At 47.0% G+C, this 72,089-nt stretch overlaps 1 protein-coding gene across 2 annotated transcripts; it reads right to left on the bottom strand.

Moving 5' to 3' along the window:
• Window positions 1-16,631: 16,631 nt before the first annotated feature.
• KCNJ3 (potassium inwardly rectifying channel subfamily J member 3) lies at window positions 16,632-71,797 on the bottom strand. 2 transcript variants are annotated; one of them, XM_005432670.3, is made up of 3 exons: window positions 70,999-71,797; window positions 64,759-64,975; window positions 16,632-21,022 (listed from the first exon to the last, which is right to left on the bottom strand). In XM_005432670.3, exons 1-3 carry the CDS (start codon window positions 71,674-71,676, stop codon window positions 20,439-20,441), a joined length of 1,479 nt encoding a protein of 492 aa, XP_005432727.2. In that variant the 5' UTR covers window positions 71,677-71,797; the 3' UTR covers window positions 16,632-20,438. The 2 variants fall into 2 exon arrangements, with proteins under 2 accessions (XP_005432727.2, XP_055575255.1); XM_055719280.1 differs by lacking the exon at window positions 16,632-21,022 and adding an exon at window positions 55,484-56,164.
• Between the last annotated feature and the right edge of the window lie 292 nt (window positions 71,798-72,089).

Below are 72,089 nucleotides of genomic sequence, written 5' to 3'. Positions count from 1 at the left end.
GACCTCCTGGGTTTATACTGGGGGATTCTTTTTGATCATGTTATATCATATATATATATATATATATATATGAAAACCCATAAGTATATCTATATATAACTATGTAGATCTATTTTTTATATATGTACAAATAGATATTTTCTAGATATATTTAAAGGCTTGCTAATCTACATGTGCCTCACACCATTTTATTCCTTTGCATAGGAGGTTATATTTTTGTTTATGTATCTTGCCCTGTGATATTCACTGACACTATTTCAGCTAATGAAAAGATCGTTAAGCATAAGGTTATTGCACTTCAGAAGCTTGAGGAATTCAGCTGCTATCAGTGCTACAGTGATAATTCAAATTGTGAACAAATCCCTTTATGTAGGCTTATTATTACTCCAATTAATATTATTTTGCAGGGGAGTTTGTTTCTAATAAATAAAAATGTGATTAAAAATACTATGTCAGGAGGGTGTAGCGAGGTTTAGTGAAAAATCCATCTCTCCAGGTGTACACGTTTATGGATGCCTGGACTGACAGCTGCTCCTCCCTGACACTGTTTAGTTATTCTGGTGGCTTCACTGCAGACAGTCAAAGCCTGAGATATTTTAATGTAAGTACCTGAAGTCTTTTCACTATTAACTCCTGCCACGAGTAGGGTTTCTGCAGCTAACCACCTGTGAAATGTGGACCCACGGTGCCTGCAGCTCCCTGGGACATGCTGAAGGCCCCCTGGGGCTCCACAGTGCTACTGGAAAGCCGGAGGAGCGTGCACTAACTGGGAGTGAGTTATTCCCAGCTACTCTCTGGGTGGGAAGGATGCATTCCTTTGCGTTCCTAGCACAGATATTTCATCTTACTGTGCTCAGCCCTGACCTCTGCCAGCTCAGAAGCTGGTGCTGCACAGGTCGCCTTTCCCTGTTGGGGCTGGCTGCGAGCTGCTGCTGGGAGAACTGGGTGAAACAGGCGGGTGCTGGAGGCTGGGGGCTCGGCCGCCCTCTGCACCGTGCCAGGGCCACGTGAGCACCCTCCCTGCAAAGAGACTAACACAAAACCAAACAGCACAGGTGCTTGTGAATGAAAAAGGGAGAGCGATGAAGGGAGACGTGGCACTTAACGTGAACAGTAACTAGAAATCCCATTTGAGATTATTGCCTTTCTCCACTTGAATCCATAGCTACATACCTGCGGCAGGTGCATAGCTTTTGACATGATTTTAGGATACAAAACTGGAGGCACTGCTTCTTCATAAGATCTCATAGGAATTGTTGTCATGCCTAAAAAAAACATTTTGCTTGCTGGAATCTTTCTGGAATATAGCATTTGCCTGTTTATAATGTACTGACTTCTAAACTGGTGACAAAAAGAGAATTTCACAGATTATGGTCTGATTGGTGATTGACCCCAGTAAGCTTCAGGCAGAATTACTTTTTCTTTGTTTTTTTATTGCTCAGTGTCCAAATTTTCCTGTGGCTGAAGTGAACTTACAGCCAAAGCAAACAGATGGAGGTGCTGTGTCCCCCACTGCTGAGGCCTGATTCAGCAGAAATCTGGATGAACCCAGCACCAAAACTTTTGCTGCTGCAGTCACCTTGGGTCCATTGATTTTTTTTTATTTTTTTTTTTTTATTTTTTTTTTTTACAATTTTCAGCTATTCCGTTATTAAACCTGAGTCCTCAACGCCAGGCCAGCAGGCTGTGGCCTGGGCTGTGCCAGGCTGGGGGTGCTGTCTACGCTCTGATGTCCCTGTACGCACATCCTTGGAAGGGTCAACATCTTGTGAGTGACACAACATTCACAGCCCAGTCCCAATGAAACCAGGGATGGTGCTCTTCCAATTAACATTTAAAATTTAGAATAACGAATAAACCTTGAGAAATTGTTTTTTCAGCTCTCCTATCTCCATCGTTATTTTGCATAGCAAAGAGTAACAGCCAGGGAACCTGGGAAGATAATTAATGATGTTATTTTTTCCCCTTTCTCCCATAGGAAAGGAAATTTCCTGTACTGTGCGTAGGACTGTTCTTTGGCTGAATCAGTGTGAATGTAGTCTCAGTGAGGCTATATATAATCCATTCCTATGCTAACTTCAAGCTCTAAAAGATGGGAATGACATTTAAAAGGGAGCAATAACAGCAGCTGCTGCCGTGTGGGGCATTACCCCTCCTCAGCCTGGTGTGTTGCATGGGGCTTCGAGAGCGATGCTGGCTGGGGAGAACCTGCTGCGCCAGGGAGGCTGGGCAGAGGGGGGGTCCCTTGGCAGGGTGAGGGGCCACCAGCCCACTCAAAGCATTGCACCCGCCTGCTCTGCTAGGCTGTGTGTTTGCTCTTTTCTCAGGGTTTCCTTTTGTGGTTTCTCCAAGGTCAGTTGTAATGCAAAATCTACCATAAAGCTTTTTTCTTAAATATAATTGTAGATGCATGTAATATATGTTTTTGAAATAGCAGTACTGATGGTTTTTTGCTCTCTTTCTATGCACATACCCATGAATATAGACTGACATGTTCACAGATGCCCATTTAGTATGTGCAGATACAATATAAATGCACATAAATATATTCCAAAACTTCTGTGGTTCTTCCTAAGGAAATGTAACCCACCTTTAAGATGTAGAGCTTTGTGTTCTTTAAATTTGTATAGCTGCTTTTTAAAATTTTAATTAACAGATTAGAAAGTAAGGTGAATAATAATGCCAAAGTAAAATAGCTGTAGATTAACACAGGGCATTTTAAGTGTGCTATTTTTGAATCTTTAAAAAGTCTGTCTTACAAAGCAATTAACATTGTTTTCATGTACGTGTTACAATTATGCAGGCTTTCCCTGATTGTATAATATGTGTTTCTTGATAGGATTCACAGCCAGGGTTTGTAAGAGCAGGGTTCCCTAGAATGTCCAGTGTGTTATTTATGAATGTACAAAACCATCCTTGCTTCTAGGGTGAGTTTGCACAATGGCAAATTAGAATCACAGGACGGTTTGGGTTGGAAGTGACCTTAAAGCCCACCCAGTTCCCAGCCCTGCCCCGGGCAGGGACCCCCCCAGCCCAGGCTGCTCCCAGCCCCATCCAGCCTGGCCTGGAGCACTGCCAGGGATGGGGCATCTCCATCCAACCAGTCTTCGGATTTTTTGTTTTCTTTTGATTCAGCAAAACTCTGTCCTCACCGTTTCTGGTTCAAGGTGCAGTGAGGTGCAATAACGCGTGTTGAGACTGGCCTTGATTGTCTGCACGCCAAGGCTGAGTGTGAGCTGGGTGTTGGGGGACAGCATGCATGGTGGGACAGACAGAGCAACTGGTGGGTTTCCACTAGGTGCTCTCCTGGCCTTTTGGGGTGCAACAAGACAGGGGTCCTTTGTAGTCTGCCAAGACCAGGCTTGGTCCTGCTGGAAGTCCTCTGGGAGGGCTGGGGGACTGGAAAGCTGCAGAAAGGTGTGCTGATGCATCCCTGTACTGGTCCTCTCACCACTTCAGAGGACAAACAGAGATCTTGGGGAAGCCCAGCAGCTTTATCTGTCATGTTTAAGAGAAGGGAAAGGGTTCTAGGCCACAAAGAGCCTCAAAAACAGCTCCCTCACACTAGCTAAGAGCAAAGATTTCAGTGTAGCCAGGTCTGGTTTATGCAACTAAATATAAAACTAAACTACAAAATAACTAGCACATTATTTCCCCATGGAAAGCCCAAGTCTTCTTGGCTTAAGTGTTTGTCCAGTGCCCTCAGGATATTTCCCCTTTGCTCTCTTCCCCATGGTGTTCCCCCATGCAGTCCAGATTGCCAGGTCCCTTCCAGGAGCTGCTCATGGGGCTGAAGACTAAAAAGTGACAATCCCAGTGACAATTCGTTGTCTAGTGGTAAAAAAATTGAGGTATGACATTTTATTATTATTAAATACCCCAAAGTCTCAACAGCATTACCTCTTCAGGGCTGGGGGTAGTGAGGAGTGGGGATGCTCACATCCCCAAGGGGCAGCCGGGGGCTTGTTCCCTAGCTGAGCTCAGTTTACTCTTAAAACAATTCTATGTCCAAAATGTTTGCTAAAGCAGCCATTACTTAAAAGTTGCATATTTTGCCAAAAAGGATGATTTTAGGTAAAACATTTATCAGAAATATTTTCAAACGCTTATCAAATTGGTTCTGAACACACGGGTGAACTGAAAAACTGTTAAGATTTTGGTAAAGGAATGTTGGTTATAAGATGGTTTGTGGTAACAGTTTTGACAGACACATCGGTAGAAACACAAAATGAATACTGAAAGATCATCCAAGTTGCAAACTTACAAACCAGCAACATGGTTGAAATTTTCCAGTCATTTAAAAAATAAAATTTAAAAAAATCAATGGAATACTCTGTGGGCTGCTGAGCTGCTGGACTGGAGGCCACACTCACCCTCCCCAAGGCACTGCGCATCCCCTGAGGATGCCCCAGGCAAATGCCTGGGACAGGGGGACTCTGTGGCTGCTGCCACCTCTTCCATCTCCGCTGCAGTGCTCTGGGTGCAGGGCACTGGTGGCAGCATCTCGGGGCTGCTTGTTGAAGCTGCTGGCTGAAGCCTTGGCTGGTCGTCAAATTTGATGAGCTGCAGTGGGGTTTATTATGATTGCTGTTTCTTTCAGTTCTCCACATTAAGTCTTTTAAGGACTGCATACACTTCTCAAAAGCCCACATTTTATACAATTTCATCTTTTGATACTTCTCAAAAGATATACACTATATACACCTTATATCTTGTAGGGTCCAAATTGTTTCAGTAAATAGGTTTGACATGACTTTCATGCTGCCACCCCCCAAAACAGTTTTTAAAAGGCTGGCTTGCCATTTTCAAGGATGGGTCAAGGAATGGAAAAATGAAAGAATAAAGAAAAGCCAGCAAAGCCCCTCACCCCAAGCCTCCCACCAAACCAACGCTTAATGCTGTTTACACATCCCAGCAGTCAAGCTGGTGCTCTGGCAGGCTCAGCAGCGATAGGTAGGGTTTCTAATGATAATGTAAATGAACAAAATCTCCAGTGAGATGGTGAGGTGCAAGTCAGAGCAGCCACACCACAGCAATGCTGCTCTTGCTGCAGCAGGATCCTTATGGGCACCCCTGGGACCTGGAAATCCAAGCCCCAGATGAACTCAGCCATGATTCAGGGGTGCTTGGGTGTGCCAATAAAACAAATACACTTTGGTGATTTTTTACAGCAGTAGCAAATCCTTAATAAGATGTGTGATGTTATAAAATTCTCTGGATTTACAGGGAAGTGGGGATGATTAGTGTGCTCAGAGTGCACCCCCAACCACTGTTTTGGAAGAATGGTTACAGAAAAACCATTCCTTAATCCTGGTCTCCCCTGGAAACCCCGGGAAGCTTTTTATTCACGGATACCTGCGGGACCAGGGCGGGTAATCTCCTTTTTGTTACTGCTCTGCGCTGAATAATTAATCTCTAAACGCAAAATGGAAAACACTGGGGATAAAAAGGGGAGCTGTTACCATGGCACCACAGGATGGGCTGGCTCCATCCTTTCCCACGCAGCCGCCAGCACCCGGGCGGCTTGTCTCAGCAGTGGCTCAAGGCCGGAGGCAGCTCCAGGTTCCAGGTGGCAGAGTCTCTGCCTGCCCGCTGCCGGGGGCTCCCGAGCCCCCTGTGCCCCCTGCATGGCTGTACGGCTGGCCAGCACCCCCAGACCTGCTGGGGTACCCGAGCGTGGCGGGGTTGGTGCTGGGGGCATGCAGCCCTGGCCGGTGCCTTGCAGCGAGCAGGAGCTGGGATGCAGTCGGCAGCCCTCTCCTGGTTACACAGCTGGAAAAAAAATTGGAAATTAAGCCTTAAAAGCCGCTGCGAGGTCTGACATTTGAATTTCTCTTCTTCCCCTTCTGCTTTGGACCAGTTGAAGGTTTGTGCCTAATTGCTGCGCTTCATGCTGTCAAAGGCAGGGTGCCAGTGCTGTGAGAGGATAAATTCGCATCCATAAATAAGGGATGTGTGCTAAAATTCTCTACTATTAATAAAGTACATTACACCAGTCTCTTAGATGCTGTAGTGCGTAGGTCGTACATACATAGCTAACGAATTGTACTCCTACTTTTCCATAAGCACATGTACTGTGCTTATTGCTTATTGCTCCTGCACTATGCCTTTAAAAAAATCCATCTGGTATATTAGCATTTCTTCTAATTAATGTCAGCTCTAATCACAGCCACCTACATAGAAACACAAAATACTGGGAAAAGCTCTTTTACAAATAGTGACAACATTTCAAATTGGCCTGGCTGCACATAGCAATGCACCCAACAATTTTATTGAGAGCATAAAAAACTAAAGTACGTGTAATGTTTCATCAAATGTGAAATAGTTGCTACCCCTTTCCCAGCACACAGGCAAGGATGAAAATAAGAAAACTGTACACAGGTTTTAGGAAGGCTAATAAGGATTCATTAGTGTTTATTACATATTGATTACTTTTACCAGACGTGTTCTGAATACTTGATTTGTAAATGATAATATTAACTTAAAAGGTCTTAACAAAACAGTTGTTGGAAGTATCTACGTATGACTGAAAAATATACGTCTATAGGTTTGGGGCCTGGAAAGGATCTCAGAGATCAGGTGCCGAGCACGTGCCGAAAATGCTGCCCCGATCTCTGCACTGAGCCTAGACCTGCTTCTATTAAGAAGAGATGAGCCTGAATTTAAATACCTGGGGTCAGACTGATGCTGTGCCTAGCAATGCTTTTTCTCTACTGGCCCCCTTGAAACTTCCCAGTTTGGTGGCTGTTCCACCAAAACATGAAGACACAAGCAAGACACAAACAGACCATAATAAAGGTAAGGCAGAGAAAGGTCTGATCAAAACAGTTAAGGCTATTGGTCAGAATAAACATTTTTTTTCCATCCCCAAGTCAGATTATATAGGTGTGTGCACGTACATGCATGTGTGTTTATATTCTACTTCCATAAATGATGATGTTGTTGTGTATATATAGGACAAGAGGTAACGGCTTCAACACCACGGGGTCGGGGGGAGGTTTAGATTGGATATTAGGAAAAAATTTTTCACTAATAGGTTTGTCCAGCACTGGCACAGGCTGCCCAGGGGGTGGTGGAGTCCCCATCCCTGGAGGGATTTAAAAGACGTGTAGATGTGGCGCTTGGGGACATGGTTCAGTGGTGGGCTGGGCAGCGCTGCGTAGATGGTTGGGCTCGATGGTCTTAAAGGTCTTTTTTGACCTCAGTGATTCTATGGTTCTATGATATATGAGTAGATATAGGACATTTCTCATTACAGCAGCTTGTTGCTTATTTATACTTACTGTTAACATCAAAACTTTCCAAAGCAAAGCACTTCATTGAAACAAATAAACATTAAATTGTACCTTTTAAAGACTGACTAAATGTTACACATGCCAAGAAACCTGTGCCTCTCATCTGCTCTATGTGGGCTCTTTGGCAAGCATACCCTTGGTGAGAAATACTCCATTTGAAGTGGAGCTCATCTTTGTACCTAACTCCAGGTAAGCACAGACACTCCTCACTGAAATAGTGAGCTCTCCTGCTCCCTAAAAATGTAGTTTTCCAGTCACTCCATGATTTTAATACTTTGGGGACTGAGTAATCATATGATTCACATTTCTATTATTTATTTCTTATTTCTACAAGTGAAGCAAACGGTAAGCTAGCATTTGGAAGTGTAGCACATTTAAATATTTCAATTCTACCTCAATCCAAAGGGCAATCCTCCTGAGTGCTAGGCTGAGGTTTCTCCTTCCAGGAAAGAATTATCTAAACATGCATTTGAAATACTAAAGATTTAGGAGAGGTGTGATGATATCCGCTGTGGCTGCCAGTTGTGATGTGAATCATAAGAGGATAGGAGGATAATAATTCGGTTTTTCCACCAGCAAAACTTGCATTCCAAGATTTTAGATAACATTAAGAACAACTGCAGTTCCCAGTGGTGTTTAACAGGGGTATAAGGATTTAATAGTATTTCCATTTTAAAATCTTCTGACTCCATACACAATGTAGAAAGCTCTCTGGATGGATGCGCAGCTCCCACTGGCAGCGCCGGCCTTGGCATATTGATGTGGGAGCCAAACTGGAAATGGCAGATTTCAGATGCAAGGACGAAAGGGAACTATTTCAGAAAATGCATGCCTTTTTTAATTTCAACACCACCCCTCCTCCCACTCCCCCCAAATAATGTTAAAGCTTTTAAAACTCATGTCTGCATCGGCTTCCTTTCTTATTACTATGTAGGGCATCTATGGATTTTCCAGTTTCCTATCTGCCTGTGACAATAGGATATTTCTGGCTCTAGAAGACCAAAATTGAAAAACATCTTTTTTTCTTCCCCTCCCCCCCCAAGTAATTCCTATGTCGCTGGCATCAGGCTGGTGGTTATTATTAACTGTGCTGGTACAACCTGTAACTTTCTTGTGCAGTTTTGCCACAGTGATTTTTCATGGGCTAAAGCCTGTGATCTTGTCTATAGGTCTCAGCTGATGATCCACGGGGAATTAGATGCTGCATTTTTACCATTGATAACGGAGACCTTGCCGAAAACAGGCAGCTGAAGGCAGCCAGGACCACAACACATTTATTCCAGTCTATCACCATAGAAACAGATAATCCACAAATGGTCCATTTCTACAAAACCAGTTTGCAATATGGAGCAGTAAGCAGGCTGCCTTATTAAACAGCGTTTCGCACCCTGTGTTGAATGCACCTGAGAGGTAAAAGTCTGGAAAAAGGTGTTTACACATATAACTGGCTCTGACACCTATGTATAGGTGATGCAGGGTGTGCACCCAGGCAGGCCAGATGTGTGATGGACCAGGTGGATTTTACTTCCATTAATTATCCACTGGTGACAAGAGGGACAAAGAAAATCCCTGGGATGATCCCGTATATGAATTTTCTACATATGAGACCCAAGAAACTCACGGAGGAGAGTGGCTGTCATGTCCCAGGGCCAGTTCAGATCCTGGTCCAGGCACATTCTGCTCTTCCCAGAGCTTGGTGTGTCACTGAAAGCTTTGCTCACGTTTTACCCAGATGTTGCAAAACTGTGGAGCCTGATAGAAGGCATTCTTCAGGAGGAAAGTTCATCGGGTAGGGAAGAAGGGACTTTCGCAGCCTGCACTGTCTTGTTTAACCTGTAATACAGCTGCTTGCAGCCTTATTAAAAAGTGTAAAAAAAAGAGAAAAGGAAAGTCTAAAGCAGGAAGAAGTTGCAAAATTAAGTTACAAAATCTTTTCCTCTGCTTTAGAGAAACATTTTGCAGTGAATAAATAAGATGAAAGAAAAGATGCTCTGCAGGAGCACCAGGGGTTTGCACGGTGGCAGCCAGGCTGCAGGACACCCCGTCTCCAGTGTGGCTGATGGGATTTTGGAATGATGGCTTGTAGTGTGCTCGTTCCATGCCAAAGCAGCTGTGGGAACCTCGGGCTGGAAGAGCAAAGCTCCTGGCTGGGGTTAGACTGGATGGGGTGGGCAGCATGCCCCAAGGCAGAGCCTGGGGAAACGTTGTCTCCCTCTCCATCCTGAAGAACTGTGATTTTTCCTATGATTTTTTATATACTAGCTCCTAAAAACTTGGAAACAAAGTTCAGCTCTCATAAAAAATATCCTATATATATAACTTTTATTTCTGGACTCTTTAGAAGCAGTCTGTATGCTCCAAACTACTTAAAAGGCACTGAAGCAGAGAGCTACAAAATGTAATTCAAGTTTCCATCTCTTAAATCCCTTCCATTTTAATACGAAGATAAAGTATTTATGGAAGCAGCAGCAACCTGACTCCCAACGGCAGTTGGCCTAACCAGGCTAACTGAACTTTTTACGATTGCAATAATTGCATTAATATTTGCTTATTTGTATAAAAGTAAGGCGGTTCACTGGAGACACCCATGCCAGCATGTCCTGCCAGAGCAGAAGGCCTGACCGCTGCTTAAATCCTTCCCTCCTATGGACCCTGTGCAAATATTTTTTATTTCATTGTAAAAAAAAGGTCTTAATGAAATAGAATATATTTTGTGCTCTGCACCCTGCCTGGGATTGCTCACCCGCAATCCAATGGCAAATAGACCACAAAACTGAACCCCACCATTAGAACACACTAACCTGGTGCACTGGTGTCTCCACTGTCAAAGGAGGTAACAAGGAAAATGTAAAAATATCTTTTTTTTCCCACTTAAATATGACAATTGCTAATCCCCAGAGCAAGGAGTTTTATGCAAATCCACCATCACCACCCCTGCAAAAAAACCCAAAAAACCAAAAAAGCCCAACAACAAACCAAACAAACAAAAAAAATGAACAACACACACCCCCCCCCTCCAACAACCGAAGGGCTATCAATGAGCAGATTGCACAGCATTTAAAACAAAACTAGAAGGGTATTTTTCAGTTTAAGCTGGAGCTGGCAGGCAGTCAGCACTTCCTTCACCTTGGGGGTGATCCCTGCCATTCCATTTACCCAGGACTCTCCTTTTTTTTTTTTTTTTTTTTTTTTTTTAATTTCAGATTTATCTTTTTGACTACAAACTCATTTACTGACTTATTCAAATAGTTTTCTTTTTAACCACTCAATAACCAAATACCGTAAAGCCTTAAGTCACTGGCATTCCCAATGTGCCTCTGCAGAAGGACGCGAATGGCTTATAAGCTTATTACCGTGCAGGGGTTTTAAGCCCAAGGCAGAATGATGTGCAATGCCAGAAAGCACCCAAGCACTTCCAACTCACTTACTACTGGAAAGAAAAGGCAGCCTGAGTAAAGAGGACAGGGACGGACAGCTAAATCAGCATTCTTTTTTTGCACATCCAGTTATTTATAGGATAAGATTCTGAGGTCTAGATTTAAGAAGACAATAAATTGTCTTCACAAAACCTAGACCTACAAGCACTTAAGAACATTCTTCTGCTATTGTCTTTCTGCTCCATTAACTTTGGCACTGACGTATCGGAGCAGTATCTGACATTTCTTACAGAGTGTGCCATTTCCTTAGCATAGATTTCCTGAGGGCTAAGTAAACTAAGTATGTATGCACAAGGAAAAATATAATATAAAATACATAAATTATGCAATAGTATTAAGGTATCGGTATGGAGGCCCCGTGGCCTAGTCGAATATTGTGTGTGTGCAGAATTGTAAATGACTGCTTATAAAATATTTGCACCATGCAGGACTTGCAGCGCAGCTGACACGAGACCCTGATTTTATAACAGATATTTTAGGAATATGATATAAAAATTAAGAATAGGTCTTGTCGAAGGAACTGTTATTTCTTGCTTTTTTAATATTAAATTATAAATTATGCATTAGGAAGGTGCCATTGAGTTCTTTGAATGTTTATCAATAACATTCAGCATACATTTTAAATTGTATTTTGTGTCCCTTATGAAGTGATACCCCTTCCATGAACCCAGAAGAGCAAAGCTGAGCGCTGCCAGCGCTGCCAGGTGAGATCTCCATTCCTCTGTGGGAATGAGAATGGGTTCCCCCCCAAGAAGGGAGGAGGGAGCCTTTCCTTGAGGAATGCAGCTGGTGTTTGTACCCTTGTGGCATCACTATATATTGATAACTAAGGCAATGCAACTGTTGGTATTAGGACACTTTTACTGAACCTGAAGTAAAAGGTGCTTGAGCTGTGTGTCGAACAGAGTAATCGAAAATAGATTTGGTATATGGACATAGAGGTGGCCGCGCTTCCTAGGGGGTAAGTATTTGTGATGGCTTTTATCTGTGATATTGCAATGCTGGCTATACTAGACAGCTTCTTCGAAAATGAGCAAAAACTACATTTATACTAGCCACCATATGAAATGGGTACTTTTATGCACTGTGGTTTTGCACTTGTGTGTACATTTAGAGTACATATGACCTGAGTATCCATATGCTCCATACCTGAGTATCCACGTGCTCCCAAAGAGCTTCAGCAGCCCTCGTTAAAGCCCCCAGTTCCCCTGAGCTCCCGGCAAATCCCCAGGGAGCTTATGGGGTAAAGCTACTTGTCATGTGTTGTCCAGCCACAGCCCAGTATTAAAAATAATAAATTTTTATTTTACTGTCTCGAGCTCTAGTGAGAATGAGCTGAAGGGTGCTGCTTTTTGACTTTCGGAAGCAGGGAAAACCAGGTAAACTTGAAGCTGCAGGGAGCCCGTGCAATGTTGCTTCCTTGCCTTGCAGTGTTTAACTGCTGCTCCACGCGCGCACCCTGCCTGGCTCTCCCCTGCTGCATACCATCAAAAGTCAGTTAAAGAGAAATCAATTATCTTCACTTAGAGCTTTTCATTCACTTATACCACTGGGAATGGCTGAAGCAGAATAAATTACTATATTCCTGTAAAGATCAATGGGAAATTATATTTATGTGCTCTTTGGATGCACATTTGTATTTTAGGATTGGGTAATCTCATTACTGAGGCTGTAAGATTTGAACAAATTTGGTAGAAAGATGGATGAGACAGACGTGTTTATGAGATTTTTTTGGTTTTGAACTCGTCTCTTGCGATGCTTTTGGCACCGGTACTGCTGCTGTGACACTTCACGCCACGTTGATGCCATTTTTACCCTCTGTGTCCCATGGAGGTGACAGAACCATTGCGTTGCGTCACCTTCACTTGCAGCTACCCTGCCTGGAGCCTCTGTCAGCAGACTGGGGGCGTTCTGCGGCCAGTTCAGAGCATGCGTGCAGCAAACATTGCACTTACAGTGCTCTATTAAAGCAATGTGGTTCAGGAGTCTAAAGGCATGGTTAAACTGTAATGATAGTCTGAAAAAAACATACCTACATTGACTCTTTAGCACTCCACACTTGCTTTCAAATTGTCTCAATGTACAGGCATTGCCATTTTTTTTCTTATTAGCATGGAGAATTTTGTGACTAAAAGAACAAGGTATTATCAAATAATATATTAAGCAAATACGTTGAGAGTTTTACCCAATTTGCATAAAATGAAAAATATAAATTCATAATGAATTAATCAAAAGAACAAAATACTTTGTTTTATTATCTCAAAGGGAAGCTTTTCTAATTTATTTTAAAACTAAATTAATTTTGTTATAAAGTGTGGATTTATCAATATTGTCAATCAGTATATTTCATATAGCTCCTTCCTGGAGTGGGGCATAAGGTCATGTTTATATTCATCCTGAGCATCATCCCAGCCTAGGATGTAATTTTGTCCCTATTTTGGGACATGCGTTAATTTGGCTTTTCTTTTCTTTGTTACTGACAAAGGTTCCTAGAACGCTTAAGGAAACAATGCCTGGAGCCTTACCAGGAAAAATTTGGAGGATGCCAAGAGAAAAGTCTCCGCAGGTTACTCCAACAGCGAGTGATGATGCCGTGCCCGCGCTCTCCCTCGCTTTCTCTCTTTCGCACACTCGTCCATCTGTCATGAGTTTTCCTTCGCATGCAGTCGGTGTGGAACAAGTCCAAAGACCTGATTCCTGAGGCAATGCCCAAAAAGCTTATGTAAACCTACAAACACTTTAGAAAGAAATACACGTAAAAGTTTGGAGAGTGAAAATGGGGAATAAATCTGAATTACCAAACAGTAATCTTGACTGCTGTTACCTATAGTATTATGGATACACAGATGTCACAGATACACAGATGTCACAGATTATGTGTTTTCTTAGGAATGTATATGTAATTATTATGTGCACACTGTGTACTTACTTACCTGAACGTTGCCTTACCTGGATAAACGGACCAAGCTCTGCTGAGCCCACGGCATTTGCAATCACCAGCATGTCTCATCCTCACGTCATGCTCATGCTGTTCCTCAGACCTCCACCAGCTTGGCAAAGCCAGTCACTGGGGTGAGCGGAGATGGGCACTGGAACACAGCTGCTGCGTGGGGCTGCGCTGACACCGCCAAGTGCCGGTGGGGCTCGCCACCTGAGCTGGCAAGCAGTTTCAAAGACAAATGGCATAACTGGTTGTCATGTGTGATGTTCTGCTTGCTTCTTATTAGCGTCCCCCATTCGACAGGAGGAAAGTGATGGTAGCCTCAGTGGTTTCATTGAGTTGCCCAATTGTCATGACCGTAAGCTGGGCTTAGTAACGAGAAAATGCTCATGGCATTGGGGTTATCTCCATTCATCATTTGGTGATGCCCTTCGTCCACGAGTATTACGAATAGACCTGTTGGCTTTGGGGGGGACACTGCATGGTAACAGTACTTGGGTCTAGACAGGTCTGCCCTGCCCAGGGAGATGCAGGTGTCTATTCCTGGTGTGGGTCCCTGATGGATGAAGCAGAGAAGTCTCAGCCAGTGGATGTCTATAGTCAAACACCTGTAGCTTTGAAACGGGAGAACCCTATTTCCCTGCCTTGCTCATAAAGAAGGGCAGCCAGGTGGGAGTGACAAGATGCCTGACAGTCCCCAGCCCATACCAGCCCATCATTGTCCCTCAGCCGTGGGTGGGTGGGTGGGCTGTACAGCATGCGCGATGCTAACTGAGCACATCCCCTGCTGGGTCTCAGACCACATCCTCAGCAGCAAAACTCATGGGTGCTGCAACAGCAGAGGCAGTTGGGATAGACCACCCTCTCTCTCCCTGTGGCTTTGGGGCCAGCTCTGTCCGCAAACCTGCTTGCCCTCCCAGAAGCAGCTCACCTGGGCTCCAGAGGTTAAAAGAAGCAGCTCGATGCTGTGCCCAGGCATCACCCAGCACGCTGCAGTGGCGGGGGCTGGGGGGGTCATACACAGCCGAGCACAGCAGTGAGGGCCTCCCAGCCTCTGATTGATGAGGCACAGATGTTTGTCTTGGGAATAATAATTCAAGTGGATTTCTGCAGCAATCAGAGAGTGCTTGGAAGTGGTGTAAACAGATTAACAAAACCAGTATTGCACTTAGGCTAAATAGCACTTATAACCATAGAAAAATTAGGCTGCCATAAAAGGATGAGTTCTCTCTGTCTGTGCCCCTCTTTTTCCCTTCCACACTCTTTCCCTTCCCCCCTTCCCCTTTTTGTAACATGGAAATGTGAGCATCATAACTGTAAATCACCTCCATTCCATGGGGGGTGGGGGTGGGGGGTGTAACTATTTATCACACGTGAATACCGCACTGCCCTTCCTGCTCCCGCTCAGTCACAGGGCGGCTGGTGTGAGCTGCAGCGCCGTCAGGAGCCACCTGTCACCCCCACCTAATGCTTTAAAAAAATATATGGATGCAGCTGCCTTCAGTAGTGACCTGATCCATAAATCCTGCCCGTGCTGGGGTTCGTAGCTCAAACCACTGGTGGGGCCAGGGCTGCTGCTGGGCTGCCTGGGCAGCAAATTCCCCCACTTCCCCAGCAATGTGCCCCACATTCTTCCTTGCTGTGGCAGCGTAAAGCCCTCACACTTGATTTAGAGGTTTTTAAATTCTCCTCGTTTACCCTGACACAGGATGAGAACGTATTTCCTCTTGAGCTCGTATACCAGGGATGCTTCTCTCTCCTTGTCACCCGTCCTCCCTGGCAGACATGTTTCCTAGGTAGGTATTTAAAACCTACCTCCAGTTTCATTGTCCTATCTCCCAGTAAATACCGCAAACTCACTTGTTTCAGCCACGGCTGAGGAGATGAGCTCAAACGCATTCTGCGCCTGATGCTGCGGGGTGACTGATACAGCCCCACGTGGCGTGTCTCCATTCTGCCACACGTGGTAACTCAATTACACCAAGCGCAGTTTGCAGCCCAATTACACCTCAGCTTGCAGCGGTTTTAACACAGGGAGCAACAGGATGGCTCCTCAATTCCCCAAGGATGCTCCTTGCAAGCCAGGATCTCCGCTAGCTGATACAGGTATTCCTGGGTGACCCCAGTTATGCTGTACCAAGGGATGTGGAAATAACCCCAAGAATAAAACTCTGAGCAGAAACCAGGTGTGTAGGCAAAGAAACCTCCAACTTTTACTATCTCATCACTTCTAACCGTATGGAAAAAAAAAAATACAGGGGCGATTTATGGTGGACCAGCAATATAAGGTCAGGACTCAGAGCAAGGCGAGTGGTTAACGGGTTAAAAAATAATGTGGTTATGCTCTAGTAACCTTCACCCAGCAGCCTCTTGGGGGGAAGAAGTTAAAACCTCAACTCTCAACACACACCTTTTGTCATCCTTTTATTGTGTTAGAACAGAACATATGTTGCTCACCCTCAGAGGTGATGCCCAGCCACTAACAGGACAATTTATAGTAAAAAGCAGAGAGGAAGGTCTGGTCTCCTAATGGGGAGAGATTTGATAGCCTCTATTGATTTCTGGAGAATTAATTCCTGGGGCTGGATGGGGGAGGTAATGATAAAAATTCCCAGTTCTCTATGCAAGGGGAAGGAGAGCTCCCCAGCTGCTGTGCTACAGACGAAATAGTGTTTCATAAATTCAGGTAAAGTTCAAAAATTCAGCAGGAGATGGGCACATCGGGGCTGCCCGTGGGTGTTCTGCACGTACCTCAGGCTCTGCTCTCAGCTGTCCTTCAGGAAGGAGCTGGCGGACTCCTGACTCGGTGTTTCTGGGCTGGGCTCGGCCAGACCACCTCCAAGGACCCTGAAAACGCAGCTCAGCTAAACTCAGGTTTTATTTCTGCTGCTTTTAAGATCAGTCAAGAGCTTGGCCATTTGCATACACTAAATGTGAAATCAGGAGCCCTTAAACAGCTTGAATACAAAGTCATTTATTAAAGTGATAAAAAGTGGACAGGACAAAAGACAAACACATTTAAACCAAACAATTTTTGAAAGTTTAATATAGCTTTAGATAAAACTGAGCTTGCAGTATTAATGAATACAAGAGTTTGTTATTTTGTATAATTCAAATAAACTTGTACATTTATACAGTTATAGACTGCATGCCAGAAAATGCATTTAGTTTATTCTAATCTGAATATGTACAATTTACAATATAATTCAAGCATAAATTCAGCAGTAGAGAACACAGACCGGCTGTGCAATCAGTTACTTTGTCTTAGCACAAGCGTTAGGGCTGGGCTAAAATATCAATTAGGGGGGGAAAAAACTGGCCACACCAATAAAAATGAAATATTAACCAGAAGTAACTTCCTAAAATAAATAACTAAAGGAAGTTATCATCCACATTTGTACTTTCACTCTTATTAATGAGACACATACATTGTCATCTTAACATATGTAACACACCGCAATACAAGCCACAAGCCTCAGAAATCTTGCACCCATCAAGGATGGGTGCATATTTTGATTTTAAAAAATCAAACTTTTCAGTTAATCGTAACTTAGTATTTTCTATGGCATTACTTTAATAAAAGCCAGGCTACTTCTCCAGGGTTTCACACACTTTTGCATGTTTTATACAAGCTACTGAGTAAGCTGCAGCTGCTCAGACTGCCAGCTACAGCACTTTGCCCTGTCACCTATTTTAAGTTCAATCTGTAGAACACATTCACACTGCTCGTACTTAATTCACTCTTGTACACAGACTCAATCCAAAGTTTCCCAAACAAAAACGCCACTTGGCTCTCCCGAAGGCAGGACTTTGCAGCTGCTGAGCAGCCACCTGCCCCACGCCAGGCACGAGAAGTCCAGCACCTTCCCTGCAGCTCTTGGGAGGGAAGATGCTGGTGGCCCCAGGGCACGGCTGGTGAAACAGCATTGCTCCTAGGCTGGGGGCACGGCACATTTACTTTTCCATAAAGAAAAGTCAACAGGACCATGAGCCACCCCCCATGCTGATGGCAGGAGAACTCAGCAAAGATGGGGAACCCCCCAAGGGACCCCCACCTTGCACCTGCACTTCCCTACCAGAGCCACAAAAATGCAGGCAGCACAGGGCAAGATATGGAGTGCAGCAGAATAGAAAGAAAAGGAAAGGGAAGGGAAAAAGGAGAGGAAAGGGGAGAGGAGAAGGAGAAGGAGAAAGGGAAGAAGAAGGAGGAGAGAGAAGGAGAAGGAGAAGGAGAAAAAGGAGAAGGAGAGGATATTTTCAGTTGGAAGGGATCTACAGTGACCACCTAGTTCAAGTACAGTGTCACAAGAGCGCAGCCGGTTGGCTGGGTCACACTCCGGCAGCATCCCGGCGAGGAGGCAGTGGTCCCCCATCCACCCCAAACAAACCAAAGGAGGTTTGAGGAGAGGTCAAGCTGCTGGAGACCATTCTTTCAAAACCAGAGCAATCTGCTCAAGCCTATTGGCAAGACTCATCACTCGGCTGTGCCGCTGGCCAAATGTTTACCACGCCAATTAATGTTCTGGCTCTCTGGTTTGGACTTGGTGGCATTTTTACTGTTGACTTGTACATGGCTATTTTTGCTGTCAGTCAAGGACTGGTAGAAGAGTTACGTGTGGTACAAAAGTCTGCAGTATTTTACAAGACAACCTGAGGAAGTGTTAGCAAAGAGGGGAAAAGAAGTCCGGATTTTATCTTGCCACATCAGCAATCCACTCACCGCATGTGTAGAGCACTGGATTGGCGCACATAGGGAGCAATGCATGACCTTCCCTTCAACAATAACGTGCGGAGAATTGAAGTATAGACAAAGGTGTAAAAAGCATGCAATGCCACTCAAAAATCATGATAAACAATGAAAAGAAACTTTGGAAGTTAGTATAAAGTCCTTGGGTGTGCAACTGACCAGTCATACATTGCAACTTCCAGTGAAAGCCCTGAGCCACAGCGGTGTCCGAGCCAACCCTCCAGCTGTGCTGTTTCTAAGTTCTTATTCCATGCCAGCGTTTATAACAAAACCATTTTTTTTTCCTCAAAGATTGCCATATCTGTTGTTATTAGTCATGTATCAAGCACCAACATTCGTGCAGGATGGTCCAGAGCCCACGAGTCAGAAGTGCCCATCCATGACTGAAGCTATGCATGCATCTCCTGACCCACACGTGTCCATGCCTGGGACCACGTGGCTGTGGTCTCAAGGGTTTTACATGCAGACAATATCATGCAGAGTCCTTTTCCTGGTCGCTGTTGGTGGTGGCTTTCGTACCCAGCTCTCTGTCAATGCTGCTCATCACTCCATCTCGCCTAGACCTCCTCCTCCTCCAAGAAGGAGCCTCTGGGAAGCCATCGTGACCTGGCCCCCAAATACAGACCCCAGACTAGAAGTGTCCCTGGGCATCGCAGCAGCCTCCAGCTTTTTGTGGAGGGTCCAGAGCAGTGCGGGATGCTCCAGCACCGCAAGCCATGACGATAGGGGCACCCGCACAACACCCAGCCCTCCTGGCTCGACCCCGCTGGAGCAAAACCAGATGGATAAAGGAAAACCCAAACACAAGCACAGAAGGATATCAAACCAAACATTTATACAAAGTATTACTCATTTTGAAACCCACAGGGTCAACTTCAGTTAAGAACATCTTTAAACATCATTTTCACCATAGCAAAAGCAGTAAGGAGTGATGCCACCGGCAGCGCAGCCAGCAGCAGGTGTGTCCTGTGCCCACCCAGGCTTGGGACTTGCCGCAACTTCGCACAGCTCCGGCTGCAAGGTCATGGCTCACGCAACCATCATCTGCATCGCTACCGGCCCAACTGGGCCGTCAAAGCAAGAGGGAGTGAAATCCGGGCACTGCGGAATTAGGGGGAATGATGACTCTGCCTTGGGATGCAGTTCATCAGGAATAAATGCCTGCTTGGCTTCATGGAGACATTCAGCTGTTTTGATGTTTAGCTATTCTATCAACATGAGAAATCAAGCACGTCCTGCTTATTTATAATGTTTTTCTGGCACATATATTATAAATCACAAATATTTTTAAAAATTTTTACTAACTGTATCTAAAGTGTGAATTTTATTCCTTTATTTACGGTTCTGCCGAGGCTTATTAGTACAAGTTTCTTCTCTAAACAATGCCTTATGAAATACATTTAGATTTTTTTCCAGTAGCCTAGATGCAGGAAAAGAAACCCCAAGAAAATGCTAAAGCAAAATAGAAACCAGCAGTTAATTTAAGGCTAGCAGATTTGATGTTCAGAATTAACGAATACACCTTCTTTTAAGAAAAAAGACATGCACCATAACTACTTTGTTGAACAAAACGTCACAATCCACATCAGGAAAAAAAACCCAAACCCAAAACATTTTCAAATGAAATTATAACTTACCCTGAAAGTTACCCACTTGCATGTTTTACCTACTACTTACTCTTAAGAAATACAGGGAAAGGAATGCCCCTTTCCATATTTTTCAGAATATACAGTATAAATATAGTAGGAGTCATGCCATAATACTATATGCAAAAATTGCACACTATTATTGCATGCATGTTGTGATACTACATGCCAACGAACATCAGCTCGCCGATCATCCCGTTGTTCATACTTACAGCACAGCCACCGCTACAGAGGGGATGCTCCTGCCTCCCGGCGCACCGGGGACCACAGAGTTCAGCACACCTACGGCTGGTGGAGGGCCAGCTCTCCTGCCCACCCTGCCCTTGCCAGTAGCAGTTCAAGCTCTAAACGATAGCTAGAAGTCCTGGCGGGTTATGTAAATCGATCAGAATTCATTTTTCTCAGTTTGGGTGGAAGGTTCCCTTCCATCCTGCCGCCGCCCGACAGCTTCTGAAGCTTGGGCGGCAGGTCAGCCACCGACTGGCTGATGGGATCTGACATCATCTTTGTGGTTTTAGACACCAGTTTCTCCTCCGAATTCCCAGGGACCGAGCTGATCCGCTGGAGTTTCATGGGCAAATCTCCCATGCTGTAGGCCTTCTCAGAGGTGGTGGAACTCATCCTGAGGAGTTTTTTTGGGAAGTCTTCCCTCCCAGTTATTTTCTGCAGTTTTGAAGGTAGTTTTGTGCCAACTTCATCGAGACCATCCAGGCACTCCACCGAGTTATTCCTTTCTTTGCTGTTGCTCACCGCGGGTGCTATCAAAGGAGAGGACATCAGCAGCATCTCCTCCTGCTCCTTCACACTGTATGGTGGGGTGGGGACCTCAAACGTCGCGTGGAACTGGGAGTAATCGACTTTAAAGAACCCCTCTTCCAAGGAGATAACAGGGAAGAAACGATGACCCCAGAGCACCTCATCCTCGGTATAGGATGTCCTGGCTTGGCACGTCATCCCTGCAATGAGCAAAGGAGAAAAACTCACCAGCGGGGTCAACTGCAGATGCACGTACATCTTAAGGGTTTTTTTGAATGTTTCAATGAAATATATTCTATGTTTTTAAATGTATAAAAGAAAAGGCATTTGCATGCCTACCATTTACATACAGTAGCTATTAAATTGTCATTCTCAAGGTGAAAGGAGCCAACAATAGAGGAAGGAGTGTAACTGAATAATTCACAGCTGCTATTACGGGCACTTTTGAAGGTTCTGCTGACAAAGGGAAATACAGGGCTAACTGATAACCCCGGTATTAAATTAGCAAGAGCTTCTAATTGTAATGTAAAGATGGATCTGTCAGGATCTTAAAAGTATTACTGAGTTATTCTGTATTTTCATCACATTGACGAATGCGCACAAAACCAGCCCCTACGCTTTATGCATTCCAACCCACCAGCGAGCTGTAGGTATGTCCTACGAAATACATTTATCCCTTTTTAAAGGCTTCACCAGCAATCTGCTCACAGATCCATCGCTTCCAGGCTGAGATCCAAGCTTCAAAAAATTAGCAGGGAAGATGAAATATGACTAAGAGACTGCCCTTCCTCCACCACCTCCAACCACAGAGAAAAGTCCTCCCCCCCGATTACCCAGACTTGGCCATCCCAGTGACCCATCGGACCTTGGAAACCAGAGGGGAATGATGATGGTGGATTGCTGGAGGCTTCTAGAAGAAATCCTGCTGCTGCTATTTTTTTTTTTAATGGTATCTGTAGCAATCTGTAAACAGAAATATCCTGCCATTTTATCCTAGTATATAAACTGGAAATATGACATTTGGTTTTCAGGAAGCCAAATCTACCTCTGCAAACACATCCTCTGCTTAGCTGGCAAGAACGCCTTTAAGTTGAGAGAAAATTAAAAGAAACCTTGGAAGGCACAAGACAAAAAAAATGGCAGGGCTGTAGCGAGGGGGAGCGGGGGATGGATATGTGCCTGGTGACATACAGCCGGGAAATTAAAATTTTATTACACTTCATGCTACTGCTTATGGAATCAAAGTTTTAGTTCTGCATAGCGATTTCCACTGCTAATACAGCTGGGTGTATAACAAGACGTAACACTCAGTTTTCTGTTTTCTCTCTTAGGAGATGAATACAACCCTGGGTTTGGCTGCACTGGCCGCACTGCCACCAGCTGGGCAGGCACCTCTCCTGAGCTCCCACCTGCAGAAGCACACCCCGGGACCACGCAATCCATCCCAAGACCATGCAACCCACCTCAAGACCACACAACCCATCCCGAGACCACGCAACCCACCTCAGGACCGCACAACACCCCCCCCCGCAACACCACCATCTCAAGCCTCACCAGGACAGAAATTCATCATTTATGATGTACTCTCAGCCGGTCACCATGTGTTTCAGTTGTGTTTACTAAGTGAAGTGGAAGCAATCACATACCTAATGGGTTTAGAAAAAAACCTGCAATTTTTAGAAGAATGGTAATTAGAGTGAGTACTGCTTCCATCTGTGTCCTTTCCTCTACAGCTGTTCGTTCGCCGTACCTTCGTACCTTCGCTGCGAAAGCCCAGACCTTTCCCCTCTGCTTCTTCAGACCTGACCTCTGAGGGCGACCTCATTAGCGAACGAATGCATCTAATAATGCATGCAAATAGCGCAAGCTGCGTTTGGAATTGGGTCTACAGTGCCTGTGAAGCAGATGGCTGGTTAACTCCGGTGACCTATGCTTTAGGTAACAAATTGCTTAAAATGCAAATCACTCTGTACAGGAAAGTTGGTAGCTGTCGACCTTGCTGCGCCGCAGGCTTTGCTGCGGAGGGTGACCCGCGCCTCTGGCATGACCACTGGGCTCCTGTGCTCCCATGGGAATACTGCTGGCGTGGCTACCCCAGCCATGGCAGCGCTGCTCTGCAGGGAGATGGCTGCTGGGTGGAAATCCCTTGTACAGCTTTTCCTTTGCATTGGCAACACACCAAAAAAAAAAAATAATTAAGCTTTATCATAAAAGGTGGCTATCAAAATGCCATGGGGGGGTGTAACAAGGGGTGTGAGGAGAAAAACAATGCTGCCGGGGCTTGGGGAAGGGGAGCAGTGCGCAAAACCTGCATCCACATCCCCATCAGCCTCCCCATCTGCATCCGCACCTGCAGGAGCCCCCATGGCCAATGCTGCACAGCCAGGGCAGTGCTGTGTACGGAACCACCGCCGGCCAGGTCAGGCTCTCACATTGCTGCCAGCTGCAGGGCTGCAGGGCTGTTTCTGCCTCCTGATCTACTTCCCGAACCTGCTGCTGCCAGTAGTCTTTCAAAGGAGGAATTTTATACCTGCTTCCTATCGAAGAATGTATTAGCTGGATCTCAGGAAAATCAGCTTCACATTTTCTTCCACTGATGTAACCCTTTGTAAGCTCACTGGAGAGATAAATATTCACAGGTATATAATTTTTCTTTAAAATCAATTTATCTTACTCACTAACAAACCCGAGGGTGCAAATTATTTAACAGCCTCTCAGGATGAACAGCAGCAACTAATATGCTTGTCATTACAGGGAATACCTGCCATGCCAGGCAGACGATGCTAACAGGTGCTAACATGCTCTGATAAGCCCTTAGACAAGAAATCAATTCTCAGGTTTTCTTCCAGCTCTTCTGCATTTCCCAGCTCTTCCTTCCCTTTCCGTTTTCTCGGCAAAGCCTCAGACTCCCAGCTACAAGCTCTGCAACGCCTTTCTGCTATTACACGCTCCGAGCAGCCAGCTCACAACGGCCCCTGCTGTAACCATCTCCTTTGTATTATTACAGCAATAACAACAGAGTTGCATAAGGCACTTGATGACCGGAGCCATTATCCATGTCCTTGCGCAGAACGAGCATCAGCCCTTTGCAAGTGTCCTTACACATGGCTCGTGCTCCCAGTCAGGGCATTTCCAGCTGGCAGCAGCACACAGACCGGCACAGTCCTGGGGCTGCCAGCCAGCCCAGGAACAGCGCGTACATCCCGCACTGGGAGCATCCCATCTCCCTTGGGCATACATAACCCGTTACGTTGCTTCTCACAGCACGGGTGAAGCTAACCACGGCCGAGGCAGGTTCAGACATCACGCGCAGCATCAGCATGGCGCGGGAAACACATCGCCCACAGCTCGCCTGGCCCCATGCTTGCACCAAGACCTGCCTCTTCAGCAGGCTGCTTGGACGGGAAAGCACCACACCAAAAATCCACGGGTATTTCTGCATTTTCCCATAGGAAAAACAGGAGTACCTGGGTGCAAGCCACCACTGACAGCCCTTCTTGAAAACTACCTCAGGATTATTTTCCAATTATTTATGCCCAGGTAAATACAGGCTTTTTATTTTAATGCAGATGTAGTTTCTTTCTGACCTGTAAATAAGATGCATAAAGCAGGAGGCAGCTGGCAGCCGTGCAGGGCTGCACCAAGGTGCAGGCAGGTGCGGGGTCGGGCTGCTGATGGACACCTACAGTGGGACAGCACACTGCGGTGGGCATGGCTCAGCCCAGCAGCCTCTAGCACAGCATTATATCAGGATGTATATATATATATAATATATCAGGATATATTATATATATCCATTAATATCAGGCCAGTAAGTTGTCTTCTCCTTCTCTTGGTACAAAAAGCTTTTTGGGGTTTTTTGTATTTTTTTTCTCTTTCCCTATGAAGTTATCCATCAGCAGGGTACACAGCCAGCAGATCCTTTGATGCCTTCGTCACGCTAATGAGCCTGTTAAAATTTTACCAACTTGTCTATATTATTAATATTCATTTACAGTATAAATTTTAAACTCTCGTTTGGAAGCAAACACACTGTATGCAGTGCATATCATTAAAAAGCCATCCATTTGTCAAAGTAAAAGGTTTCCATGCATTTTGTTCATCACTCCTAACACATGGTTCCATCACGACGTGCTCTCCAGAGCTGTTAATAGCTGGTGACAGCAAGGCACATTAGCAAAACTCTGCCTGCATACAAATCACAACAACACACCTGAAAAAGAGGTACGCTGATGCATATATTCCAGCATAAAACCCAAAGAAAATGTCCAATAAACCCCTCTCTATTATTTAAAAACAGAGGCTGCAAAAACATTCCCTATGTCCAAGGGAAGCGATTTCCATCCAGGAGCACTGCTCACAAGGGGGTAAGTGATGCTCTTCTGTCTGAATACCCCCTGCTTTCACAAAACTCACTCCTGTGCATTTGGGACCACCCCTACCCAGATCATCTCTGGCTGTTTCCAGGAATTGTATTCCTTCTGCAGGAACCAGGAGCTGACTCTGTTTCCAAAGTATTATGAATAATGAGCTTTAAGAAAGGCAAGAGCAAAGTTTTGGGACCATCTCCTCAAAGGCAGAGGCTGAAATGGTGTAAGAGAGAGCTTCAGTATTACACATTTTTAGAAATTTTGCTACCGATTAAACTCAGTCATTTACAGCCACCTGTAGTGATCCAGCATCCTTCTGCAGAGTCCGGCACATAATGCCACAGTCCATTACACAGGAAAATCCCAGCCATGCATATTTAGGAAAATTTCCCATTAACCTCCTTAAATAATGTGCAGTGGAGCAGCTCTGGAGGATGAGCACAGGTTGAACTGATACATTTCTCTCCTTAAGTTTGATATGAAAATAACTTTTAAATTTTATTTTTTTTAATAATTATGCCTTCTCCTTTCAGCATCTGCTCTATTTGAAGGAAGTGCTATCACTGGGGGAAAAAAAAGCAGCATCTATCTGTCATATCAAAAGTTATTAGTTACAAGTTGTTATTTCTAATGAGGTATTTCTAATGAGGTTTTAGAGCCCTAGCTGAGCTGAAAAAATGGATGCAATTATCCCACCCTCAGCCAAGCAGCAGACTATTTAAGCTTCTGTTTTTCTCTGTCTCTGGCAGGTTTAGACTCGACACCCCATTTCCAGGAAACACCAATGAGAAACAGGGTTGTGCAAATACTCAGACACAGCTGACGGGGACCGGGGCTCCCAGCATGCTCGCTCAATAAACGTGTAACACTGAGAAGGCTCGGTGCCATTGGGATGATGCTGGGGTCGGAATTCCCCAGCATCTGAATTTCTAGTAATTCACTTAACAATCTCAATAGCTTCTAGCTTTGCTACTAGAAAAGGCCAGTTCCCTGGGAAGGTGAAGGCATCCCAAAGGGCAACGGCTGTTGCCACCAAACCCATCAAAAATCCAGCGTCATCTTGCAGCACCCAAAGTCCCGTCCCATGTATGCTGGCCACGATGTCCCCATCGCTGGGATTGGGTTGTGATGGGCACTGCACACCCTGCTGAAGTTATTTGACACAGCTGGATGTGGACAACCTGTCCTTCATCCCCAGGCTGGGCTCTGTAAGCCTGAGCTCAGCTACAGGCTGGATGGGGCTGGGAGCAGCCTGGGCTGGGGGGTGTCCCTGCCCGGGGCAGGGGGTGGGAACTGGGTGGGCTTTAAGGTCCCTTCCAGCTCAAACTGTTCTGTGATTCCATGAAACAGTCACCACTGTGGTTAGTCCTGGCTCTAGACATCTAGATGGATCCTGAAGTACCCAGGTACACGGTCCCTCCTGAAGCAGCCAACGATGACAATACAGCACATCCCAGTGCTGCGACTCGCTGTCAGCACAGCTGAGAGCTGCCACCCCCAATTAATAAGGGGGCAGATGAAGGACAAAAAAATCTGTAAATAAATGCTTTGGCTAATTCTATCCTATAATAACCCTCAAATTATTTCTAAATTTCTAAAGTACCCAGATGGAGCTGGCTGTATTCAGGCGATTTCTAGAACTCATAATATACTGTCTTGAAAAAAACAGAAGCGTGCTGTTATTTATATGGCCCTCTTACATTTTATTACAGAAGTTGGCTGATAGCTGACAAATCATAGATCATTAATAAGCTTTTAACAGCCCCCCTGTGAAAGCCTTCGGAAGCAATTTAGGCATACAAAGGTCACACGGCTCTCTTCTCTCTCCAAGGGAATGCCAGAGATTTCACCTTAAATCTTTTTGTGCTTCTGGGCTGCAGTGTGCTGGCCAAGAGCTGGGCGCAGGGACACCAGGAGGTGTCCTTCTTAACACGGAAACATGGAAAACTTAATCTGAGCCAGTTGGGGACAGAGATAATTATTTTGGCATTACGACGACTCAACAGCACATCGTCCCAAAAGCACCAAAAAGGGCATCTTGGCATCCCACTCACCAGGACTGGTGCAAAGAGAAATCCTCAAGGAGAAGTTATTGGCAAAAATACACAAATATGTTTGCATTTTGTCAGATTTTTTTTCTTTTTACTTATTCAGAGCTTATGCCCTGCACGTTACAATGCCTGGAGCTGAGCCGGGTCCGAGAAGCTGCCTGCGCAGCCGGGTGGCTCTTCCCTTCACCAACTTCACTGCACGCTGGCGGGGTGCTGATCTCCCTTAAACCTGCAGGTTACCTGTAAAGCCTCAAAAACACGTGTTAAAAATGGATCAGCCAGCAATGTTATACCAGTTACTAAGAATTAAGCTCATTTACAACTGTGGTCTATGGCCCATGAAGGCAAGAGTAAAGCTTGATGTGAGACTCGATATAAAAACACACCACCCTCATCCCACACTCCTGCAGGATTAAGGAAAGATTTACCGCTGTAGAAAAAAGGAGATGCATTATTTCCACAGAAATCTCTCCTCTTCCAGGACTGTAGAGAAAATACAGGCAGAGAAGCTGAATGGGTTGATCACATTTAGCTAAGTAACAGCGTGCTATCCTGATGTTAACACCTGGCCCCTGCACCAGCCGGTATCTGACATGCCAATAGATGTCGAGTTCTGTGAAAAGCCAGAAAATGGGCACCTGAAACGGGAGGTCAGAAACCAGACTCGGAGTGATGGATGTTCCCAAAGCTCCTCCTCTCCACGTTCACTGCCACATTATATTTTAATGTAAGTTAAAATGACAAGCTGTACTGTGCATGGCTGAGAAATGTACAGCCTGATGGAAGAGTTTCTAAGCAGACAGAAAGCGTGGTGTCTAAACTCTAACACTTACCATTTGGAAAGAACAGCTATTTTTGGCATTAACGTTTTCCCATCAGAATTTCAGGGGGTATTTTTTTTTATTGAATAGTTTGAAGTGCAATAAAACTTTCTGTCAAATTTGTGGTTGTCAGCCTCTGCCGCTGTCTGCTGTCAACGCCTGCTTTAATGCACCGGTGCTTTTGCAGCTTGCCTTTCTTTAGTGGAAGGGAGATGGCCAGCTACCTTGCATCTATCCATTTAATGCGCCTGATTACTGTTAAAGTAATGTTTCAGTAAAAAAATCCCTTTTATTAAAGAGCAAAAAAAATACAGCTTCTCCTGCAATGCAAGAGACAAAAAGAGTCTTAAAGGTAACAACTATAAAAAGGTGCTCTATGAATCCAGGAAAATGTAAGTATGTGAATTCCAAGCCCTGCCTGCAGCTGTGAGGGGATGCTTCAGGTGGTGGGATGCAGGCAGTGCACTGCACTCCCAAGAGCCAACGGATCTGCTGCCCATTTTGCTCTGCATGCTCACCTCTGGTTTCCTAGATCATGGCACAACCAGGTCCTAGGATGAGACACCAAGCAAAGTGGTGGCCCTCTGCATATAGCTCCACAAGAGCCACGTCCTTGAGAGCTAGAAATTGCCCCAGTACAAGGAGGCCAGAGATTAAACAAGTGAAATGTGCATGCAAACGGGAACCAAGAGAGCAGAGCGGCTCAAGGATCGCAACACACACATCCGTGCAAGAGTCAGACATCAGTCTTATGCTAAACGTTTTAATTTCTCATTGCACTGAATAGCGAACCCAGGCTTCTGCTCTGCTACTCAATTTAGACACGTTGTTTATGCACCGGCACTATAAATACCTCCTGGTTTATTCAGACTGTGCTGTTCTCCCAGGAGCTATCTTGACACTTAAAAAATAGCGCTGACAACAAAGGTATTTTTCTTATCAGCCGGTCCTCTTCTCAGGGCAATTTTTAATCACTCAGACACACATAGTTTTCTGACATCTTGCAGAGAGTTTGCCTTGATGCTTACCAGGACCACAGCTACCCAACATCAGCACAAATTACAGCAGGTTTTGAAAATGTCATAAAACCAGCATGTAAACGCAAGGCACCGCTGCATGTATTAATACGGTTCCTGTGTAAAGGAACGCAACAGGCTGCTGTTCAGGAGAGCTAACCTCCCCTATCGTATTAGCCACTTACGAAAGAAAAGGAGAGGGGAAAAAAAAAAAAAAAGGCAGCCTTCAGCACTGCCCTCCTGTGCTCAGCCCGCAGACCTCTGCAGCAGTATTTTCCATTCTTTTGAAAAAAACAGAGCCAGAAGTTCAGCTATCTGAACCAAACTGCCTAATGCATATTTAATGCAGCGACAGGAATTTATACTATCTGAGAATCTGGCCTGGTATTTTTATTCTCTCTCTCTCTTTTTTTTCCAACCCAAACCCCCATATTATTCTGAAAGACTCCCATCCTTTCCTTTCTACCTATGTGCACGAGTGCGTCAGGGCTGATTCCAGCCCCTTCAGCTCCTTTCTTCGAGCAGATTTTTTTTGCAGAGCCATCTGCCACATTCCTGGTTTTGCATCATTTCCCTCCTACCGGGATGTTATTGAATAAGCAGCCGCAGCACCAAAATGGAAGCATTTAATTCCCTGCTCCATGCAGCTCTCTGCTAGGGTGCATCGTGAGCGCTGCTGGCATCGGGCATGGGCAGGGGGAAAGGGACAGAGGGAAGAAAGGAGAACAGTAAGTGGGGAGAGGCAATGCACCCATTCCCAGTGGATGGGGCTGTTTCCAGGATGCTCCTACACAGAGCTAGGGATGTTTATGAAGTGGTACTACGACAAAGAGCTGCCCCTTCATGCCCTGACAAAGTGCTGCAGATGCTCTCCAGAGCTCCCGTCCAGCCTCAAGTATTCTGTAATTTTTACTGATAACACAGTCCTATGATAACTTTCCTCATGCTACTAGCTGTCAATATTTTCAAAACCTTGGAGCAGACAGAGGAGGCTCACCAGGGAGCTGAGTGGCTGGGGGCAGTGCCGGGAGGTCGGGATGCCCTCACCCACCTCCGCAGCCCCAGCCTGGGCACCACACACCCCATAAACGTGGGAAATTCTGCACGGCTGCGTGCATGCTGCAGCTGGCAAGGGGGCATCTTCAATAATCCTGCAACTCTTTCCAGCTCTGGGCTCGGCCAGTTATTGTAAAGTAAGTGTTTCGGTTAACATTAGTCTATGCGTAACTCCTATCATAGGGGAAATAATTTCTAAAAATAAAAAGGAACACTTACCTGAAAATGCACGTTTCAACATAATGCGATAATGGAACTTCCCCACCGTGATGACACTTTTCTTGTATGGAAAATATGACAGAAATACGTACAAAACACAATTTTGTCATGAATTAGACTTCCCGTAAGGAAAGGCAGCCCCCCTGGGACCTCCCCCAGACCCAGCTCCCCGGCCGCTGGTGGCAGCAGCACTGTGCCGGGTCCTACATGCCGAAGTCCCTTTGTCACCAGGCTCAGGGCTGATCTGCCACAGGTGCTGCAGCACCAGCCTGCGCAGGGACAGTTTAAACGGGGTTTTGCTGCAGAGGTGAACGGCTGTGGAACCTGAGCGTGCTCTTCCACATGTACACGGAGACCCACCACCCAAGTGGCATCTGGAGAAGCCTCGTGGCAAGCCCCGGCTGCCGTGGCCACAACCATGGCCATGCCAGAGGGCAGGGATGAAGCCACAGCTCTTCTCTTGTAACTGCACGTCTGCTCCATCCATTTGATTTAAAAGCAAGAAGTTCTCAATTACCCTGAATTAATATCAGAATATTGTTGTTTAGTATCAGAAGTGATTTCCCTTAACCCCGAGACTGCCCGAATCACCTCCTCTCCTTGCCATCTCACAGGAGAGCCCAGGGTAGCTGCCTCTGTGCTGGATTTCTCTTCAAATTGCAAGTACAGTTTTTCAGTAAGAATTAAAAAGCTGGTTTCTGCAATTAATGGAGTTTGGGCTCCAAAATACAGCCCAAAATGCAGTGGTTTTATTTGCAGCACAAGGTAACTGTCCATTGGAGATGCTGGGGAAGAGACACGAGAAGAAAGAACTGTTGTGTTAAATGAGAAGAAAATTGTTTGTGGTCAGAGGATGCCTCAGGAACATATGGCTACCATGAAACCTGAGAGGAACCTACCCATCAGTCAGTTAGAAAAGGAAAAAAGAAGAAGAAAAAAAAAATACATTTAAAATAAATTCTGCTCTTCGAATGAGAATATTTTAATTATGAGGCAAGAAACACAAACCCAGACCTCAACCCTTCCCCTTGAATACACGATTTCTCCAGCAGCCCCATGCCTCTCCAAACACCCACCCAGCCATATGCTGCTCAGCACCAAAATAGAGCACTTTAATCTTCAGGGTTTTGGCAGACCTAAAAAAAAAAAAAAAAAGCCTGAAGATTTTAGAGACTGCCTTTCTGGGATGGAAAACCTATTTCTCTTCATACTGAAAAGTACCGTTTGCTGGTGCAATACAATACGGCCCCACAGTCGGGGCATTTTCAGGCTCTGAGTTACATGGATGTGTCCCAGCTGCTGCCCTGCAGAGAGGAGGGAGACCTGCTGCAGCACCGGCTCCTCCTGCCCAGCTCCCCTGCTGGCATCCACGGCACGGGAAAGGCTCTCAGGGGATGGCTGAGAGACTTATTTAATTACACCATAAACCTGGCAGCCAATTTTTAAGCTGAAAATAATGTGCCATTTGGTATGAACTGTATCAATAGAAGGGTGAAATGCGGCACAGAGCTGTGTTTGGAAATAAACTTTCCTTATTTAGTGTTGCTGGTCTAATGTATGTATTAATCTGTCAAGTATCTTTGCAACACTAAACATTTTGAGGCAATCAATTCATCAGCTGCTTCAAACAAACCTGCTCCTGTACCACCATGACTCCTGCTCCTGGCCCGTGGCTGCCTCGAACAGAGAATTCAGGGTGAGACACCCCCATACAGACCGTGAGCCTCCCAAGAAAGAGAGGAAATCTCACCTACCACCCTCTCTCGGTGTACTAGCATTTAAAAATAATATTATAGAATTTAATTAAAAAAGCGATCACCAGCTGCCCTGGCACTCCTATGTACCCCACAGGTGCCTCAGGGTTAGACCCAGGGGTGATGGGGGTACTCAGCTGGTGGAAACCAGGGGACAGTTGCCAAACAGGGGATATGGGGGACAGATGACCTCCCGCTTTGGGAGAGGGGCTGCCTACGGCAAACCCACCGCATATACCTGGAGAATGGGACTGCCTAGTGCTGGCAACCCCAGCAACCCCGAAACCGTTTCTGGGGACTATTCTGTTCCCTTCTGATACAGGCAACTTCTGACGCTGTGTCTAAACCAGCTTTCCCAGCTGCAGCTCTTTCACCTGCACCCCAGAGCGCCCGTCTTGCACTTGAAACATTCACAGTTCCAGGCTCCACCACCAGCACCTCCCAGCCTGGTACAGCTTCTGTCATGTATTTAAAATTATATGAACAGTGCTTAACACAAGATCCCTTGAACTAAACATAGCATTTGCTGCACAGTCTTCGGGTTTAGCTGACAAACATTTCTTGCAAACATGTCAGGCACACGGAATTTCCTAGGGAAGAGATGCATCAGTTCTGTCAGTGCTGGGGGAAATGACTGTCAGGCTGGACTCTGGGCTGTAAAAGCCTCTTCAGGGAACCAGACACACCTTGCTGCACCATATATATAAATAAATTACATATATATATATATATATATGTAAATTACACACACATATATATATATATACACACACACATATATACACATATATACCAATATATATTTAGAAAGCAAGTTATGCTCTTCAGCATAGTGCTGAATGCCCCTTGGCAGGAGAGCAGCCTTCCAGGTTGCTACAGGGACCCAACCACCAGCACCAATTATCTGTACTGTCCTGCCATGTCAGGAATTACACTTAAATTTACAGCAGAGCCACAAGAGCAACATTATTTGCACAGCTTTTCAGAGGCGATCCATGAGAAGAGCATCTGTGCCTTTGCTGGGAGAAATGGGATGCTTCTGCGGGAGAAGCCAACGCCCAGCCAGGTGCCCCCCCAAAATACGCAGTTTTAAATAGTGCTCTTAGTCCCGGCAGCTCCCACAGAAAATAAACACAGCTGCGTGAAGACAAGTGGGAAACCAGGCAGTATAGCCTTGCAAACACACAGTTGTTCATTAGGCTTCGTTTCCTGACAGCAATTTCAGGTTTTCACGACAACTGTATCTCTATATAGGTCCAGAAATGCCCCTGAGGTTTCAAAATGATCACGAAAACACCTTACAAATCAGGATTTTCTCATCTTTATGCAGTAATTTTTTGATGGTATTGTTGCAGGTAGTTCCTGGAATATGTATGAGCGTATCCACCTAACCCAGCACGGATTTACATTTTGGGAGGCAATGAACATTCACCCCAGGGTTCCCTCCCTCCCCGGCGCGTCGTACGCGCTTCACCACAGGTTCCATACAAACCTGACACAAATCTGCCGTGCTCCCTTTGATCAGGACGTTTCACTTCTTGTTTTCAGTCAGATGCTACATCTCTCAGGTGTTAGTGAGGCGGCAAAACGATGTTCTCCCTTGTACTTCCAGCGCAAATCCCTCTACCTAAGTGTAAAGAGGCGAAAACGACCACGCACACCACTGCCTGCCTCTGCGATCAGCCATGCATGCTCTGCTCAGCCCGACCAGGTGGGAACACTGCTGAAATATAAAGTTGAAATGGCAATATTTTTTGATTTTTTATTTTAAATTTTAATATTTAGAAAAGGATGTCCTTTAGCACGAATCACCGGGAACGTAATGGCTTTGATATTGCCAAGAGCCATGACTGAGCCCCAGGCACCCGGTGGGACATAGCTGGGTTTTGTCCTTCCCACCTGAGCAGTCCCTGCGCACAAAGAGCAGTGAAATCAGTCACCCATCACCTTGGGCTTCCAGCCTTCAGGGACGCAGAACACCACCATGCTGGTCCCTGCCCAAGGACAGTCGCTAAGCCCTGGCCTGGGTTCATAACGAGTCGTTGTGAACTTCAAGGCAGAGAGGATGGAAGATAAAAGATGCCTTTCTTGGAAAAACCATGGAACTACTTCACTTCCCCCTCACCCCTCAGAAGAAGCGTGCAGAGCTTTGTAGCTACGATGACATAGATGCTGGCGACGTGAAACCACGCACCATGTTATCTTAATAACAACAATTTTAAAATGGACCCAGCACAGAGAGATTAACATTGTCTTGTCTCCGATGCCCATGGCACAGCTTCGGCAGCCTCAGACGAAAGCCCAGAAGAGCTCGAGTGGTGGGCTGAAGCCCTCCAGCTGGTGAGTGGTGGGATTGGCCCTCCACCCACGCAGGGGTGCTCTGCAACTTCAGCCCTGGGCTCCTCCTTACAAACAAGAGACCCCGCTACCCCTTTTACCCAAGGACGTAGCAGTGGGAGTGTTAACCTGAGGAGTGAGCAGGAGGACACCACAAGGTACGGTCCTGGCCACGGTCCCCACAGGAGCCAGTGAAGAGCATTCCACTGCTATGCGCCAGCAGTCCCAGAGGATGAGCTGTTAGAGGTGTTTTATCTGGGTGGTTTGGAGGCAGGCTTAGACTGGAGCTTTCGACACATGACCATCCCTGGAGGTATTCAGAAGATGTGCAGCTGCAATGCATAGGGACCTGGTTTAGTGGTGGGCTTGGCAGTACTGGGTTAACAGTTGGACTCGATGATCTTAATGAGCTTTTCCAAACTATCTGATTCTATAAACAGTTTTAGGACAAAAAAAGAAGCTAAAAGGGACAGCTCACCTTCAGTATTTCTGCCCAGAGATGCCTGGTCTGTCCTTCTCCATCCCCTCCTGTACCAGCCATCCCACCCTCTGCATGGAGCTCCCCACAGGACCCACCCATAACCCCTTCCTTGGGGACCACGGGGGTATGCAGGCCTCATGGCCCCCTGGAAAGGTGAGTTTTCCCTCAGCAGAGCTTCAACTTCTCTGTCCTCCTGGAGAAGCCGTGGTGGAAGCTGACTGGTGGTAGGGTGAAGGACCCGAAGAGATACAGGGACCACCTGGCAGCTTTCTTCCCTCTGAATTAATGTACCGGGTCAAGGTCTCAATGGCACATGTCAAGAAGATGTCAAGAAGCCTTACCACTCGTAACCAATAAATAGTGGGTCTTTCCACAGACTGGAGATGTGACAATCAGCCTCCCAACCCAAGGTCTCCCCTTCCTACGCGGTGAGCAGGGCACCTCAGCGTTACCTACAGAGCTCCTGCTCCGCTAAACCCACGCTTCCCTGCGGACAAAGTTCCAAAAAAGCATCTTCATGTATTCAGCAACTCCACATTTTTTTTCTTCCCCTTTGGTAATATATTTGACTGATCTCTACAGATTTCACAGGTGCATTCACATCACCAGGTGCACAACATTTCAGAGCAGATCCTTCATTTGCCACGTCATCAAACCTCTCCCATATTAAAATAAAAATAAAAATCTCAAAATAAACCAGGGCCAACATTTCCTGATGCAAAGGCAGGAAAGGCAGATAAGGCTTGGAGTTATTGAATGCCATTTTCTTCGTATGGCCTCATCTTCCATTATGGTTTATATACAAAGCATCAAGAAGATAATATAGCAGAAAATAATTTCCTGCGGCGTGCACAGGAGTGAGACTATTACAGCAGTCAGTGAAGGTTAATTAGTGACTATATATATTGCAATGTGATGTCATGCAGCGTACTCCTTATTTCCATGTGCACCCCAGGAGAATAAACAAGCCACAACTCAAAGCTGTACTGTACAAATAGCCATATGCCTATGAGGAGTTTCTAATTTTATATACAAACACTCTTCCTTACATTCGGATCGCACTGGTATTAACTCTCAACAGGCTGGTTTAAAATCCTGTAAGTCTGGGCCCTTTTTGACATTTCTGGGAAAATCGTTGAGTTTTCTTTCTGAAAATTTCAAAAGTGAGTCAGTATTTTTGACATTTCCTTGTGAATTTTGTATGGTATTCTTTTTCACTTCCAATCCTAAATGCCAGTGTATGGCTTTCTTTCCAGGAAAAGACCTGTTGGGCGGCAGAGGTGCCTCCGCACATTCATACAGTCCGAAGCCGAAGGAGTTAACAAGAAGTGCTTTGAGCTGTTTAGGTGGATCACCACCAAAGACCTGATCAAATTCAAGACCAGCATTCACCAGTTTCCAGCACTTGCCCAGCTTTAGGTTAAATGTGAAAAATGAAGTAAATCCAAGAAAGTAATAAGAAAACCTTTGATGTACACTTAAAATCTAGCAAGCATGACAGAGCTGAAGACTCTTCCCAATTCAAAGAATTGCTAAATATTTCTCAAAATATGCTGGTGGAATGGGTTGACTCCTTGGGGACAAGCACCTGCCAAGCCACCAAGGGAAGGCGGCGTGTTGGCTTTGCCCACGGCTGCAGGAGAGACCTGTCTGGGCAAGGGTGAGATGGAGAGGTTGAGGAGGAGGGCAAGAGATCGAGATGGATGGGCAAGAGAATGGAGGAGAAGAGAAGAAGGAGGAGAAGGAGGAAGAGGAGGAGGAAGAGGAGGAGAAGGATGTGGGAGAGGATGTGGAGGAGGAGAGGCTGCCAGAAAGTACTCAGTTCACCAATAAGTGCTCTGGAAAACCACCACCACCATGAAGCACTCTACGGAAAACCACCTCTCCTTCACCCCCCACCCCAATTTCTCCCTTTCATGATATCACTGTGTTCAGAAATTCAAGATGGCACAAACACTGCCAGGACTGTGTGAATTATCATTCTTTGCTATAGAAAAGTCATTTAAAGGTGGTATAGATTTTTCTTCTGAGACATACAGCTTTTTAACCCATGGAACGACACAACCAAATGTGCCAAATTACAACCGCCCTACTCCCATGTCCAAGTGGGGCCCCACAACCTTGGGCCAGCACTGCGGCACGTGGTCGTTCTCCTCGTTCCACATACTTCCAGCTGCTCCAGTCTTTCCTCAGAGCCCGTTTGATACCCACAGATTTGCAGGGCATTGATTAGCCCCCCCAGACACTGCTTTTCAATGCAGCAGCAGCAATGCTATGCCAAAATGAATCAGATTTCCAACAGAGACATTATAAAAAAAAATACAATGTAAATATTCTGAATTATTAGGTGAAAAAGGGTGAGTTACAGCAAAACCGAAGCCTCTTCTCCTACTTTGAACTCCGCATGCTGGAGCCAGTGAAGATGGACACTCCACTGCAGTTTTGAAGGCTGGGGACCTGCTGCTGAGATCACAGCTAATCCCTCTTACACAGCCCGCCAAGCGGTGCCTGCGCTCCCCGCATGCACGGCAGCAGGACAGAGGGGCTGGCACTCACCTCCTTCCCTTAGCAAGGCAAGGAACACAGCACTTTTATGGCAAAATTCAGTGATTTTTGTGAAAAACAAGACCAGAAAGAAATTAACAAAACCATTCAATAAATACACCATTTATCAAGAGTAATTTAAAGCTAAGTGAACCAAGAAGAACGTTGCTGTTTGTTAGCCTGGCACCATGCACGTATAAAACTGCAAACTGCCCTTTTGGTTAAATGCCGCAGCCAGGAAACACAGTGTTAGCCTCAGACTAGAAAAGCTGATCTTATAATCCCAGACTGAGTTACAGCAAGAACATTTTTCTAGTGATATCCTGAGCATCGGGAGGAAGGAAGGAAAGAGCGTGATGCACACACCCCCCAAGGGCAGCTGCTTCCAACCTGGCACCGTGCTTGGAGAGCTAACCAAGATTTCACTTCAGGAAAAGATAAATCTGATTTACCTATATTTTGGGGATTTATGCTTGGAGCCCGGAGGCTGAAGTAGGGAAAACTTAACTCTGACAATAAACACTGTGAATAATGTTGCCCTTGACACAATTCTTCCTCCATCCCTCCAAGGACAAACAACCCAGGCCATGCAGGTGGACTGCTACAGCAGCTGAGGTACAGCCTTTAGCAGACCAATAAACTTGTTTATCTAGTCCAATTTGCAGCTGCATTATTGTTAGGAAAACGTAACTTTCCAGGTTTAATAAAGATACGCATTTTAATGAATAATCAGTCTCCAGATAGATAATGAAGCAAGTGGTACTTGCAGATCCGACTCCCATTTTTCCCCACCTCTTCCTTACTGTAATTTTTTCCTGTATTAAAAGTCATGTACAGCAACTTTAGAAACACAAAGTATAGCCAACAGAAGAAAGAAGTATATAATTCCAAGGACAAATACCCAGACTGACACTCTCCCTGGTAACTGCTGAGGACAAACCTTCAGTCTCAGAGGGTCTTTAGTGAACACAAGGAAGAGGGGCTTGGGGAAGAAGTAGAGGAGTTCGAAGAGCCTGAAGGTGACGCCTGCACCCATATTCCTCTGACCATCACCCCCATGGCAGTGGGAGGACGGCACACGGCCGGATCCTTCTCCCAAAACTACGGTCCTACCCAGGCTGCTGGTCGCTGCTGGGTGCAGTGGACACATCCCTCCTGCGCTGCCATGGGAAAGGGGTGCGCGGCCAAATCCCCCCTCCAGACCCAAAGCCACTCCGGCAACCACGAATCTGGCCCAGACTGACTGCTTTGCATTAGACACCATCTTTCCCCTGGGGATTCCGACTCTTAACGGCTGAGATATTCCATCACAGGTTTTCCTCACAAATGCACTGTGAAAAAAAATGGAAAAGTGTTTTGTCAAGAGCCAAAGCGCCTGCTGCATCGTGGGCTACCCGGGTGCCCTGAGCATCCTCCACCCCAGCCCACCGGCACCGGCGCCGGCTGGCACGCTCCTTGGCACGCCGAGGCTGGATCTGGACAGCACATAGCCAATAGAGTTGCAGCATTAAAAATAATCTGACAAGATACTGAAAAATAACCCTGGGAAAATGACCCACAAGGAAATGCAGTGGTCACCTTAACTGCAGGCTTGGGTTGGTTTGCCACTTGTGTTAATGTGTAGAACATATATAATATATATGTATAGTATCATATACCCAAGAAGGAAACGGAAAGCTGTGTTCCCCTCGGGCTTTCCCCTTGGCTGCCTCTGCACAGAAACGCAGCAACACCTCCCCTCCGAGCACCCTCAGCGTGCTGGCTGTTTTGGCACCAATGCTGCTGCTTTTCAAGCTCCCAGGTATCAGATGAGCCATCTCCAGCACAGAGGACAAGGTCCCACCTCACGGGACACCGTGCTCGATGCCTGCACCCGGCTGTGCAGTGTGGCTTGTGCCCGAACCCAGGCACGCACCCTCACCCAGCTATTCCTCGGCGGGATTAAGCAGCACGCTGTGGCAGGAAGCACAGAGAAGTGACCGCTTCATTTGGTGGGGAATACATTAAATGCAGAAAAAATAAAATAAATGAGTTTACAAGCTCCTGTCTGCATGGCCTTGTGCACTTTCTGCAACAAAGGCATGGGGTCATGTGCAGTTTTTCTCCACAAACCCCACATCCCAGCTTCTCAAGTACAAAAAAATGCCATTGCTCAGTTTCTGTAGTTTTAAGCAGTAACATTACACTTCATATACTCAGCTTTGCAACAATCTGGATGCTCGTGTAGGGACAAGTTGAATTAAAACGTTGTTAATTTTAATCACTAAGTCCAACTGCATCTCAAAAAGCCTGGCTTCTAGCAGGAACTGTCCAATGATGTGACCAGATACTCTCCAGAGTGTATTTCTGCTCTTTGCGATTTGCAAAAAAAAAAAAAAAAACCACATTCTTTTTTTTTTCTTTTTTTTGTCTATTACTCACTTCTCTGTGCACTGAGGTATGAAAAGCCATTTTGTGCATTTTCAAGCTATTACCCTTCTTCCGAAAGATCCAATGTTCCTGACACCAAAGAGAGGGACGGGGTCTTCTGCTGCTGGGTTGCTGCTGCTTTTCTGTTGCAGCCCCTCACATAAACCACAACACGTACGTGCACCTCATGGACAGTGTACGGCACTAACTACAGGTGTGAGCATCATTTCATGTAGCACTGGAAAAGCCCAAAGGTCTGCTTCATCCACTGTGCTGGGTTCATCACCATGGCCACCTACCTCACTATCACCAGCAAACCATCTCATATTTATATTTTTTTATAACCTTCTGGATAGCAGGCACTGCTGCTCGTTTTACACATTTTTTTTTTTCCAAAAAAACACATGCCTGTTATTTCCACACACCTGTTTTGCGTCTCACAGGGAGGAAGGTGTTCATGCAGTGCTGCAGGCACCCAAGTAGGGGCATCTTACCCGCTCTGTGCAGTGCCGGTTGCACATCACCATCTCAGCACCTTCCACAAACCCCGGGGAAGTTACTTTTTTCAGTAGCACAGCCAGAGTCCCCCAAATCCGGCTGTTCCAAAGCACCTGGGCCAGACCCACCTCCGTGTTCAGGAGGAGCAATCGCAGCAGCCAGAATCGCGTATTGCACTACCTGAAAGTCATTAATTATTTTGTTTGTGTTTACTGATGTTCTCAGGTTGATCTGTTCAACACTAATGAGCCATTTACTCTCAATTAAGAAGCCTCTCTCAGAACAGAGCTCTAATTCCAGTGAGTTTTGCTGATGAATTAATTACAATGTGAGCTCAGCCTTCTGCAGGAGCCTCTCCTCCCCTCGGAGTGAGGTCCCCTGAGCCACGGCACCCAGAGAATATTATTTACCTTAACGCTACTGCTAGCGACACATTTGCATAAGTAATATACACCAACAAACATACTTAAAAGTGGAAAGACGGGATGGTTTCACGGGCATCATGGATCACACAACATCTTGAGGCATGTTTGTCAGGCAGGCTTTAAAGTCTTAAGCTCTTCCAGGTTAAAAAAAAAAAAATATATATATATATAAAAAACCCTCCGCTTTTTGTTATGTATGAGGTACTTAGTATAAAGCATTACATGAATTTCCCACAGCTTTAAAATCCTGCCCAGGTCTGGCTGCTGAGCAATCCTGTAAGAAACAGCCACAAGCAGAAAAATCCTGCACTGGGATGCCTGCTTGAAAAGAAATATTAATATAAATCTGTGCTATTTCATCACGCAACATTAAGTCAGCAATGTTCCACTGTGGGAAATTTCATCCCCATTACTGTGTACCGCGTGAATTTAAAGCATCTGCAGCATAATGAGGAAGACGAAAGGAGCTCCAGTGAAATACTGTGAATATGCTTAGCACTACGGTTTGCATCCCGTTAGATGGCTGCAGCTAATGTATGTGAAGTGTCATGCTACAAAATAAAAAGGCAAAAAAGGATGAATAATTAATAGGGCCCTGAAGGGTAGTTTGGAAGATAGCTATATTTAGAGAGAGGCTCTAGGGTCTGCTTTCTATCCGGTACTTGGGCTGTGGACCCTCAGTCGCTGCAGATGGAGCGAGCGCCCTGCGAACCACTGCACTGCGATGCATCGCCCCACCACTGCTAGTAACACCTGAGGTTTTAATGAATGTTATTACAACTTGGGGTACAACCAACTTGTAACGAGACAGTGCCACCGGAGATATTTTTCAGGCGCTGAGGCATGTATCAGCTGGAAGTGATGGCCCCTTCCTCTGTGCCAAAGCACAGCTCCTGGGGACGAAGCTCCAGGTCCGATGGCTGTAAGATGATGGGCCAGCTCGTGGGCACACCAGTGCGAGGGAAGGATGCCCAGGTAGCCCCGGAGAAGGTAGATAACCCCAATATGTTTCCAGTGAAGTTTCTATACTGTAGCCATCAGCATCTCCAAAAGGTAAAATTGCCGTTCTGAGATGCAAAACACTTGGGAGCAATTTCTGTGCTACGTGGAAGGTGACAAAATGGAGACGAGGAACTAAGAAGAAAAGCAAAAACCAACCTAATTATTGTGCTGCAGAACCTGCTGAGAGGCAAAAACTGTGAGATACACTAGGCTTGGTCATGTCACGACAAGACGGACGGTTCAGCCACCTTGAGCTGAAGGGAAAGGCAGATGAAATCCATTTCAGAAAACTGCCAGCCCAGGCAAGGGGCACCCAGTGGCACAGCACCCACACGGCGCAGCATCACCCTATCACACCTAGCTGAGCTACCGCTACCGCTGCGAGGACCCACATCCAGGCAGGAACCCCCCAACCTCAGAAGATGCTCACTGGGGCTTTTCGGGTTTACTGCTATCGTAGCTCAGTGTGCTGAAGATGTCTCCAGCAACTCTTAACAGACCATTGAGAAGGCACGTCCCTGACTCAGCCCCAGCCTGGCTCTTTGCCAGTTACAGAAAATAAGGGAGGCGATCAATTCTGCCCAGCTCTCCACAACTGGAACTCACGGAAATTAACATTTCAAAGAGCAACTTGCTGGTGAACGTGGATTGCTGAAGAATTAATTCCCATGCAATGCATCATCCAACTTGTTGGAAAAGATACGGCAGTAACACGTGCCATGGGATGGAGGCACAAGCTTCTAGCCATAGTTAGACATTAAAAGCTCATTTCAAGTATTTCCCCCTGTGGGCAATAGCTATTTAAATGGACAGTCCTGGGGGCAATGACACCAACTTGCACACCACCGCAAAGTAAAGGCCACCAGAGACTCTCCTGCCTATTCCCACCCCGTGTATTTTGGGAGATCCCAATAACCTTAACACTTCTCAGCTTCCAAAACACGCCCTGTGCACCCCTGCCCAAAGCAACCCCTGCTACCCACTGCACACCCCATCCCAGCCGGACCCCTGCAGAACCAGCTCAAACTCTGACCCATAAGCTGAAAACATGGGCAGACATGAAAATCCACTTGAAATATTTTGGCTTTAAATTTTAAAGACATAGATATTCACTCCTAGAAAGCACTGCTGCCTCAGGTGCCAGAAGGCTTATTCTGTATCACCTTGATCAGGTGTTTCTAGGAAGCAACAGATGGGTTTCAGCTTTTCTTGGGCAAAGTCCCTCTATGTTGCTCTCCTGAAAAGACAGGAGGTGAAGAGTTGTGTTTTCACAGGTGAACTAGAGGAAAGGCTGTCATAAGAGAACAGAAAATTCATATCCAAATGAACCCAACACCAACAGTACCACTTGGAAACATAATTTCCCATTAGGAGTAATAGTAATAATATGACTTGAACAATAAATCTTAATGCCAGAGGGAGCCACTTTAGGAACACTGCAATCTGCATGCTCTTCAAGCACCAAAATTGGGCTCGTTTACATTAAGAAAAATATTTTTTGCTATGTATTATTCCTGCCCACACTCCTTTTGGTTTTAAATATTTTTCTAATTCTTTTCTCTCTTTTTCTTAAGCCATTTCCTTCCTTTACCAGCAAAATACTTATTGGCACATTCAAGCTCCAATCTGGCAGCAAAACTCCAAGAGAGAGGAATTCAGAGGATGACGCCAGGTACCAGCTAACTAACGATTAACTGCTCCATGGCCCCAAGCCACCCGCAAACCAACAGCTTCCTCGGATATTTTTTGCCTAAAGATGTGGCAGTAACTGGGGAGGATTCAGTGGGACATCCACCCCTCTGCTGCTGGTCAGTCACATCCAAATAACTGGTGTATTTGAAACAAAAGTCAACTTTAGCCATAGGAATAACAAAACACAGAGAAAAAAAAACAGTTTACTTTTTGCAAACCTTTTCTCACGCATCTATTTTTCATTAATTACTGACATTTCTGTCAAGTTCTGTGTGATTCTGCATTTCTTTGGTAACTCGCAAGTTCTTATTGGCAAAGCACATTAAACACGACGAGGGGGTGGGGAGCCAGAGCCTCTCGGGTGTGCCGCGGATGCACATGCTTTCTGCACTGGATCACCTCTGGATCAGTTTTGGCCTCTTTACTGCCTCTTAGCTAGGGTAACGATTCCTAAATTAGAGATCTTGCACTTCCAGTGCTGTTAGAGCATTTATCTTCACAGCTGTGAACTTGGTGGAAACACAGCTTTTAATGTGGGAACTAAAATTACAGCTCTGGGAGCGGCGGTGAAAGGGGGATGACCAGCAGAAAGCGCCCAGGCAGTCAATGGGCTGGGAACATCCACCTGGATGTTCTCCACATGGAAAGGAATCTAAATTCAGCACCGAAAGCAGCACTTCACTGATTCCCAGCTCCGTCCAGCCAACTCTTTACTACCCTTGCACCTTCCTGTACTCTGAGGTCATAATTTTAACTCTGAAGTTGTTCCAGCTCCCAGTTACTCCAGTCCCCAAAGCACTCTGGGAGCCAGATCTGCCAGAAACCCACACCCACCCCACGTTAAAAACACGGCGAGGGGCAGGGAAAGCCTCCTGGGTTTGCTGGAGAAGCCACTTTGCAATGCAAAACTGTGAAATGGCTAACAGCAATCGATCAAAGAGAGACTGAAAGACCTGAACACCACATAGCCTAGTCTGACATGGTGGCGTAGACATGTCCTTAATCACAAACAATTAGTCACGCTGTGTCCTCGGTTCTTTATGCAGGAGATGGGAGCGCTCAGCTTTGTCCTGAATTATCCTGCTGCAGACGCAAATCAATATCTTAACGAGGAGCAGAGGAAATCTTGTTAGAAAAATTGTTGCTCCAAGAGGCCACTTCATTTTTAACTACATTTATTTCTGCGTTTCTGAGTTCTCTTCCCTTAGACCTGCCCGAACGAGACATGTGCTGGTTCCCAGTGGGGTTGGGGTGCCCAGCTCACACCGAAGCACCCATGGGACCCCGCAGCAGCACTCCCACTGATATTCCTACAAATCCCACTCTCCGCCTGCGGAAGGGATGCAGACACGAACTCCCACTGCAGTAGCGACAAGTGCAGCCGCAGCCCCTGCTCCTCACGGCTTTACCCAAAACGCGCGTCCCCCCACGCCAACACTGTTCCCCGCAGCCCCTGGCACGGGCTGGAAGCAGCCGGGCAGGGCAGCGCTCACCTCTCCCAGATGTTCCAACCATTTTCCAGGTATTTTTACAGCCCCCACTGGACCCACACATATGCACTTCGCCCCTGACCCCGTGCTCTCCCCGCAGGTCACAGTACCACCTCCTCGCCAGGGACTGCTACTGCCGCTGCTGGCGCTGGGGGAGCCCGTTAGGGTGAACGGCTTGGGGGGGTAACTACTTTTTTAAACCTTTGCCTTTTTAACAGGTAAGTAGGCTTTTCATATTGTTTGCTTAGCTCAATCATAGGTCATTAGTTTTATTTTTATTTTAAGCTGGCAGAAGCGCTGCCGGCTCTGCAGGGGCAGAGCCAACTGCACATGATATACATTTAAAAAAAAATTAAAAAAATAGTAAGAGTTGCTAATCAGCATCCCATTAGTCCTCAGTACATATAGGCGTATTTCCCCTCCCTTGCTGAGCATGACCCGACGTTGCCGTACCCTGCACTGCCCCACCAGTGAGTGTGCAGGGACCCTGAGGGTGCTACTGGCAGGGGGGGCAGTGGCTCTGCACCCCTGCAGCTGTTCCCTGTGCTCACACTGGGCTGCAAACATCTTTGTACACACATCACACCTCCTGATTAATGTTCTGTCACCGGCACATGCATTCTTGTAATTGCTAGTGATATTTCATGCATATTATGTTAAGTTCTTTACTTTCCTTTTTTTTTTTTTTTTTTTTTTTTTTTGCCTTAAGTATATCAAGGAGTTGACTTTCTGTGAGTACACAAATTTTGCAAGCACATATGGTGCTGGCAGAACAAAAAACCCAAAAGAAACAAGCAATTCCACCACCAGACAGTAAAAAGGTCTATAAAGTCTCTTTATCCAGAGATTTATTGATTGTGGGATTAGTGCTGGTTCAGCGCGTTATCTGTGTGAGACTGTGGCAGGCATGATGCAGTCCTGGGCTGGAAATCATCCGTTGTTTATTCAGCTTCTGGATTTGCTTTATGCATGTGCCCTACCAATTGTGTTTAAATTCTTCCTGTTGTTAGAAATTTATTCCATTCCTCTCCTAGAAGGATTCTTTGTGCTCAGGTGTTGTCACAAATGATAAAGATTCATGGAACCATTGTATGACGAAGGTGCTAAGACCTTGGCAATGAATTGTGTGTGCTTACATGAGTGTAGCGCTCCCTGATACACAAAATACCATGTTATCTCCTTATCCTGTGTCCAGGCACAGATAACGACAGTTTTACGTGTAAAGTGCAGGCACTCGCTGCATAGAGAAGCTCAGTAGCACCAATCCAAGGCTTCACAGCACAGACCTGGCCAAGGAGTTCCGGACAACATTTGTGAGGGGTCATAAAAAGAAAGAAATGCAAATACGACCTACTCGAAAGGACTGCCTGGGGGAACCCCAAAATGCTGATTTTTCTTCTCTGTCTTGCAATATTTCAGTGCCAAATCACCATGCTGGAGACATGCCCGTTCCAGTCGGAGTGTGTAACCAGACTGCCGCCCCACTGCTACAAGATAGAAATTAATCCCCCCCCACTTCCCACAGTTCGCATTTTGGGGCTCAAGGAAGGCCGTGGCCCCAGGGCGAACATGCGGCCGGCTCCCAAGGCATGGCACAGCGTGTGAGGAGCATCACTGGAAAAGCATGCAGGAGCTGCCAATTAATTAAGCCATAGATGCAAGGAAGTATTTAAACCATGACACGATGATCAGATCCAAACGGAATTCCCAAATGCCCCAATAAAGCACAAATGTTGACTTTTGCTAATAATCCACAAAAGCATTTTAATGTCTTTGTGATAACTGCCCCTGAGCAGCACGGGGGCTGCCTGCACTGCGGGAGCAGAGATGCTCCCTGCTCCCCTCCAGCTGCTGCCCGACAGCACTGCCAGCGAACGCAGTTCCCATGGTACCACCACAGACCAAGAACCTATCCCCTCTCAGAAAATGTCTGGTCATCTCCCCCAGGGAACAGAAAAATGGGCTGAGTTCTGTATCTTCTTTACAAAATAAACCACCGTTGCCCTTCTGGTGACCTGTCACACTGCCACCGGTGATTCGGTGGATGCTGCAGATGCCAACAGGGCTCAGGTCCAGCTGCTCATTGAAGGAGGCTGGCAAGGAGACAGGAGAGCTTGAGTGTGCAGAAGAAAGCTCTATACTCAGATGGCCTCCGAGACACTTCACTTCCACACCGTAGGTAGACAGGCAATAGTGAAGGCTCGTCATAACTCTGCTAACGCTTATATTTAGCTGGAAAAATCAGACCAGGCACATCAGTTACCCGATCACTGTATTTATCGATGTTTTTGAATGCAACAGCAGTTACAGTACAATGATCAAACACCTCTCTGAAGCCCCTACAACCATGCATCACCTTGGCTATGGCTTAGCACACTGCATATTTATCTCCAAAAATTCAATATATTGCATAAAGGCCCTTAACAAATAATTGGCCAGCAGCAATGTGCGCCAGCACCCAAGCAGCGCACGCAAAGGTGCCGCCTTGTATTTTCTTTACACAAGTAATCCAAAACAGCAATTCCTACCAAAAAGCTTCTATACTGTAGACACCGAATATCAAACAACAAGCAAGGTTCTTCCTAATGCTCACTAAGAAATTAACTCTTAGATATCAGATAACTATTTTTTTAAGAAGATTGAAACTTTCTAGAACTTCTGAGGTGAATTCCACAAGCTCCTAAACATTTTTCCACAGAAATACATCAGAAATTGTGCTTCATGATATGAAACGCCTATCAGTACTTAGGGATCCTCAGGTGATTAAGAAACCTTTTAGCAAGTCATACATGACAGGAGACTGAAATCAGGTCAAATTAAGGAACAAAATTATTTTAGCAAAGTTAATTCTATCTCTTTTGCTGCATTTCTGCTCCCTGCCTACCAAGAGAGCTGTCTGTACTGGCCAGGGAATGTGCAGTTGTAATACCACCAATGCATAATCCACAAAAGGCAAATATTTTTTTGTCTAACAACTTGCCAAAATATATTTTCCTCCAAGCAAAGACCAAGCATAAAGAATTTCAGTCTTGGAAGTTAACTGGCTGGAAAGTTATAAATAACTGGAAGCAGAGAATTACAGCTCAAGTACAGTCCTGACCCTAGCAGGAAGGAGGGCAGCCAGTGGCTACGCAGATCTCCCAACAAGAAGAAACGTTCCTCACTTTGATTCAGAAAATGAGAATTTACTGAAATAAGAGGGGAAATGTGCTTCTTCATGCGAGGTTCGGCCATCCCCATAAAGGCAGGGCTGGCTGCCTAACACTCGCCACCTGCAGCTGTGCCTTACCCAGCGCTGTCAGGTCCACGGCCGGTGGGTGGGATGGTCTGACACCGGTGGGGACCAGCACCCCGCCATCCCACCTCCGTCAGTGCTTGCAGTCCCAGCCAGCTGCACACCCGCCGGACGCATCTGGACACCCTGACCCAACGCCTTGCTCTGGGTGACCACATCCTATTGCCCTCCACATCAACCTACCCAGACCCAGTCTGCAAGGGTTTACACACCACTGCTGAAACCAGAAGGACTGAGTTTGCTATGCAGTGCAGTGAGATTCATGACTTATTAATCTACTGCACAAGTAATATGTTGAAGAGCTACAGAAAGTTAATAGGTTGAGGGAAAAAAGACAATGAACCTATAATAAATATTGCAATTGGAAGACACACCGTTCCTAGGTTCCCCAGTATCTTCTATCAATGCTGTGATGACATACAGATAAAAAATTCTTTGCCCCTCCATGTATCCAGCCTGCCCTGAAGCCTTTCACTCATTGTAAGGTGACACACCAGAAGCAGGTCAGATCAAAAGTGCGCAGCCATTGTAGATAGCCACACAGGAAAGTTTTCATAGAATCACAGGACGGTTTGGGTTGGGAGGGACCTTAAAGCCCACCCAGTTCCCAGCCCTGCCCCGGGCAGGGACCCCCCCAGCCCAGGCTGCTCCCAGCCCCATCCAGCCTGGCCTGGAGCACTGCCAGGGATGGGGCACCCACAGCTGCTCTGGGCAGCCTGGCCCACCGCCTCGCCGCCCTCACGGGGGAGAATCAGTAAAGCTTTAATCCCCATCACATTTGCTAATGGCTTAATTTTTGACTTTGAGATTAAGTCAGTATAACAAGCCGAGATAATAATCTTTATTGGATACCTCCAATACCAGGTCAGTCTGAAATACCTCTATCGGACTTTGTCTCCGGAAGGTAGGATGGCTCCTGCGTGCAGAGAGCCAGCAGGCGGGCTGCACCCGAGGGGGCGGGCAGGGGCTACAGCCCACCGCCCCCCGCAGCACTGTGCCCGCAGGGATGCAGCCCACAGCCCAGGTGGCAGCACCCCACGCTGCCCTCCTCACCACTCGCTCCTCTAGCTGCCCCCTCCAAAGCCCGCAAAGCCAACTCAGACAGGCAGGGGAGGCAGGCAGGAGGAGCAGCCCCAGAAAGGGAGGGTGTTAGAGCCTGCCCAGGGCTGCCTCCCCACCTACGGCCAGTGCCCGCAGGCTGCTCCTCTCACCCCAAACCCAGACCGCAGATGCTCTCCCCCCGCAGATGCTCTCCCCCCGCCCCCCCCTCCCCCCCCCCCCCCCGGAGCTGTTCTCAGCCCAAGCATGGTTTTCCCTCCCTAAAATTCAGGACCTCCTAATTACATTTTGGATGACTCCCTCCCCGGCGCTCTCCTGAACCACCATAGCATTATACCCACGACAGGCTTTTCCCCCTTCTTCCTGCCAAACAATTTTATTGTAAATTAGTTAGCTAAACACAGCACTCAGTGAAGGTTTGATTTTGTTATCACACGCAGCTAAAACAGCTGTCCTCTTCAGCTTGAATCTCACCTTGCCTTGACAAAAAACAACAACCAAACAAACCCCAGACACATAACAAGGTTTTAAACAGAAATTACAACTACTTTATGCAACGCCTAAAACTATGGGAGCCCAGCAGCTAGTACAAAGTGGTGGCAGCAGGCTGCAAATCGCTCCTCCACCTGCAGACACAAGAACAAACCCTTGTTGAGGTTTTTCCATTTAGAGATGGACCCCCAGGTTTTGTAACCCAGTTACGGATTGCTGGCAGCTGTTGGAAGCTGGTGTGACTTTGATTATGGTAAGGCCGCTTTGCCTGATTGCTCTGGGATGTAAGGATGCTTGGTGCCCTGCCGCCAGCACAGAAAGCCCCTCACTTGGGCCAGCGCAGCCTGCGCCCTGCATGCTCCCTCTGCATGCCCCTCAGGTTTAAAAACTTCCAAATGGCAAAGGAAACAAAGAAGTTAATCAGAAGGAAGAGGACAGGATTATGTGCCAATGAAGCCTTTTTCAGAAACGTACATCAAGCGCTGCTGCTCAGTGATGACACTAATTGCACCGGGAAATCCATTTCAGCAATTTGGGAACACAATACTGGGGTTAAACCAGTTTTCCAACTCAGAAAACAGCTGAAGCCTTCAGAGACCTTCCCATGCTGCACCCCACGCAAGCAAGCTTCTGCAGGGAGGTTTTGAGGAAGCAACTATAAACTACGGTCACGCAAAACTACCACATTCAGTGAACCAGCGAGGGATGCTGAGGCACTGCATCCCTCCGCATCCGGATGCTTGCATTGTCGGCAGAACTGGGACAGCACTGCTTCTCTTACTGCAGCTGTAGGATTTCATCTAAACTTGCCTTTTGCTCGGTGATTACGAGTTTTGGCTTGACAAGCAATGTCTATGCTGAAGATAGATCCAGCATGCTGGTTTCTGACGAGGAAAGCTTTGACATAAATACTATTTGTAGTTGTAAGCAGATAAAGCCCTTTGTGCACCAGCCTCCCAGTGCCTGAAGGAGCCGACAGGAAAGCTGGGGGCGCTTCTTACAGGGAATGTTGTGACAGAGCAAGGGGGGGTGGCTTTATGCTGGAAGAGAGTCAATGTAAATTAAATATTAGGAAGAACCTCCCCCCGTGAGGGCGGCGAGGCAGTGGGCCAGGCTGCCCAGAGCAGCTGTGGGTGCCCCATCCCTGGCAGTGCTCCAGGCCAGGCTGGATGGGGCTGGGAGCAGCCTGGGCTGGGGGGGTCCCTGCCCAGGGCAGGGCTGGGAACTGGGTGGGCTTTAAGGTCCCTTCCAGCCCAAACCATTCTGTGATTCTAAGACGGCACAGTAAATCTCTCCTTATTCCCCAACAGTGATCAGGAAATGCTCCCTGGCTCATTTTTCTCCTTTTCCAGCTAAGTATCTCCAAGACATATTTTTAATTCCATGAGACTCATGACCTGTGCCCATTATTTCCAACACTGAAACAGTTTCAAAAATGAATTCCAACATCAATACAGGATGTGTAGGATGCAGATTTTATTTCTCACTTGCAGGTCCTGACTTCCCTGCCAAACAGCAGCACATTCTTTTTCTAACAGGGCAGCTCTAGGGACTCGTATCAGCTCTGATGATAGAGACAAATGGGTGATGGGCCATCCGTTTGTGGTCTCACCCAGGGTTTGCCCCCCCAAACACCTCACTGGGACTGTCCCAGCAAAGACATCACAGGATTCAGGATGACCCAAACTCCATCACCTTCCTGGGCAGCTGCCCAGCAGCTACAAATTAAGGGAAAAGCCAGGCTATACAGACTGAGCTCTCAAGAGCAATGAAGACAAGCAAGTCCATGATGAATGAAAAGCAGCCCCACAAGAGAGCCAGCAGACATCACTTTATCTTAACTAAGTTTAATAAGTATAATTGCATTGTTTCTGCCTTCTCAAACAGGCTTGCCTGCCCTTCCTCCCTGACTCCCTCATCCCAGAGGACTCTTCCCTCCATCCTTCCCACTGGGAAGGCCACAGCCCTGCAGGGCAAGACCCATATCCCCTTCTTGCTGCACTTCACTCAACGGCCGAAGCTGGAAGGAGGGTAGGCTGGGCTTAAAAAGGGTGAAATGCAGCTACTTATTTCTTATTTTTCCCCCAGGATGAAGCAATCTCTAGATGCTGGCCATGTATTTTCCAACCAAATAACCTGTTTCTCTCTACCTAAAGCAGAAATTAAGATAATATACATATCATTGAATGTTTTACACAAGGTACATTATTGGTATAGAAGCACAGAATCATTGAGGTGGGAAAAGACCTTTAAGACTGTTGAGTCCAATAACCCAGCGCTGCCAAGCCCAGCACTAAACCATGTCCCTCAGCACCACGTCTGCATGTCTTTTAAATACCCCCAGGGATGGTGACCCCACCACCCCCTGGGCAGCCTGTCCCAGTGCCTGACCACCCTTTCCCTGAAGAAATGTTCCCCAGTGCCCAGTCTGCCCCTGCCCCGGTGCACTTGAGGCCGTTCCCTCTGGTCCTGTCGCTTGTTACCTGGGAGCAGAGCCCGACCCCCCTGGCTGCAGCCCCCTTCCAGGGAGCTGTAGGGAGCGATCAGGGCCCCCCTGAGCCCCCTCCTCTCCAGGCTGAACCCCCCAGCTCCCCCAGCCGCCCCCCATCAGGCTCGTGCCCCTGCCCCTGCCCGGCTCCGGCCCCTCAACATCCCCCCTGCAGTGAGGGGCCAAAACTGACCCCAGGGTTCGAGGGGTGGCCGCACCAGTTCGAAGACATGTCTGTCCGCTACACAATTGTCTTCTGTTGGTACCACAAATCTTTTTCCTACTTAGTCCTGGAAGCTGAATTCGCAATGGTACCCAAATGAGTTATTCCAAAGCATTGAAACTTTATCTGACACTTCCCCAGTCATACAAGACATGCCACCTATGGTGAAAATACGGGTAGCTGGGTGGTCCTTAGGTTCCTGGGGGCATTCCTTCCCTGCCTGATGTTGACTGTTGGTGCAGTTATGAGAAATACCAGGTTTGCCTGGATGCAAAAGCACCCAGATAAACAGCAGTCCCTGTCCTAGCAAGCAGAAACATCACCCACCCATGCCGTGGTGCACGTGCAGACAGAACTGGCACGTGTGCAATATCTGAAAAAGTAGGAGGGGAAAAAAAATCTCATTTTTTCTCTCTTTTGCAACACTTTTGTGAGTTAGAATAGCTTCAATATGAAGTTTCACTATGGGAAAAAAATTTAAAACAGAACAAGTTTTCAGAGACCTGGCTGCAGCAATGGAAATTAAAGAGAATGCATTTCTGTACCTAATGAAAGAAATAGATCTTCACAAGACCCTTCCACTGTGCTGCTTAACCAGGAGATCTTTAACAGCACAGGTTTCCTCTGCACTCCAGATTTCAACTCACATCCTTGACATAAATTAAAAAAAGCGTCTTTTCGGTGAGAGGTCATACAGGTTTGCCCCTCCACCTCCACATGCTCTTTGCTCCCGCCCGCAGCCACAAGGCTGCCATTAGGACATGGCATCCCTTTGCACCCTGCCAGCAGCAAACGCACTAAATACACTGTACACTACAGATCACAGCTTTGGACATCAGCCAGGGATGTTCACCTCATTTACCCCTCCACAGGACTGAATTTGCTATAGTTATATACCTATACATATTACTTATATACATTTACATACTATATTTATTATACTACATTATCACCCTATGATCTGGCCCAATATCAGCCAACAAGACTGACCTGATAAACATACAAAAGCAGCAAGAGACTCTCTAAGAGCTGAAGCTCACCCCAGTGCCTTGATATCAACAGTCTTGGGAGGGGTTGTGAAATACTGTAACTTCAGTAATTTCAGTATAGAATAAAACACCTACACAACTTTTAACAAGTTTGAAAAGTCCACGTTAGTGATTAGGCAGAAGGTAAGGCGGATGGAAAGCCTTTGTTAATAACCACAGCACACAGAGAATAACCACTTATTTACTTCTTGGGAACACATGGAAATCTTTGACAGCTCAGAAGCATCCTGGAAACTCCTAAAGAATATTTTTAAAGTTTTTCATTAATTTAAAAATAAAATTGGCACTATCACTCCTCCCGGTAACAATTCATACCGAATCCTGCAAGAAATCAGATAAATGTAGGAAGTGTCAGAAAATCAGGCTCCTTCCTTCCCCCTTTCCACCATCGTGTCCCCTTAGAAGAAACCTGCCACCTGATTGATAAAAGTGCTCCTTGGCTAAGAAACTCCCAAGGAAACTCCACGCAATGCAGACTCACAAATCCTCCCATGCCATCCCTGGGCAGATCATTCCTCGGCATCGTACAATGGCAGAATTTAGGAAAATCCTACTAATAATACAATAGCATAGCTGCCTGCCAAGGGGCTGGGGACTGGCACATGGCACAGCCTCACCTGGTAAATGCCTTCCTGAATTAGGACTGTTTACTTAAAATTTGTGTGTATATACTATGAGAAACAGAAGGATGTAAATCGTAAGCAGCAGCAGCTATGCTGGCAAAGGTTACAGCAAATTACAAGCCTTGATCTACAAGGAGCAGAAGCATCTGAACAGAAAAGGTATGAAAAGGTTCATCTGGTCACTGCTGCTACATTAGACCACTCCAGAGGCAGCCCCGTGCTTGTGCTTGTTTATGTGAATGGGTTAGGACTGGATTACTAGGTCTAGCTAGGAATCATTCCATGATGAGCACTTCACATCTTCACAGCTGAATACTCAGGCAAAAGAGTAAAACCTTGGGTTTGTAAGAAGTAAGATTAAAAGCAAGAAAAAACATCTGAAGACTGAAGGATGCTGATGCTCAGCAGCGACCTTCCAGAATTTCCAAGTAACAAAAAGGTACAAGGAATTATATTAATTCAGAAAATATTAATATTTCTGATCACGTGAAAGAAAGGAACGCAGCAAAGTACAAACTGCCCTAACCCCTTGTTTTGCATCAAGGTAACACTAATTAACCCTGGTTTACAAACCAAAGTAAAGCTAGAAGGGCTTCACTGAGATGGCTACCAGCTGCAAGCCTTTTCCCAGCATTACCAGTATTGCAGCTTTACTTTCCATTCTTATGGAATCCATATTATGAAATTTTTACTCATTTACCACCCCATTGCTCCTCCACTGCCTCAGAAACAGGCGGCACTTGATGCCCATCAGGCTAACCGCATCACGGAAAAACACCACGCAAAGTAATCAAACAATTTTCATTAGCTAGAAGATAGCAAGGTTGCAAGCAAAGGCCAAAACAGATTTGTCAGAGCAAATCAGGTCAAATGGACTTAATTTCCTCCTAAGGCAGAGGAACGAGGCTGCTGAGTCAAACAGAACTGGACTGCCTGCAAGATGACATTTTTTTAAAATTTATTTTATAATAATACTAACAAACTAGAGGGGAAAATGAGAAAGATGCAGTACATGAGGAAACGGCTAAAAAGTGCGGCTCTTGGAAGTAGGAATGCATCTGTCGCACCAAAGAAAATAGATGTTCCATTTATTTCCCATTAAATTCTATTTAAGGTAATAGCTTTGCTGGGAACCCCAGCCTGGTCTCTAGGGTGGTCCCTGCTGCAGCACTGCCGCTCAGAAATGAGCATCTCCAGCCTTTAAAGTGGCCACACCTGGGATTTGGGGTATTTTTGGACCCCACAGCCCCTCAGGCAGTCCCATCCAGGGGTTGGCACCACAGACCCCCAGGCACTGGTATCTCCCACTGCTGCTCCTGACGCTGCTCAGATGTGCTTGTTCTGCACAAATGCAGCAACTAAAACACAGGCAACTTGGCCTGACTGCATTTAAATTAGATCAGTATTAGCAAACGTCATTTTTGAGGGCTTCGTTTAAGGCAGGGTTAAACAATAAAGTCATTTGATGCAAACGGCAGGAACTCCTGAGCCAGCAGCCATCTCCTCCTCGGGTACCACCACCCACGCTCAGCCCGGGAGGAGCTGCTCTTCTCTGAGCAAAGCTCCTGCACGGGGAGATGTGGGGACAACCCCAAGCAGAGCTACCACAGAAAGAGCTATTATAGCAAATACAGACGTGGCAAAACCAGGCATTCAAACTGCACCAGCAGTTAAAATGTTTCCTGCATTAAGAAAAAATTAGCCATCTTCAGATGAGTATTTTCATTCTTTGTTCAAAATATTTGGCAGCAACCTTCTTATGCCATGCCCTGCTTCCAGATCCCGGCAAATGAAATGTCCATCAGATTCATGGTGGCTCAAATTCAGATCCCAGCACAACCCGTACATGCACATGAGTTGAACAGGTCTTTAATCCCATCTTCTCGCAGAGCCACAACAGCATCCTTGTGACTCCAATCCTGGGGCTGTTATAGCCAAAACTTTTTTTCTGTCCAGAAATATGAAAAACCAGTAAATCATTTATACAACTCAGTAGGAGAGGCGGTGATGACAAGAGGACAAGAATAAAATGAAGACCTCCAATTTATGCTTATTAGCTGAGAAAACAATAGGCGAGAAAGAGCACAATCTGAGCACTGTAGAATTTTTTTATTTGCTCATGAATTTCTCAGAGAGGAGCAATTCGGGTCTATATTTAGCAAGTAGCATCTCCGCATCCCTGCCTGCTGGTGGGTTTACAGGAGCGAAGTATTCCCTGCCCAGCACTGCAACACGAGAAAGCAACACCCCTCACAGCCACAGCGCATTTGCTCCATGAGAAATTCTCAAGCATTTTGATTTCCACACGTTTCCAGCCAGCATCTCTGACCTGCCAGGACTCAGCGTGTGCTAACGCTGTCCCCCCACCCCAGCAGGGAGATCCTGCCCCCAGCACCTCCACAAGCGAACCCATGCGGCTCCAGCCGCAGAAGGGACACGGCTTGCACGCTTGCGGGGACCGGGTATGCCTATTTTTCTTCTGAGATATGTTCAATTTCCTGGAGGCATGGTGCAGATTTGTATCAGAGATCAAGTTTTAGTGCTCCTGAGTTTTCTGGATGATCACACGTGTCACTCACCCAGAGATTACCAGCTTGTGCTTAGACCGCCAATACTTATTCATGGAAAAAACTGAAGTACACATGTAGACTGATGGTACAAGGTCCGTCTGTGCCAGCACACGCAGCACAAGATCAGCACAAGAAGGCTTGTTCAAGGAGAATGTATTCTGTTTGATTAAGCGTGAACAAGTATTTTTTGCAAAGACATGACTACTGATGAATCACCAGTTATTCAGATTGTATATGGTGAAAGGAAAGCTTCTGCAGAGCTCCAGATTAAAAACAACTATCATTTTTCTCTGCTGTATCTCCGAAGAGATCTAAGGGGAAAAAGGAGAAAGAGCCACGAAGGCTTTCTGCAGTGAAACTCAGTACCTTGGTGAATTGCTGCCGTACTCAGGAGAAGGGATGTGCTACTCAAAACACAACAGCTGCAAGTTACCTAAGGGATGGAGTTACCACAAACCTTCTCTCCAAGTTGTGCCTCCTTAGAACCAGCACCCAAACACATACATTTTTGCTACATTTTCCCAGAACCTTAAATCTTTTCATTAGGATTAAACCCACTTTTTTCCCCCCTCATTTTTGGTCCAGCTCAGCCCCTTGGCTGTGCTGCAGCTGCAGGAGGGGCAGAGGGAGGCTGGATGATGAAGGTCCCAGTCTCAGCACACCCATGCTTTGACAGTGACAAATGTCTTTGCTTGCATGACCAACAAATATTGGTTTTTCCACTAACACGTTTTATATAATGGCAGCACTGGAAAAAGATTTGCTGCACTGTTAAGACCACAAGATTTTTAAATTAACTATTTTGTCATGTTTAGGTTATGCTGAAAAAAAACAAAAAGAAAAAAAAGCCACTTTCATTATGTAGAACTGCTGAATTGTTCTTTTCCTGTCACCTTCCCGTCTAACACACCTTCCTGATGTCTCAGCACATATTCAGAAGCCATCTAGACATGGTCCTGGGCAGCCAGGGGTCCTGGTGGCCCTGCTTGAGCAGGGTAGTTGGACCAGATGACCTCCAGAGGCTCCTGCCAACCTCAACCATTTGCGAATCTGCGACATTTTGCAGAGAAGTGGTTCAGAGACATGGTTTCTAAGCAAATTCAGCCACTGAGTTCTCCTCAGTGAAAGCTGGCTTGGGGTCCCCAAGACCCCCATCTCCTCCCACCAACGCAGAAGGTAAGGAAGGACTCCCTCACCCTTTGCCAAACCCCATGACGAACAGGTCCACAGCACACGTGCAGGTCCATACTCCACCAGACCCAAGCTAGCCATGGCCTCCAGCCATGCTCATGCAGACAGGCAGACGCAGAGCGAGCAAGGACCCATCTGTGGCAGCGCGACGCCAGCAGTCACAGTGCTGCACAACCTCTGCTCCGGACCTCCAGCTCCTCGCTCTACCTCTCTGCACAAGTTTCTGCCCCATCAACTCAACAAGATCGATGATACCCTATGAACACCAAGACCTGGCCACAAAATCTACTCTGAAACAGGCAAGAAGGAGAGCGAGGGGATGGACCAGGTTTAATTTATGAAGTCTACCAGCTATCAAGTGATGCAATGCTTTGATTTTGGTTAGCTCCTCCATGAACTCTGGAGTATTTCCCCTCTCTTCTGTCCTTGTCCTCTGCCCACAACACTTTGCACAAAAATACCCAAATCTGAATGGTAAGATAAAACCCGAACAAATGTATGCTCTGCCTTTAAAGCTGCTAAATTCATACTGGGGTTTCTTTAAAGCTAAGCAATCTTGAGAATAACTCATAGGAAAGACATTTTTAATTGGCTGTAGAAATTGTCTAAACCACTTTAGTTTTCAGATCTGTATTACATTGCTTTGTTCACTCAAGTTGTTTCAGTTCTGAAATCATTCCCACGTATCTGTTTCTGAGAGAAACCTTCCCGGGGAGGCCCACAGTTTCATAATTCAAGCTATTCATGTTTTTTAAAGTAAAACCAGTGGAATATGCCTTTGATTCCATCTTTATTTGTTTAATTAAAAAGCCTGGCAGGCTTTTTGATTTCTTTAATCAGAAAATGATGTTAAAAGGTTTCCAAAATAACATTTAATGAGTTTTGAAAAAGGATCCATATGCCATTCCTGCCAGGTTTCTGTATGTTTCAGGTTCTTATTAGCTGTTAATTTTTTTAGCCGTTTCAGCAGCTTATCGGTAAGTCACAGGCTAATGCAGCAATTGTAAAAGGGGATGTACTCCTGAACGCATGCAGAGGCAAAGCCCCAGAAGGGGAAGCCAGAGTAAAAGTCAAAACTTGTTGTCCCATGAACACCACCAAGAAGGTTCGCTGACAACAGAGCTTAAAATTCTCCATCACAATAATGTGAAATCAGGACAATAGGCTTTGAAAATAAACGCTTTGAGTGTTCTTCAAAATTATATGTTATCATAATAATGGAGGGGTTGAATATATATAAAAAATAATCCTAAAAGTTTAGCAATTACCCTTATGAATCATAATGATCTTTGGATTCTGAAAAGCCATTTGAACATCTCAGCTGTGAAACTCTCCCACTGCTGACTGACACGCCGGAAAAAAAAAAACCCAACCCCAAAATAAAAGGGAAATAAACCAAACTCCAGAGCCGGTGCTGAGCATCCTCCAGCATTCCCAGGGAAAGCTCCTGGGCTCTGCTGTTGGGATGACCCTGGAGCACTCCCCAGGCACGACATTTAGTCCACAGGCCATGCAGGAGGTAGAGAAGAGGGTCCAGAGCCACCCATACTTACACCAAGAATCCATGGCCATGCCCCCTCCCGTGACCTCCTAAAAAAAAAAAAATAAAAATCTGTCCACTGAGATGTTTTGCTTCTGTTTCCTAAAAGAAATGGCTGGCTGGAAAGGGACACCTCTCCTCTGGGAAGGGAAGGGGAGACCGGCTCCCCCCAGGGAGGTCCAGGAGGGGCCAGAAGACCCTGGCTTCCTTCCCTTGGGGATGCACAGGGGCTGCTTCCCACTCCCCATCTGTTGTTATCTAAACAACCCAAAAGCTGTAATTAAGAAGGGTAAGGAAGGCATAAAGAAATGTTTATACTTTCAGAAATTAAAATTTCAGTGACGAGGCAGTAAATTAACTTAATCAAGTTGGGAGGCATCTATGAGAAATCATTTTTATATGATTTAATGAGAGAAGGCATCGGAAATGGTGATTTTAATCAGCCAAGTGGGATTTATAAGCAAGAAGATCCTGTTTAAACAACTCATTAAACTTCTCCAAAAAGTCTTTACTGTCTCTGCAGACAGTCAAAACAAAATTTATTGTATATATTTACTAATTCTCTAAATCCCTTGGTAACATTGCATATCAAAAGTCAACTGATTAAAGCAGAAAACAAAGTTAAAGAAAAAAAATCTTCATAAGCACCTGCTAGAGAAAACCAAGAGGCTCTAAGTCCCTACCAAAAGACAGAGCTGCCTCAAACCAAATGCTATTAGGACGCCTAAATCCCTATTTATTATAAATACAAGGGCTATATTAGAGCAGGAAACGTTCAGTACCTTCTAATACCTTTTACAATTTGTAAGGCACTGTCACCCTGGCCTGCACCACATGGTGACAGCTGAGGACTGGGACAAGAATAACAGGGGAAATGGCAAAGTAAAGAGGATCCTTCAAACGACTTACCCTCGAATTGCACTCTCCTGGCTTGACCTAAGCGGCGTGACACGCGTCCCAGACGCTATGTCCTGTGGCACCGTACGATCACACGTCAACACAGGAATGCGACAGTATTGCTAAATATATTTTGAAATCATGATTTACAGAACAGTTCAAGGTTGAAACATTTCAAAACATGTCAAGAGCCCTGAATCCACCCCGTTGGTCCTTCCAGTGACTTTAATTCTCTCTTACTTTTCTTTTCTTGAACCAGAAGTCTGCATTTGTTTTTTTACAGGTAGTTCTGCCTCCTTCAGTTTCAGACCAAAGGCTGTTTCTGCCACGTCAGTACAAACAAAAGAAAAGAAGTGCTAAGAGGACACCATGAAATAAATGTCTCTCTTATTTATTATTATTCACTTGCCGTCTAATTCTTGGCAGCGGGGCCAGCACATACATGTCCATAGGGCCCAGAAAACGTGTGAGCAACTCAGGTTTTTATGAAGGATGCTGTAGGGCTGAGTGCAGTTCCACAGCACTTTTCACACCGAAAATAATTTCCTTGAAAAAGCAACCAGGAGTGTAGGCTGAAAGCACTAGCTCCCCCTTTAAACTCTGTGAGTTGAAGAACTTTGATGAATATCAAAGCTTTTTTCTATTAAATATGCTACAAATTACCACGAGCAAAGATCAGGGGTAGGACCCTCGTGCAGAGCCCAGGCAGGGGCTGCTCGGCTGTTGCACGCTGCAGGATGTGGCAGTGGGGAGCAAACTGCAGCTCCTTCGCTCTGCATTTCTGGGGCAGGGAAGAAAACAACCTATAGCCACGGAATTGATGCTGTTCAAGTCAATTTTACCAAAAAAAAAAACAAAACAGAAAAACCCACATCAGCTTTAGAAAACTGGCTGTATTATAAGGTTACTTAACGCCTACGTGCAGAAGCCATGCAATTTCATCAGATCCCCTGAACTGGTTGTCAGGTCAGGAGACGCGGCACAGAAGCCAAGCAGCACATCTAGGGTGGGGGGAAACTGTCTCCTGAAACTGCTGAAGACATCTGAGTGAAATTAACTATCTTCATAGGGAAACATTAGAGCTGGAATTCAATTTTAAACCCAAGAAACAGTCCCCAGGCAGGATCTGCCAGAAGATGCCCTAACAGAGAACGCTGCCCTGTCCTGCCACAGCACCAGGACACAGCCGTCACTGCTTCAGCACGGCAGAGGACACGCATCCCTACCCAACTTCAGTTTGGCTTTTGGTCCTCTTGCCTTTGGAAAGAAACCAAATGCCACTGTACAAATTCATCCACCTTCACTGTGTTCTAGTATTGAAATCTAGCCTTCTGTGTTTCAAAATCCAATTCCATTTCAATTCATTGATACAAAATGATGATGACTTTTTTTCATGTAGTAATTGATAGGAGGGTAACGGGTTCAACGGTAAAGGGTTGAAAGAGTTCTTCACTCTGCAGTAAACACCTATTTTACTCCTGGGATGCAAAAGAAACCCATCATAAGAACAGGACTGTAGAAAAGACTTGCTCTCCGGAGGCTGCTGTCCTATCTGCACAGGTTTCACTCATAATTAAATTAAATACCGCTCCCAGTAGGATTAGCAGAACATTGTGATTGCACTTCAAAACTCAAATAATAAGGCAACGCAGCCGAGGTCTAAGACGGCAGCCATCAGAAGGGACTTCCACAGCGAGTGGGAAGCTGGAAGGGCTGGAAGCAGGAGCACCACCCAAGCTACCAGCTGGGCTGATGCTGGCAGCATGAGCCACCCCACGCCTAACCCAGCCTCCCCCTCCATCCAGCCCTGGCTCTGACCTCGATAGGACCAGACACAAAGAGAAACCCTAACTCCCTCTCCCATTCAGTACAAGTCAGTCTCTGTTTCAAACGCTTTCAGCTGTAACTTCGGCTCATTGGCAAATCAACCGCAGTTTATTTAATCTTCCTCCAACCTACACCCTGCAGGCTACATATCCATCATCTGCAGGACTCTCCTGAACCACATGCAGATCGATGGGGCTCGCCCAGCCCCTGTGAGACCCACCAGTACCATCACTGCTCTATCTCCAGCTAGATGCAACCGAGATCAATTGGAAAAACCTTTTCAAATGTATGACCTATTCACTGAATATCCAAGGCAAAAAAAAAAGAAAAATAAAATAAAATAAAAAAAACAAAACGAGCATCATTTTTACACCAAACCAAAAATAGCACCCTGGTTTCCAAAGAACTGCAAGTTATTTCTGTTTTTTCAATGCCAACAGACATTTCAGACTTGTACTGCATTTCTGACACCACGGACACACTACAGTGAGGGCAAGAAACTGTCTTACACCAAGGAGGAAGGAGGCACAGACCAAGTCTCCTATCCATTTTATCTACAAAACATCCAGCAGAGCAAGCTGCAAATTATAATATTTCTAATAATCCCCTTCAAATTGTCACTTCTGTTCTGGGGTGACTGTCACTGTCAGATGTAAACCGTAAGTTAAGATAGCTTAAGTGGAAGATTTCTGCAACACATTGTTCCCACAAGGAGAAGAAACCTCTTCTGCGTAACCTGTACAATCCACGCTGAGGTTGATGTCCCCTGCCCGTCAGCCAGCCCTGCTCCAGCAGTCACTCTTTGCAGCATGACACCCAACTTCTCAGAAAACTACCTCTGAATTTTTTACCTTAGCAGAGGTATGTAACCCCTAAGAAACGTTTCCCGTTTTTCTTGAATTATAATGCATTCATAAACCCGAATCACACCCACCCGTGTACGCAGGGAAACGTATGTTCCCAGAGCCAGATCTCAGTCCTGCCAGCTGTGTTTTGGCTTTAAGGTGAATGATGTTGGGGACAGAAACAGTAATATAGAATCTGCTGGGAGAGCACCTTTGACAGAGAGAGAGAGATCTCTATATATAGATATATAGAGGATAGACAGGATGGGTCCTGACCTTCTGCAAGTTGTAAACCTAAGTGTCCACACCTCCTCTCTTCAACAAACAAAAAGGACATCCTTTAGGTGAGATTGCCCTGTTCTCGCATCTGTTCTTTTCCTCTCTTGAGCCAGGCTCAAATAAAATTACCTAATGGAAACCATCAGTGAAGAAGTGCTGCAGCTTATAATTGACCCCCAGTGTTTGCCACAAAGCAAGGCAAAATTTGCCTCCTCAACACCACCTGCAGCACCTCCATCTTTGTATTTACATGCTCTTGCCATCACAGATACTGGTTCTCCTCCAGTCCAGCTGCCCTCCAGCTCTATACTCTCCTCCTCTCTCATTTAGTCACATTTTTGAAGATTTTTTTTTTACTTTAAAACCCTTTCATCCCTCCCTGTTTCATCAAGATAGAGCACATTTTGCCCTATTTTACCCAATATCCATCTCATCTCATCTAACTAGGTCACAAAATTTGCAAGCTTATATGAGTTCGGCTTTACAGTTCCAGAAAATGTCTCTTTGGTTGGTTGTTTGGGGTTTTTTTTGTTCCATGTATAATTTCTAAGCCTGAAATATGTAAGAAAATAAACTCAAAAGTATACAAGCACACCACTTTGTTTTAAAATTCTAATAAGTTATTTACAAAATGCCTTTTCTTCAATCTTTTGTGTTTTGAAACAGCTCTGCTAGGAAAAAACCACCTGGAGTCCTCTGGTCTGCCTGTCAGCCCTGCAATCTTTACATGAGCCAGCTATGCTAATAGGAGGGAGTTTTCCTTGAAATATCAGGGAGTTTCTCTTGGAGAGCCTGGATGATTCACCCCTGCTAGCCCCAGCTTCCCCGAGTACCACGCGGAGTTACTGAAATACCGCAGCCTGAGCCTCTTGGAGGTGGCCTCCTGTGCTAGAAAAGCAGCACAGCGCAGCAACACCAGGACACCAGCATATGGACTGAAGAAAAAAAATTAAAGATATTCTGAGTATCCCTGCTAAGTGCTCCCCCATGTTAGGCAGCGGCTGGGGAAGCAAAGCGAGGCGCTCGCTGGCCGAGGGAGCATCTAACTTGGGCCAGGCTGGGCGATGCCGGGCGATGCAGCAGGGCACGCAGCACACCCGACCCTGCCGCAGCATCCCCGCACCACTAAGCCACGGTGGCAGCCACGACGGAGGTTTCTCCGCCTTGCCGGGAGCACCGAAGTACATCACCTTGGTAACAGACACATTACCAAAAATCCCTCAAACACTTCCACTTTGTAGGAAAACATGACTTCGGCTGTCTCGAAGCATTTGCAAAATGTGACCGCCTCGTCGGGTTAAACGGCAAGCTGAAGCACCCTATTTTTCAAACGTGGATGGAAAGACCTGTGGGGTGACATCTGCTTCGTGCAGCATTTGCTTTCTCTACTCACCCGTCGTCTCCACGATTCCCTCCAGGATGACGACAATCTCAAACTGCTCCGTTTGCATGCTGCGCTGGGAGAGGTCATAGAAGGGGCTCTTGGCATCGATCACGTGGCAGATGGTGAGCGGCGACACGAGGAAAAGCTGGTCAGCCCCTGTGCTGAAGCCCACATCCAGCTCCAGCTGATCGAGCGGGAGGAACTCACCCTCTGGGGTCTGGCGGGACTGGATGGGCAGCGCAGAGAGAGACAGAGAGAGAGGTGACACTGGAGCAGCCATCACCGAGGCACCTGACGGCACCCCGCATCCCTCCCAGTGCCCGGCACCACCCGTCACAGGGGGCAAACCCTTGGGCCAGCCACATGGCCATGGAATGGGGGGAAAGCCCGCCTGGCCGTGCAGAGCAGGGCTGAACCATTTCTACTACACATCTTACTGCAATTGTAGCTCACCATACAGAAGCCCTGGAGAAACGCTGGCCACTGACACAGATGATGGCTCAGCCACTGCCCCACAGCATCACCCACCAGAAGACAAAGCAGGCGCACATCCAGTCCGCCCTTCACCCAGCGCTGCGCATCACCCCTTGTACAACCAGCATGCCCAGAGCAGTGTGCCCGAACGAGGGGACATCATCCCTCAAGACACCCCAAACCTCACAAAACCCACGCTGCCACAGCGACCACAGCTGAGGGCTCACAGCTGCGGCCCCTCTTACGAGGGACCCTCCACGAGCTCCTCATGGGAAGAGGCTGCAGTTAGATGAACTGCCGGCTCCTCCCGTTAGGAGAGCGTTCCCCACCACCCACTAACGACAGCTAACGTCAGCCCCGTGTCAGCTGAGCACACAGGTCTCCATGGAAGTTTTTAGATCACCGCCTTTTTGATAAAACAAGCCCGGGGAAGGGGATGCTGCCTGCTAAGACACTAGGAACCCCAACTAAAGAGCTACCTAACAAGTCTATAAAGTCACGTTTGGAGCTGAAACCTCAAATTCAGCGCTCCGGCACCTTGCTGCAAGCCACGCTTCGCATCCCTAGTCCTCCAGGAGCCCTGTAACCAGCACAGCCCTGCCCCAACGCCCCCTCTCCGGCTTTTACTGCTTCTCCCTCTGTTATGAATAGGCACGAAGAGAACATTATAGCCCTTCCTGGTCATTACTTTTATTACAGAATTTTCCATTATTTGCTATTGAAATTTTAAAAAGAAGTTTTACGAACTGTTGTAGTCACCACACACAGCCAAACCCAAACATTAAATCACCACCTGAGATGCATTTCCATCATCCCCGACATTTTGAGCTGATGTGAAACTTCCCATCTTAAGCCACAGTACTGACTTGAAATGGGATTTTTATTTTTTTTTAAATGGGAGCACAATTATGCTTGCAGGATAAACTTTTCCTCTGTTTCCATTTGTGTCATTATTCAGATCTGCCGCGCTACGTGTGTAATTGCGGGGGGGTGGATGCCCCGTCGGGCAGGGACCAGCACAGCTGTTACCTCCAGACCATCAGTGTTCCTACCAGTGACACCAGCAGCTCCCAGAGAAAACCAGTCCCATGCCACCCGTAGAAAAGCCCCACAGTGGCAGCTGCAGGGGTGGGAGGATGGCAGGTGCCCCCATGGCATGGGACAGCCCCCAGCAAGGGTGTGGGGGTGCAGCTCCAGCCGAGACCCCCACAGTCAGGAGCCTAAAAGCAAAAGGCAGCAGACAGAGCAAAAACGGATTATGCACCTCTCTTAGAATTTGGTTTCTATTTTTTAAATTTTCCCTGAATGGTGGCTGGATTTGAAGGAGATCTAATCCCAACAAACAATCGTGTATTTCACTGCCCTGAAGTTTTGGCTAAGAGGTTGTGCTTTACTTTTGTGTGTGAAAATTCAGATTTATCACACCTGCCTCTGCTACCCCCATCCTAGCATACGCCATGCAGTTTTAGCTAAAGACATCAGAGCCAAGAAACATCTAGAGCACATCTGCATAAATACCCTGCCTGCAGGGTTTTGTTTGTTCTTTCTTTAGAGAGAAGTCTACTTTCCAATAAAAAGACAAGAACACAAAGCAAGCACCAAGTAACACCCGTAAGCAGGGCAAGGAGCAGCTCTGGGGAGGAATCTGCTCCCATCAGACATCTCACACCCCTACAATATTGTTGTACCCACAGGGAAGGCAAAGGCTGGCCCGGTTCTGGGTGACACAGTCGTGCTGGGGACACCCAGACCTGTGCCCTCAGCTTGGCTTTGGGACAGAGGAACACGGTGGCCCTGGGTCGGACCCAACAAAATGCAATTCGGAATCGCACGCACCAGGCTTTGTTATGAATGCAAATGGTTTGGAGAAGCCCTTTAAAGGTCTGGTTGTAAAATCGTTGCTACTTCTCCCCTTTGGCTCCTTTATTTAGGTCCTCAGCTACCACCACTGCTGTCCGAAATGTTTGGCTTTGCGTGGCGCTACTCCACGGATGCTTCCCAAGGACCACCCAGCCATACTTGCCCCAAAATCCCAGTCCAAGCCAACCAGCCAACCCCCCCCCATCGATGCACAGGAGAGGAGGAAGAAGCAGGGATAAACTATTATTTTGAAAAAAAAGTCCTAAATAATGGCCATCTTAACAGATGAAATAGTTATGAAAAAGAGTGAAAGACAAAGACAATGCAGCACTTGAGGGACACGGCAAAGACCAGAGAAACAGGCATGAACTACAGACAGGGGTGGAAAGAAAATGATGGGGAGAAAAGGTTTAAAGCAGGCAGGCTGCTGCCTGGGTGCCCGCGAGCTGTAACCACTGCTGTGCCACTGGGGGGGACCCTCCTCCCACCCCCATGGCACCCTCACACTACCACCACCTACCCTGGAGCTCCTGGGATTCCCGGGGAATCTAGCACCTCCGCCACAAAAAAAACCCTATTTTACAGCTGCAGTAAAAAAATCAGGTGTTAGAATATTCAGCTCTGAAGTCACACACAATGTGGGATCGCTTCTGCTCCGAGGGAGCCGAGATAAAGATTGAGAGCTAAAATGTTACAGACAAACCAAATACTGTTTTACAACTACCCCCGAGGTATAGGCAGTATCAACCCAAGGCAGGGTGCAAGAACTCACACGACTGACTATTTTGCTATTCGAGCCAATACATTTATCAAAAGAAATGACCTTGAGTAACTCTTTTGACTCAAGTGTAACGTAAGGGAGAACAGTCCAGGGCTTCTAAGTTTCATTCAAGTTCTTTCCAATCTTGGAGATTCATAAAAAAAAAAAAAAAAAAAAGTCTTACAGTGAATGAGTCTTTGCACTAACTTGCCACTTCTAAGGCTTTCGATTCTTTTCTCCAGTATGATCTAAGCCTACCAGGGGAAAAAAAAACAGCAAACAAACAAAAGAAAACAAACAAAAAACCCCACTGTATCGGGATTTCCAACTTCACATAGGTTTTACAAGTAGAATGACCTCTTACTAAAAAAGTAGCATTTCACAAGAAAAATCTGTGAGCAGCCCAGTAATTAACTCTACCCTCCCAGTTTTGCAATAAACCTGCAGTAAACGTTATATGCAAAGCAAAGCAGAGACACTGAAGCAGGAATTATCCCCCTCAGGACCCCACACTCATGCTCCTGCAAGTCAGAAAGACCGTCTGCGTGTGGCAGCACACCCTGGAAGAGAGACTGCTCTTCCTGCTGCAACTGGGGGGGTGAAGGGGAGGGTGTTCTTTTTTTTTTTTCCCTCCCCCCCCTTTTCCTTTTTATTCCTCCTTCCTTTTTCCTTTATTTCCTCCCTCTTTTTTCCTTCCCCCCTCCTTTTTCCTCCCCGCCCCCCCCCCCCCCCCCTTTTCTCTTCTCTCTTTCTCCTTTTTCGCCTCCTTTTTGTGGCCTGGCCAAGTGCTGCTCCCCCCCAGCAGCAAAAGGATGCACCGCACAGAGATGTTTGGTAGGGGATGCGCAGAGCCAGCTATAACTGCATCCATAGAAAAGCCACATTTTAGCCCTTTATTACTCTCCTGCCTCCCCCTCTGCGTTTGTCGCTGCCCCTGCACAGAGCTGCTGGGGCTGGGCAGCCCCTCGGCCTGGCAGGCAAGGGATGCCCGCAGCACAGTGCGCCACCATGGCCACCAGTGCCCGTACCCACGCTGCTGCTGTGCCTCACGGATGGCCTTTTGCGATGACAAGCGAAGCCCACAATGTGAGGCCAGCTTGCTCCGAGCCGCTGCTGTGGCAGGGCTCCCTGGGCTCCTCTCCGTTTCTTGCTATTTTTAAAACAGTTGCAAAACCTTCACCCCTCCAACTCCAGCACTGCTTTCGCAAAAGCAGAAGAAATGATGGCTGTGAAGCCACTCTTTCGCATATTTAATATTCAGGAAATTTTTTGTAGCCACACTAAGTTTTTAGCTCCAACTTTTCAAAATCCCCCGTGGCATCTCTGGATACAAAAAGCTATTTTCAAAATTTGTAATGGAAATGACAAAATCTGATTCTTTAACGCTATTAAAGAGCTACGTTAAATATGACTCTCCCTAGTCAGGATGGCCTCCTCCCACAAGGCAGATGGAGGGGTCACCGTGGTGCCCCCTAAAGACTGGATGATTACTTACCAGACTAATTACATGTCATTCAATTTACCCATCTAAACTTCTGACAGGAGGAAACAACCAGGGATAGCTCCTATCAGGGAAAAGCGTAACTGAGATTCCAGCTGATTATTCAAAAAGCAAAGACCAGGAACAGATGTCTCCAGGTCAGCTGCACCTTCGTCGACGTAAGTCCCCAGATACAGCGATCATCCAGGCACGGCAGGAAGGAGACAAGTGAAATTATGGAGGTTCTTTACATTCCTCTTCCCCCCAGCTTGTCAAGTGCAAGCACGACCCCTCCTTTCGGCCACGGACTCATGGTTCAGGGGGCCGTGGGGGTTCTGCAACCCTCACTGAACGCAGCAACGATCCTGCCTGCAAATCCCCAATCGGAAACATGTATTTGGGCCAAAACACGGCAACTTCAGAAGCCTTGAAGCAAAATGCATTTGTGCTTCACTGGATCTGGGCGCAGCAGGCGGGGGATGAGCATCCCTCCACGGGAGGAAGCCAGGGGAGGGGGGAAAAAGCAGGGCAGCCCTCCAAGTGAGGCGCCCCCCTGGCAGGAGGACCCTGCCTGCCTCTGCAGAGCACCCACCCCAAGGGCAGAGCACCTCCATCCCCTGCAGAGCACCCAGCCTAAGGGCAGCGCACCCCCATCCTCTGCAGAGCACCCACCCCAAGGGCTGGGCACACACATACCTTGCACAGCACCTGCCCTGGGGGCAGGACACCCATATCCCCAGTGGAGCACCCACCCCAAGGGCAGGGCACCCACCCTGAGAGCAGGGCACCCCTATCCCCTGCAAAGCACCCAGCCCAAGGGCAAGGTACCCCCATCCCCTGCAGAGCGCCCACCCCAAGGGCAAGGTACCCCCATCCCCTGCAAAGCACCCAGCCCAAGGGCAAGGTACCCCCATCCCCTGCAGAGCGCCCACCCCAAGGGCAAGGTACCCCCATCCCCTGCAAAGCACCCAGCCCAAGGGCAAGGTACCCCCATCCCCTGCAGAGCGCCCACCCCAAGGGCAAGGCACCCACATACCTTGCGCAGCACCCACCCTGAGGACAGGGCACACCCATCCCCCAAGGTGCTCCACCTTGGGGGCAGGGCACCCACATTCCCCGCCAGCCATGGAAAGATGCAGGATGCTCTGCATGTGTCAAACACCACCCGAGCCATCCCCTTCCACCCACTCCACCCTCATTTCACCTCCCCAGCACATACGCAGCCCTTATAGCAAGCCTCAAATAAACACCCACTTTCCCAAAGCCCTACAGGGCCACCAGCACCATTTTTAAAGGTCTAACCCCAGCATCCTGCCTTCCGTCAAGTTCATGCACCGCATAAATAAAGTTCTGCCTGAGCGGCCTCGCCGTCACCCCGAAGCGCAGCAACATGCCAGGCGAGCAGCCAGCACGCTCCGAGGGGCTCCAGCTACAAAGCTGCGACTTGTCAGCCAAACCTGCCCCTTTATAGGGGTATATAAATACGCGTGTAAACCCTGTCCTGAATGTGCCCGTTACCCTGCAAGGCTGCGGGAAATCAGGTGGCCAAGGGCAAACGTGGTGCCTGAGGGCTGAGCCCGGGGGGATGCGGGCAACCCCAGTGGGCCAGGGGCCAGGGGCGGTAAAGCCCTCCCCGGCCAAAAGGGCGCTCGGGGGGGCCCAGCTCTGCACTTACTTTGAGCAGCTTGCAGCGGATCTGCGCTGAGACCATGTGGCTGTTGCGGAGGTTGCCCACCCGGAACATGAGGGTGAGCTTGCCGTCCCGCATGGAGATGGCGGCGTGCTCGCTGAACATCAGGGTCTCAGCCCTCTTCTTGGGCTGGGACATCTTGATGAACATGCAGCCGATGAGGAAGGCGTCCACGATGGAGCCCAGGATGGACTGGAAGAGGAAGAGGATGATGCCTTCGGGGCATTTGTCTGTGATGTAGCGGTACCCGTAGCCGATGGTGGCCTCAGTCTCTATAAAGAAGAGGAAGGCAGAGGGGAAGTTGTAGACGTTGGCCACGCAGGGGGTGTAGCTGTCATCGTGCGCCTTGTTGAGGTCGCCCCGCATGTAGGCGATGACCCACCACATGGAAGCCATGAAGAGCCAGGCCACCGTGTAGGTGAGGATGAAGATGAAGAGGTTCCAGCGCCACTTGAGGTCCACCAGAGTGGTGAAGAGGTCCGAGAGGTACCGGCTGGTCTCCCCGCCCAGGTTCCCGTGCTGCACGTTGCAGCGCCCGTTCTTATCCACGAAGCGCTGCCGCTTCCCCCGCGGGGCGGCCCGGGGGGGGGGCAGCCCCCCGCCGCTGGCCGAGGTGCTCACCACCTGGTACTCGTCCCCCAACTTCCGCCGCAGCGCCGACATGCTCCGCGCAGCCCCGCGCAGCCCCGCGCAGCCCCGCGCCCCGGCCCCGCCGCTCTGCGGGCGCGGAGGCACCGCTCTGCGCGGCCGCCACCCACGCGGAGCCGCCGGCAGGGGCGGCGCGGCCCCGGGCAGGGCGGAGCACGCCCCGCGCTCCGCCCCGAGCTCCGCCCCGCGCAACGCCCCCCGCGCAACGCCCCCCGCGCAAAGCCCCCCCCCGCGCTCCGCCCCGCGCAACGCCCCCTGCGTAATGCCCCCCGCCGCGTAATGCCCCCCCCGCACAACGCCCCCCGCAAAGCCACGCCCCCCCGCGTAACGCCACGGCCCCCGCGCAGCGCCCCGCGCGACACCGCCCGCCGCAATGCCACACCCACCGCGCAGCGACCCCCGCGCAACGCATCCCCGCGCTCCGCCCC

Source organism: Falco cherrug, chromosome 8 (genome assembly GCF_023634085.1).
Source record: "Falco cherrug isolate bFalChe1 chromosome 8, bFalChe1.pri, whole genome shotgun sequence".
NCBI classification, from domain to species: Eukaryota; Metazoa; Chordata; class Aves; order Falconiformes; family Falconidae; genus Falco; species Falco cherrug.
This window is presented reverse-complemented; position numbering and strand designations above follow the sequence as displayed.

Excerpts from the sequence above, each read along its gene's own strand:
- KCNJ3 (XM_005432670.3), bottom strand. The coding sequence starts at position 71,676 with ATGTCGGCGCTGCGGCGGAAGTTGGGGGACGAGTACCAGGTGGTGAGC. Across the intron at positions 64,976-70,998 it reads TCCGCTGCAAGCTGCTCAAA|TCCCGCCAGACCCCAGAGGG; the intron begins GTAAGTGCAGAG and ends CTGCCCATCCAG. Across the intron at positions 21,023-64,758 it reads GGGAATCGTGGAGACGACGG|GGATGACGTGCCAAGCCAGG; the intron begins GTGAGTAGAGAA and ends TGCTCATTGCAG.